The sequence below is a fragment of the Spermophilus citellus genome (genome assembly GCF_964194105.1).
Source record: "Spermophilus citellus genome assembly, chromosome: 2".
NCBI lineage: Eukaryota > Metazoa > Chordata > Mammalia > Rodentia > Sciuridae > Spermophilus > Spermophilus citellus.
The window spans coordinates 80133965-80206053 of NC_138183.1; the positions used below are offsets into that span (position 1 = coordinate 80133965).

General features: G+C 38.5%; 1 protein-coding gene and 1 pseudogene across 9 annotated transcripts; one reads left to right on the plus strand and one right to left on the minus strand.

Annotated features, from left to right (window-relative positions):
• The first annotated feature begins 12356 nt into the window (after window positions 1–12356).
• LOC308631162 (centrosomal protein of 78 kDa-like) lies at window positions 12357–49676 on the plus strand. Of its 8 annotated transcripts, none has more exons than XR_014018122.1 (6): window positions 12357–12894; window positions 15960–16132; window positions 16228–16300; window positions 44542–44613; window positions 48734–48958; window positions 49650–49676. XR_014018122.1 is itself a non-coding variant. In XM_081262153.1 (5 exons), the coding sequence occupies exons 1-4, from the start codon at window positions 12642–12644 to the stop codon at window positions 44589–44591; spliced, it is 552 nt and encodes a 183-aa protein (XP_081118279.1). In that variant the 5' UTR covers window positions 12357–12641; the 3' UTR covers window positions 44592–44613; window positions 49650–49659. The 8 variants fall into 8 exon arrangements, 6 of the variants coding, with proteins under 6 accessions (XP_081118279.1, XP_081118278.1, XP_081118280.1 ...); XR_014018123.1 differs by having other exon boundaries at window positions 44539–44613; window positions 49650–49674; XM_081262153.1 differs by lacking the exon at window positions 48734–48958 and having other exon boundaries at window positions 44539–44613; window positions 49650–49659.
• LOC308631153 (spermatogenesis-associated protein 31D1-like) lies at window positions 46211–53534 on the minus strand (annotated as a pseudogene). The gene is made up of 4 exons: window positions 52626–53534; window positions 51858–51897; window positions 50669–50726; window positions 46211–50400 (listed from the first exon to the last, which is right to left on the minus strand). The product of its transcript is annotated as a spermatogenesis-associated protein 31D1-like (transcript).
• Window positions 53535–72089: the final 18555 nt, after the last annotated feature.

The following is a 72089-nucleotide window of genomic DNA, read 5'->3' on the forward strand; positions in this document are numbered from 1 at the left end:
TTTAGAAGTGACCAATCACCCCTGCCCAGCCTGTTCCCGCCAATGAATGGACTAATCATGTATCAGAGTTGTTGTTCAATTTTCCCGCGCCTCATGATGATTTGTTCTGAGCCCCCCACCCTCCCCAAAAAGTGTACTTAAGCTCTGCTTGACCTCTGCTCTGGGCTCTGGGCTGCTCTCCCTTCTTGAGTGAGCACAGAGTCCCAGCGCGCTGGAACGGATCCAATAAATCCCCCTTGCAATTGCATGAAGCTAGTCTCGTGGTCTCTTTCTCCGACGTTTCGCCGGACCCTTACATTGGCTGAATAATATTCCATTGACACATTTTGTTATGATTTATCAGTAAATTGATATTTATTTTCAATTTGGGTTATTATTGTAAATATACTTCTTTGAACATTTATGTACCGATTTTTGTATTAACATGGTTTTATTTCTCTTGAGTATATATCTAATAGTGGAATTGCTGAGTCATAGGGTAACACTATGTCTAATATTTTGAGGAATTGTCAAAGTTTTGCAAAATGATTATGCCATTTTGCATTCCCCCCAGCAATATATAAGGGTTTCAATGTCTTGCCTAATGCAATAGTCTATGTTCTGTCCTGGAGAAAGTTTAATATACACTTGAGAATAATGCTTGTTTGCTATTGATGAGTTGAATGTTTAATTGATGTTTGTTAGGTCTAATTAATTTAGAATATTATTCGAGTCTTTAATATTCTTGCCAGTCTTCTGACTAGTTGTTTTCCCATTGTTGACAGTGGGATATTGAAATCTCCAATAATATCACATTATCTATTTTCCCTTCAATTGTTAGTCTTTTCTTCATGACTTTTCTTTTTTTTGGGGGGGGGAACATGATTAAATTTTTGTGTCTTGCTGATGGATTTACCCTCTTTTCATTTTAAAATGTCCCCTTTTGTATCTAATAACATTTTATACTTTAAAGTCTTTTTGGTTTTTGGTATTAGTATAGGCAGTTCAGCATTCTAATAGTTGCTGTTTTCAGGAAATATGTTTTTTCACACTTTTTCTTTGAACATATTTGTATCTTTGAATCTAAGGTGTGTGTCTTCTATAGACACTTTGATCTTCTTAAAATCTAGCTTGATAGTCTTTGCATTGGGGTTGTTTAATGCATTCACATTTAGTTTTATTATTGATATGGTAGTATTGTATGTGTCATTTTGTCGTTTGTTTCCTATGTGTTGCTTTCTTATTGCTGCTCTATTTCTCCTTTATTATTTATTTTTATATTGAGCAGATATTTTCTAGTATAACAGTATTTTAATGATCTCTAACTGTATTTTTGGAATTATTAGTGTCTATAAGGCTTATAAAATATATCTTATCATAATCTAATTCATATTTATAATAACTTCATTACAGTGAAATATAAAAGCTGTATTCTTATATAGTTCCATGCCTTACTCCTTTTTGGTTTTATTGCATTTATACATATTACACATCCCACAGTATATTTTTATTATTATTTCTTTATATAATCAAGTCTTTTAAAGAAGCTGTGAGGATAATGGAGAAAAACATTTATAGAGTTTGTTAGGTCTATCTATTTATTTATCATTTCTGATTCTCTTCATTTCTCCCTCTGAATTCCAGTTACAATCTGATGTCAATAAAAGCCTGGATCCAAATTTGTTCTGTCTCCTTTGTGCTGCTATTATCAAATACACTATATTTCTATATGTTGTGTGGATAAAAGTCCAAACATAAACATATTATTTGTGCAAATACTTTTAAAACCAGTTGAGAAAAACAGAAGAAGAAATTTGAAATATACTCTTCTATAATTAGCTACACAATTAATTTAATTAGTGTTCTTGTTTTGTTTTGTTTTGTTTTTGTGAACTTGTGACATGTTTTGGCTCTTGGAATATGGCAGACATAGGTGGTGAATGTTTTATATGAGCTTGCCCTATTGGACTTACCTCTTGTGCTTTACCAACCATCAACACAGGGCTCACTTCTTGTACTTCATGAACGTGATTCAGCTATCATGTACACTGGAAGCTGATGCCCAGAGTTGGGCCCCAGGGTAAGATCTATGGAATAGACCTCAAACTGAACCAAAGCATGGAGCAATACCCAGCCATCTGAAGGTCTAAAATAGTCATTACAACTAACCCATAGATTTAAAAAAATAAATTATTTTTGTTCATATCACTGAGTCTTATGCTTTGATTTACAGCATTATGGCAGCAACAGCTGACTAATATGAAATCCTCAAAATCAATGTTACATAGATGCCTTGTTATGGTATGGATATGAGGTGTCCTCCAAAACGTCATGGTGAGACAATGTAAGAATGCTCAGAGGTAAAATGGTTATATCATGAGGGATGTAACCTAATCAGTGGATTAATCCACTTGAATGGATTAACTGGGTGATAACTATAGACAGCTAGGGTGTGACTAGAGGAAGAAGGCACTGGAGGCCTGACTTTGAGGTTTATGTTTTGTCCCTGCCACCTTGCTTTCTCTTTGCTTCTGGCTGTCATGAACTGAGCAGCACTCTTCCACCATGACCTTCTGCCATGATATTCTCTTTCACCTCAGGCCCAGAGGAATGGAGTTGACCCACCATGGATTGAACCCCTGAAACTGTAAGCCAAAGTAAACTTTCCCTCCTTTTAAGTTGTCCTGGTCAAGTCTTTTGGTCTCGGTGACAAAAAACTGACTAATGTGTGGCTGCTACCATGCCTACATGTGAAGCTACCTTGTAGTTAGAAGTTTTGAGAATTCTTGAACTTCTGTTACCTCTTTAACACATTTTATATGGTTAAAGTTCCTCAAGTAAAATTGGTAATGTGCCATAAAATGTCTCCCTAAACCTTTATTAAATATAAAGCAAAATAATTTCTATTCTGTTTCTCCTTGTATGTAACAAAAATTGTGTGTGTGTGTGTGTGTCTAAAAGAAAGAAAAAATATAATGGAACATCTCTGGAGATAGCAGTTATTCCCAGGGGAAAATTACAATCAATATGGGCATTTCACCCAGTATATAGCCCTGGTGCAACTCAGTGCCTCTAAATACCAAAGGAACAAAGCCACTTAATAAATATTGGATCTCTCTCTCTCCACTTGAGAGAGAACACACTGTTCTAAAGAGTTGCAGGGATGCTCTTAGCAGCTATTTGCAACGCTGTGAACTTGGGTATTGTGTTGCTATGAAGCAACATATTGTCCAAACCTAACCCTCTCTTATAGGATCTTTGAAGAGGAAAAAGAAAGAGCCAATGAACACATTCTAATGGAGACTCATTCATTCAGTTATTCATTCACTCAATAATTACTGATCAGGTTGACTATGTGCATAATACAGACACAGAGATCCCAGCTTATGGATATTTAGATTCCAGAGGAAGAGATAAGATATAAGTTTCAGATATGCCCTGTTAAACTTTCTGCAAGTTCAAAGGAGAGATGGGAACCATATTTTTCTTGGATTCTCAGTAAAATTTTCCCAGGGAGGGAGGATTAAGGATAGTGGCTGGAAGAATGTGTATTTTAGGGGCTGGGGATGTGGCTCAAGTGGTAGCGCACTTGCCTAGCATGCATGAGGCACTAGGTTCGATTCTCAGCACCACATAAAAATAAAATAAAGATATTGGGAAAAAAATGTGTATTTTAATAGACAGAGATGGAAGGGAGAAAAGATAATTAAACCCATAACACAAAAGAGACAGGAAAGTCAGATTGTGGAGGGTCTTGTTTGTCAATATTGAGAGTTTGGGTTACATTCTGTTTGCAATGAGAGTCATGAAAGGCTCTGGCATGATCAAGGAACCTGTGGAGGTGTGGTAAGAGATGAAAGAAGAGCTTGAATGTAGAGGACACTCTATTCTCTGAAGCAATACTCGTACTCTAGGTGGAAAATAGTAAATGGTGTGGAACTCAGGTAATAGCAATGCATATAGAGGTAAGGGAGAAGCATGAAAGATGCTTAAAAGGGTCCTGGTCATTAATTGGAGAGTTCATTTATTCGCTTGACAGAGAATGTCAGTAAGATATTGCAGCTAGTTGCTGGGGCACAAGAATGGGCAAAACATGCATAATTCCTCCCTCTTGTATGGTATAGTAAATATTTACCTTAAAATGAATGTGAAATAGGATGCAGATTATGAATGAGAATTACATGTTATAAGAGCTTGTGGTGGGAGATTTGATGAGTCAGGGAGGAAAGGAAAAAATGCTACCTTGACAAGGCGACTTGTGAACTGAACAGAATATAGGGTGTGAATTAGGTGCAGATTGAAAGGAAGTACACTGTCGGCAGAGGGTACAGCATGATCAGTGGCCCATTGTAAGCAAACAGGCCTCAAATGAGGTCACTGTGGAAGGGACTCGGGTATAAGATGAGGCTGCAGAGACCATACCACATCATGTCTGGAGGATGCAGCACCCTGTCGACTAGTGCTAGTTCAAGCGCCAGTGCCAAATGTGGTAAGGAGCTTGTTCTAGAATGTGTAAGTCAGCACACTGCTTCTTTTATCAAGAAAATCTGAGGGGACCCAACATGGCGGCCGGCGAGGAAGCAGCACTTTCAGTATCTCCACATTAACGGGATCAGAAAGACCCATTAATACACCCAGATTCTACCGACTGAGGAACTTCCAGCAAAATTCCGCTGAAAGGAGACCTGCCGGGAATTAGTAAGTTTATTAGCGGTGACAGTTTGTCCCAGACGAGTGAATCTTGGCCACGCGGTGCAGGGGTCCAGTCCCGCTGCCAGCCGCCGCCAAACGGCCGCCGGCGCCGCCTGCCCGGTTCTGCAAACGGCCCCCGGCGGCCGGACCCGGCGCGGCAAGAAGGGTCCCCGCCCGCACGTCAAACAGCCCCCCCCCCCGCCTGCCCAGCTCAGGAGGCGACGTGAAGGGAATCTAACCAAGCCTTTATGAAATAGCGAACTGGGCTGCGTACGGGGGTTGCTGAAGTGCTGAGCCTGGTGCTCAGAGCTAATCGAGACTTTGCGCAGCTTGTTAGAGCTCCTTTCACCATTAGTCTGTAGTGGACCACCCGGCCAAACAGCAGAAAAAACAAAGAGATTGAAAAAGAGACGCTTGGCTCCCGGACGCTTTCCTGCTCAGAGCCGCGGGCGCTTTGCGCCCATCTGCTTCCTCTTTCACTCCGCTCCCGGCAGAGAAGCTAAATGGGTAATCAGCAGTGGATCATAAGTACCTGAGGCAAAGAAAGCTCAGTACTCCCCGCCCTATTTTTTTTTTTTTTTGAATATTGTCTATACAGGGAGAGTTAGTGGACTGAAATTGTTGGCTGGGCTAGGGTTTCGGGGCTGAAAATCCACTCTGCGGGAGCCGCCATTTGCTTTCAGCATGCTGTCTTAATGGCCCTGTCTACACGGTCCAGCAGCCGCATCTAGAGACTGGAACTGGCCTGCGTGCCGAGCCCTGTCCTCCGAAGGCTGGACCACGGCCTCAAGCGCCTCGGTCGCCTGTTCCCTGCTGCACCTTGGGGCAGAGCCTGCTCTGGGGTCGTTTGGCATCCCCCTGTGAGGGGACCCGTGCTCCGGAGGAGGGGGTTGGAGAGCCGCGGCGGCAGCCGCTTGGGCCCCGGGAGCTAGGCACCGGGCCGAGGAGCAGCGGAGGCCGCGGCGGCGCTGCTAAGGTCGCGGACAAGCGCGGCACCCAAGAGCGCAGGCCAGAGGTGGAGGCGACAGCAGCAGGGTTTCAGTTCTAGAAAACTGGACTGGAAACAGAAGCAGCAGTTTGTATAACCCCAAGATCTTGCTTATGCCAGGAAACTGTAAGGGTAACATGAATATCATTGAGGAGGTCTAATACGGCAGCAGGCGTGGAGAGATCAAGTCTCTGACCTCTTCAACTGCGTGGGCATAGGGAGCTGTAAATTATCTAAAGCCTATTTGCTCAGGATCACTAGGCAATGCTGAGCTGACGTGGAGCTAAGGCGTACACTTTGGGCCCCTCAGAAAACACACACTGAGCACGTATCTGCTGCGTTTAAGCCCCGGATCATGTGCTTCTCGTGACTCGGCACTAACGACCCCGCTGAAATAACTAGTCGGCCCACCTGATCTCACAGAGGTAAAAAAAAAAAAAAAAAAAAAAAAAAAAAAAAAAAAAAAAAAAACAGAGCACCATAGCCAGACCCAGGGAATCAGGAGTGATGTGGGACTAGCGGTGCAGAACTCCCGGCTATCGCTCCCACCAAGGCTGACAACAGAGGTCCCTTGCACCAGCTACCAGGGGAGTTGCTACCTGAGGGCAAACAAATTCACTGGGGGTCCTCAGCCCCAAGCCCTACAAACTTAGGGTCCGAGGGAGGCAAACAGAAAGGGTGTGCCCAGGCATTCATGAAAACAGGGCTCCCAGGAGCAGCAGACCTGGCGTGTAGCCAGTAATGTGGTAAGCATCACAGGCGAGTGGGGCCTGGATTGAGGAACCACAAGAGAAGGACCTAGGCATTCAGGACTGGAGACCCGCACAGTCTGGGAAGAAGAGCTGAGGCACAGTGATTGGTTCCCACCTATCAAGAGGAGAAGCCTGGCTCAGTGGGCATAGCTCCACCTACTGGAAGAGAAGTTAATCGAGCTCTATGACTGCATTTATTATTATTATTATTTTTTTAATGATTATTATTAGTATTTTTTTTATTCTCACTTTTTGTAGTTGACGTTGTTGTTGTTCTTTAACTTTCTTATTAATGGTTTCAATTTTTTTAAATTATTTTATTCTATTATTATTACTATTATTTTTTAAACTTCAATTTCCATTTTTTATTACCATTATAATTTTTTTCGTTTGTTTTAAATTTTTATTTTTTCGTTTTTTCTCTCTTTCTTCTCACTTTTTTTTCTTTTGTCTTTTCATTTCTTTTCAACTTTCTTATTCCCCCTCTCTTGAACTCCACCTGCCTACACTCACTCTCTTTAGGGACTTCTTCCATTCCATCTAATACCTCTCCTCCCAAGCATCAAATAAATTTATAAGAGTAAACAGTAACTCAGCAGTCAAACAGAACAAGAAGTATCATGAGCATAAAAAAGCAAGGAAGAAAAGGAGTACAAACAATGAAAGACAGCCTAAATATTCAGGAGGACCTGGAGTCATCAGAAAAATGGCCATATAAAGAACTCAAGGAACACCTTAGACAGATGGAAAGGAACCTTAAAGATCACATTGAAAATGAATTACAAAAACAGATAAAATAAGAAGTTAAGCATCTTTATCAGGAGATAGAGATTATAAAAAAAATCAAACAATAATTCTAGAAACGGAGGAAACGATAAACCAAATTAAAAACTCAATCGAGAGTATCACTAACAGAGTGGAGCAAGTAGAAGCCAGAACGTCAGATAATGAAGACAAAATATATCATCTTGAAAAGAGTCTAGCCAACTCAGATAGGCTGGTAAAAAATCACGAGAAAAACATCCAAGAGATTTGGGATAACTTAAAAAAACCAAACTTACGAGTCATCGGGATAGAGGAAGGCACAGAGATTCATGCCAAGGAAATGAGTAACTTGCTGAAGGAAATAATTACAGAAAACTTTCCAGAAATAAAAAAGGAAACAGATATACAAATTGTAGATGCATACAGGACACCGAGCACACAAAATCACAGTAGACCAACGCCAAGACACATTGTTATGAAGCTATCCAATATACAGAACAAAGAGAAAATATTAAAAGCTACAAAAGCAAAGAGGCAGATTACATTTAGGGGTAAACCAATAAGGTTGACAACGGATTTTTCATCACAGACGCTGAAAGCGAGAAGATCCTGGAACAACGTATTTCAAACACTGAAAGACAATGGATGCCAACCAAGAATTCTGTATCCAGCAAAATTAAGCTTCAGATACGACAACGAAATAAAAACCTTTCATGATAAACAAAAGACCTTAAAAGAGCACACTACAGGGATACTGCCACATCGATGTTCATAGCAGCACAATTCACAATTGCTAGACTGTGGAATCAACCCAGATGCCCTTCAATAGATGAATGGATAAAAAAAATGTGGCATTTATACACCATGGAGTATTACGCAGCACTAAAAAATGACAAAATCACGGAATTTGCAGGGAAATGGATGGCACTAGAGCAGATTATGCTTAGTGAAGCTAGCCAATCCCTAAAAAACAAATACCAAATGTCTTCTTTGATATAATGAGAGCAACTAAGAACAGAACAGGGAGGATGAGCAGGAAGAAAAGATTAGCATTAAACAGAGACATGAGGTGGGAGGGAAAGGGAGAAAAAAAGGGAAATCACATGGAAATGGAGCGAGACCCTCATTGTTATACAAAATTACATATAAGAGTTTACGAGTGGAATGGGATAACAAACATGGAGGTAAATGAATTACAGTAGATGGGGTACAGAGAGAAGATGGGAGGGGAGGGGAGGGGGGATAGTAGAGGATAGGAAAGGTAGCAGAATACAACAGTCACTAATATGGCAGTATGTAAAAATGTGATGTGTAACCGATGTGATTCTGCAATCTGTATTTGGGGTAAAAATGGGAGTTCATAACCCAATTGATTCTAATCTATAAAATATGATTTGTCATGAGCTTTGTAATGTTGTGAACATTCAATAAAAAAAAAAAGAAAATCTTGTTCTTAAAAAGCCTGCTGAACTGCCTTAATGCAAAAGTGACTTACACTCTGAAGTGAGCTCTTTATATTAGGAGAACAGTAATAATTCCCAACCAGCAGCCAGTGTGTGGCTCCATGCTGAGTGGAGATGGTTGTGAGTTTTGTCTTTATCCTAAGAGCAATAGGAAATCTCAGAAGGATCTGAAGGGGAAGTGGTAGTGGCTACATTACAGAGCACAGTTTGGAAGGTAGCCAGAGTGAGAGGAAAGACGACAAGGAAGTTTGTGTCTTGTTAAAATAGGAGATGTCCTTTTCAGGTGAGAGAGCAGGAATGTAGAGTGAAGTCCAGTGGCAATCTGAAAAGAGGGAGGGGATTTGGGATAAACATGTGAATATCCCATAAGGAAGGGAGAAGAAAAATGAAAAGTGACCACATGTCAGTTAAAATAAGAGAGCCTATGCTGTCGGCAGGTTGACGTTATGAGACTGGATCCAACAAAACTTGTTTCTCTGGAGTAGGTAAAGAGGGTCAATTTCAAAGATAAGTAGAGGGCACAAGCATTGTGGTTCAATGGAAAGAAAAGTAGCTAGGAAGTCAAGTAAAATATAGTCAAGATCAACTCTGAGTAGAGTATGGTGAATAAGAGGTAACAGGATGCCTTCAGCTGTATTGTGGTCAACATTCACTCACCAGACCCCTTAGAAGAGGAGAGTATATCTCTCATATTGCCCAGTAGCATATCACTCCCACGTCATCACCTGCAGGGAGGCCAAAGCATTTTGTCTTGGGCCAGGTTTGAGCCCATTTTCTCAGAGGATCCCAGAGATGCTGTGCACAGGCACCTTTCATTCACAGTGTTCAGGGCAACATGCGGGTGAACAAACTCACCAGACATCCAAAGAAGAAATAAAACCATAATTTAATTGAAGCAGAGAAGAGATTGTTAGGCAAGGCTTGACAGAGATCTTGCCACAGTGAAAATGAGTAAGCTCAGGAAAAATAAATTTTAAATTCAAATGTTAAATGATTAATTAATATGATGGAGGCTTCCCTGAGCTGTGTCAATAGGCACCAGCTACAAAATGCTGATGATGACTTTTGATGATGAGAAGATTGCTCCAATAATTAGTCATCATTCAGTACCTCTTCTGTATCAACACTGTGCAAGATTGGCTTAGGGAATACAAGCATGAATGAGACATGCTCCTTGACTATGGAAGGAAAATCATGTAAAAAAGATGCCAGTGTTTTGTACTAAGTGTGTGTTTCAGGAACGTCAGGGAGCAGAGAAGCAGGGCACTAAAGAAATAGGAGAGATGAGTGTTAGGAGAAAAAGGCCTCCCTGGGATGGTGCCCACAAGCCAAAGCTTGGGGAAAAAATTGAAGTTAGACCACTCAGGAGTAGCATGATTAAAGGGCTGGGTAGGAATGACAGTATCAGAAACTTCAAGAAGTTCCATGTGTCTAAAGAAGACACATAGGAAGGAATGTAGTAAGAAATAAATCATTGGAGGTACTCCAGTTACGAAGGTGCCTAAATGCCAAGCTAAGGAATACAGATCTGATTCTGAATGTAATGAGAAATCTTTGGCATTCCCAAGATTTGATGTGTGGAGAAAGATATCTTTGTCAGAAGCCATTAATATTAAGGGGGAAGTTCAAATTGAGCCAGAGATAAAATCAGCAAAAGAAACTGCAAAATGTCAGAAAAGGTAGAGGCTGAGGATGGAAACCAAAAGAAAACCAACATGTAGAATAAGTAAGCAAGAGAAATGAAAATTGGAAATGATTTAAATTTTTTACTGACAGGAAAACAGACAAGTGAATTATCTATGTTCTTCTATGGGAATCCAGGGAAAATGAATGAATTCAAGTTCTATGTATGGACATGGAAGAACCTAGCAATGGGAACAATGAAGCAGGCAAAAACATAGTAGAATGTTACATGCTATTTATTTACAAATGTAGCAGAAATGTAAAACTTGCAAGGATGAATAGCAAGTTCACAAAAGCAATTATCTCAGGGTCTGAGGGCACTGCAGTTGTGATCTGGAAGGCAGTTATACAGGGCTCTTCAATTAAAGTGGTAATGTTTTAGTTCAAGCTGGTTGTTGGATATATGAATGTTTATTTTAATTTGAGCATGTTGCATGACAAAGTCATCACTGTGGCCATATCTGAGGAATTTTAGAGGAATGTGTGTGCATGCATTCACATATGTGTGTATGTGTGTGTGTGTGTGTGTGTGTGTGTGTGTGTGTGTTGGTAGTGGGTTGTAATATTCAGAAAGCAACAGATAGAAGAGGAACACTATAATGTCTAAGGCTTGACAGGAAGACTATCATTGGTCTAGAGAAGGGATAAAAATACAGGTTTTGAAGACAATTATCAGGGTTCTTGTACTGACTGAGCTGTATACCACTTAACATCTCTGTTCCCCAGTGTCCTCATTTGTAAACTGTATTTACAAACTACAAAGCATATTCCTTGAGGAGATGATAGGAAAAATAAATAATTTCATACTTATTGCCTAAAAATAATGCCTAGGACATAGTACTAATTATCAGAGTTAGCCATCATCATCATCATCAATACAAATGTAGTGATTCAATGTAAATACAATGAAATACTGAGTTTATGTAACAGTTTACAATTTGCCAACAATTATGTGGGCCAAATAGAAACTACAGAAATTAAGGGTTATTTGTAGAAATTGATAGAGGCATAAAAGATTTAATGGATGACAATCCACTATTCATATATTCCTTATTGAGTGAGTCTCTGTCCTGACTACTCCAAGCACAGACACTTTCCTCAGGAGTTCAGGCTTTTTGTTTGTTTTAAAAAACTGACAGACTGTATGTTTATTTTCCCAGAGTTCATTTTGTTTCTGTCAAAAGTAATGCATTTTATATACAATTAAATGTTCCAATAAAAAAATAAATGAGCATATGATTCTGAATTTTCCTACTGATAGTGAACGGTTTATTTTCAATAACTATTACACTGAACATAATTGTAACTTTTAAAAAGGACTACTGAAAATAAATTATCTGCTTTCTGTGACACAGAAGTCACCCACAAGTACACATTTGCATTTTAACATAACTAACATTAAAAACTAATATTAATTGAAAATGATAACTAAGTTAAATACTAGCTTTATCTGCTCCAAAGAGAAGACAGAAAACAAAACTGAAGCCATTTGATTTACATGTGGATTTGAGCAGCTTCTCAATTTTTTCTACTGACAGAGTATGGTTGACTTCCAGGAATTGAAAACTTTTTAATAATTTACCCAAGGACTAGACCCTGGTTTATTCTTTTTTTGGGGGGGAGGGGTACCCAGGATTGAACTCAGGGGCACTGGACCACTGAGCCACATCCCCAGCCCTATTTTGGATTTTATTTAGAACAGGGTCTCACTTTCTTGCTTACCACCTCCCTTCTGAGAAGCTGGCTTTAAACTTTGGATCCTCCTGCCTCAGCCTCCAGAGCCGCTGGGATTACAGGCCTGTGTCACTGCGCCCGGCAGGACTAGATCACGTTTTAAAAATGCGTTGCTACATCCATTTCATATATTTATTCAGATCAATCAGTAAACTTTTTATGCAAACTCCACATTATACCCATCTACTATTTCTGGGCTTGGCCAGCCTCCCGGGCTTAAGGCCCCGCCCCTTTGGAAGGCGCAGTCTGCGTGTGGACGCAGCAAGCGCGCTGACGTCTACGCGCACCACCCGCGCCAGAACCCGCCCTCAGGCTTGAACCGCGGTCCCGCGCCTCAGGTGTTGATGAGGCTGACGCCAACGGCGCTAACGGCTACGGCCGCAGAGCGGGAGGCAGCGCGGGAAGGCAGCGTCGAGGAGCTGGCCTAGCCTGGGGGCCCTGGCCGTGCTCTTCGGGCTGAGCCGCCGCTGCTGCGCACAGTGCGGGGCCGCAGCCGCCCAGCGGTGGGAGCTGGAGAGGCTGGGCGAGATCTGGGGCCCCTGGTGGGTGCGGGAGTGGTCTCTGTGGTCGGGATAGCCTCTGGCCATGATCGATTCCGTGAAACTGCGCCGGGACAGCGCAGCGGACTTCTTCTCGCACTATGAGTACCTGTGCGCGCTGCAGGACTCGGTACCTTTGCCCGCCGTGCGCACCTGCCTCCGCGAGGGCGTTTTGGACTTCAAAGCCGACCGCCTGCGGGTGGTGGACTGGGCACCCCTCCTGAGCACCCTCAAGATTAATGAAGATCTGCCCGTGATCTCCATCAAGAGCTTCTTCCAGCCGTGGCTTGGTGAAACAGGTTTGTGCTCCTCGGTGGGTGCCTCGAAATGGGTTTTCAGATAGGTCCAAGGTGGAGCCTGGGCCCTAGAAGAGGCGCTTTGTGCTGGAGGATGTGTGCAGTACCAGCGAGGGGAACCTGGCAAGTTATTGAAGGTCTTGAGGTACCGAGTTCTCATCCGTAACTTGGGCTTAATAAGAAGACCGAGGATAAGTGGTTGCAAGGATTCCCTGAGTTAATGATGTTTGTAGAATGCTTAGCACAGTTTGGGACGTCATTAAATCTTGGACAGTTGTTTCCTCTTTCATTCAATGTCTTTTTTTTTTTTTTTGCCTGATACAAAAAAAGTAAGCGATTAGGAAATTAATATATTCCAACCCTTTTCTTCATTAAAAAAGTGTGTATGTAAGAATTTTGTAAAGCCCTTTTCAACTATTAGCCACTTAGAGATATAGGGTAATTAGAATCCAGACCCTCCGATTATTCAGAAAACAGGTGAATGACTACATGTGACAAAATGTTATTCCTTCTAGTACTTTTCACATTATAGGGGCTCAAGTCATATTTTCTAAATTGACCTGAAAGAGGCTCACATCTTTCCATTAGTAACCATCAAAAGAGTATAAAAGAGATTTTGTTAAAGATGGATGGGGAAAGTAAAGTGTAAATTTATGAATCCAGCCTAATCTGCTTCGTGGGATGTTTGTAGCTAGCTGGGATGCCCTTGTAGTTTTGCCCCCTTCAGGCAGTTGACTGGGGGAGTGGGAGTGGTAAAGTTTTGGAGTGGGGACACTTGAGAATGATAAACTTGGCTCCCTGCAGGATATATTTAGGATGATCTGTTTGGCAAAGTGATTGCTCTTAATGCTTCTGTTCTTTGTTTCTCTTTATTTTTAATTTTTGCAGGTTTTGTATTTGTAAATTCACCATGTTTAATTTAACTCCCCTATCAGTATTTGTGGTGCTTTCATGTTCATTATGGACATATGCAAAGCAGCAAAAAAAAAAAAAAAAAAAATTGTCACCCAACATATATGTTATATCTCACTCTTAATACCTTTTTAATAAAGACAGATCTTGTTAAAAAAATTTTTTTTAAAGTAGTATCATATAACAAAAGTGTACAGATATTAGAGGTGGCCTAGGGTTTGAATTCTGGAGCTTACATTCTATGTGATCTGAGGCAAATTACTTTTTGAACTACAATTCTTACAATTATAAAAAGTATTAAAACAACTCTAAGTGAGTTCTTAGTATTAAAGCAGGTCATGTGTAAAGTGTCCTGCTGGCACTACAATGAGCTTAGTGTGCCTCTGCCCCTATGAAGGCCAAATAGATCAGATGTTCAGTGTTTATCCTGAAGGTTGTGGGGAACCAATGAAGGACGTTGAAATGGACTTTTGATTTAGGGCCCTACTATGTCCTCTATATGGAAGACAAATTAAAGTTGGGAAAGAATTGTAATCTAACAGCCCAAATTAAGATAGGGAGAAGGGCTGGATTTTGAATGATGAGAATGGATGGGGCCTGGTGACTAGTTAGAATTTAGAATAGCATCTTTCCCTAAGACACAGGACAACTAGATTAGGTTGGGAAGAGAATCTTAGTTCATCTTTAATGTTTTAAGACAGCTTCCAGATTTGTCTCTGTTAGGTAGATCTAAACCCTAGATACAGATTTGGGCCTTGTGGAAAGACAGGCATGTGAAGATAGGAGAGGATCTAAGTTACCCACAAAGAAGATGGAGAAAATATTTGAAAGGCTTTCAACATTTTCTAAATGGATGGACTTGAGTTATGTTTATAAGCTGAGAGAAAGTAACCAGCTGAGAAGGAGAGTGTGGAGATCTTGGAGAGGAAGTGATTATGGATTTATTTCAAACCTGACTATTAGTCATATGCCTAGTCTTTTTCTAAGGTCTGAGGTTAGCACCATCCATGGTCTGCTCTGCAAGGACCATTCATCACACCCCTGACTGAAGTCACCTTATTCTCTGCATCTCATTCAGATGTTGAATGATCCTGCACCTCTGAAGGGACTTAACCACAGTAATAGCAGAAATCAAAATAAATGAAAAATGAGAGGGATCTTAAGAGTCAAAACTAGTATACTTGATTTTGCCAAATGCTTTATTCTCAGTGTAAGAAAAAACGTATTGTGGACCAATTTCTTTTCAGATATCCTTTGCTGAATCTTATTCCTCTCTCAAATCCAGTGGGTCTAGGTTTTAACCTCTTATATGTCACTTACTCAACCTTAATTACATTTTGCCTGTACTATTGCAGAAGCTCCTAGCTAGTTTTGCTGCCCCTGAACTCGGTTTCCCTTAATTCTTCTGCCTACTTCAGTTCAAGTGATCTTTCTAAGATGAAACCATATGCTTAAAAAAATGTTTAAAGTGACTCACAGGACCGCTGCAAATTGGTGGCACAACTTGTATTTTGTCAAAGGTACTGAAATCTGAGCTGTGTTCTGCCAAGCTTCATGGGGCTAGTTATGCATGAGGAAGGGGTATTTTTTTTTAATTGAAAGCAGGTGCCTTTTTCTAATCCTTTTCTTTATCTAATTGGTCCTCTCACAGTGAGACACATATTTTCTGACATGCCAGGAACTCACCTAATGTGTGGTAGCCCTAGTTCTCATCACTTGTGAGATAAAAGACAACTTTCTTCCAGGCTTGTTTCTGCCTCTTAAAATTTGCAGCTCTTCTCCTCAACCCCTGCAGAGTGTAGTCATTCCACCTGCAGCATTTACAGTGCTTTGCAGGGGTCAGGCATGGTTGCCTTTGCACATTCCACTTCCTCTTAGAAGAATACATTATCCACTCTAACTTACTTTCATCTTTCTGGGTTCAGTATCAGTATTTTCTTGAAGCTATCCCTTAGGTGCAATTTCTTTGCCATCTTAAAAACCTCTATGTATAAAGTTTGTGTTTCTGTACCTCAGGTGACTTTGAGTTCTTGTGTTTTTCCTTACAAGGATTTTTTAAGGATATGGTTCATGTCTGCGCCTTAATAGTGAACGAATGTTTTTAAATGATGAACTGTATCATTGATATTGCTAATTTTACAATAACTTTGCTTTAGGTTCTGACATAAACAAAGTTTGCAGAAGTCGCGTTCCTGCTATAAGATCCAAAGATGTGACCTTCCAGTTGTGTAAAGCTCTTAAAGGCTGTCTAAGTGTATCAAGTGTGCTGAGGAACCTGGAGTTAAATGGACTAGTTCTGAGAGAGAGGGATTTAATTATTTTAACAAAGGTAAGCCTTCTTCAGTGTGGCCTGCAAATGTTTCATAGTTGTTTTGTAGGGGGAAATACTCAATAAATTTTTTTAACTCTTTTCCTCTAATAAAGGGATTGAATAAATCGACTTCTTTGGTGCACCTGTCTCTTGCAAACTGTCCAATTGGAGATGGAGGTTTAGAAAGTGAGTTTAAATCTTGTTTAACTTTTGATCCATCAGACTGGTCTCATGTTTGCCTATATGCCATATTAATCCCTGTCTGGTTTTATATTAATACCCTTTTCTGGCTGCTGCCTCTGTCTGAGCTACCTCCTGTGCCTCTTTATATCTTGATCCATTATCACTTCTACCCTTAAAGCTTATCATGTTGATTACTTTCTGAAGTAACTTTACTAAAGGATGTGTTAAGCCACAAACCACACAAACCTCTTCTGTCTGGTATTCTGTTTTTTGTGTTTATTCATCTTTTAGGGTTTTTCCTTTTAAGAAATATTTATGGGAATGGCAATAGCAAAATGTAAAGAGGAAAAAAATCATTATTTTTAAATGGCATCTATAATGCAGTCTTAATGCACTGTGTGGTGTGTGCTAAAATAGAAAATATATGCTAAGTGCTGTGGGAGCATATAAAAGGTCAGTGAACTCTTTGGCCAGGAGAGGGCTGGTCATGGAGATAATTACAAGAATTACATATGCTAACAAGAAAAGAAAACCATCACTAAGAAACTATAAATCTGCTAGGAGCCACAAGCAAATAATATGATGCATGGCACTTTTGGTCATAAGGTGACCCCAGCTAGCCATTGAGATGATATGATTATGTTAAGATTTACATTCATATGGAAATTGGACTGCTGCTGTTCACCTTGGCCTGCTAAGGGACTCATGTTACGGGACTCCTGGAGAGTTCCCATTGGTTGGGGAAGGATAGTAGGAGGGAATTCGGGGGGAGGTCCGGCCCCGGGTTCTGGTAGACGCGACCCCGTTGGTGGACCAGCTGGCTTGTCGGGCGCCTACGGGGATTGGCGGCATTTTCAAAATAAAGTTTTGTTCCTGCTTGAGTGGCTCGTGATTCTGTGCCCAGCCAGACTGCGGCATAAATCAAATCTTTCTTTGAGAATGAACTTTGGATTTCAACCTAGTCTATTTAAACTTTATACATGACTTATTAGTGATGATATTATTTGCATCCAACTTCCTTCTCTTTATCTGCATATCCATGATAGAAGTTCTAAGCAGGGATACAAGACTGGCAGCCTATGGAAAAAGAAACAAATTTTAAAAATTCTGTGTTTGGTCCCTGAGCTACTCAAGAGTGGCAATTTATTAAAACATTGGTATTGCACATGGTATCATTTGTTCAGGAGATTTCAGTAACAACCTGTTTTTGAAACTCAGGTGTCTTGAAGTTTAGGGAAAGGCATAAAATAAGAATATGGAATTATACAAGTTTTTTTCTCTCTTTAGATCTTTGATAAGTGCATACAATAAACTTTAAGGCTTTTTAGTCCTTTAATGATCCAATTAATTACTATATTTTATTGTTTTAATATTTTCCTGTGGTTTCCTTGTTTTGCACATTTTTCACCATTATTTCACATCAGTGTATTTCAAGACCTGAGATTCAGGTACAAGTTATTGAAATTATTACATTTTAAACAATGCTTTAGTAATATATTGGAATCTGGCATAATATTGTTTATTTTATTAATTTATGTTCACATATTTATTGATATAAATTAGAATTTGTAGTTTATATATACAATTAATATAAACAACCTATATATCTATATATAATATAAAATGCATTTATAAATATTCATATATTGAAAGCATATTTATTTCTAGTACATATAAAAGTTATGTATTTTTAGTCTATATGTATATACATAAAACATTCATTTTCAGTATGTGTATAGTCAAATATTTTCTATTGGCATTTGAAATGAAATTTTAGTGTTTCATTCTGTTTTTCTTCTAAAATGATCAGTGTAATTGATTAAATAATCAGTATTCATCTTATTCTGAAGGAAATGAATATTTTCTGCTTTTACCTGATAGGGTCTATTAGCGTATTTAGGATTTAGAAAATGGAGAAGTTGCAGGAAGTGCCTAGAATGAAAATCTTAACTCCCTGAAAACACCAGAACTCAGAAGCAATGTAGTGACAATTATCTGGCTCTAGCCCAAAGAAAACAGGTTTTAATATATAAATTCTAATCTGCTCTTGTTTTCTTGGTATCCACACAAAACCGAGATAATATTTTTTTACTTCACTCATAACCACTCAAAATGTGCTCTTACACCATACAGAAATTAAAGAACTTTTCTTATTTGATTTTGAGAATCTGAGTTCTGTGGAAATAGTCTGAAAAAAGGGAAGAAAACAAATGTCTTTAAAGTGATGAGTGTAGGTCTAACTTAATGCTAAATTTTGTCATATGCAAAAGAAAAATGTTAACATTTCTTTAACATAAATCTATTAACATGGCACATGTAGGAGGCAATTAATAAATCAAGTTATGCATAGGCTTCATATTGTGTAAAACTCAGGTCATGGGTACTTAGAAAATCTATTAAAAAATAATACCCAGTTACACAAAATTTGTTTGCAATTCTTAGGGGGTGAGGGTGAAGAAGAAACTTTAAATTAAAAATTCTAATTTGTAGGTTATCATTTCTTTTTTATTTATTAGAGAAGTCTTAGTTAAGGACATTTATTACAATTATGTTCTTTTGCAATGCTATATGACTTTCCTTATTAAGTTTTCTTTGTTAAAAATCAACATTTATTTGTATGATTATTTTATGCCTTGACTGTAAGCTCTGTGGGAACAGAAATGTCCTTATTCCTCATGATAAACACATGAGTTCCTGGTACATCACACAAATATTGGTTGAAGGAATCAATGCATAAGCATGGATTCAACATTGGACATAGAAGTTAGAGAGGGTAACATTATGTGTGCTAGAGTTGTCAGGGCAAGTTTCATGGAAAATGAGTCACTAGCCCAAGTCATATTGAGTACCTATTGTAGGTAAGGCCTTGGGCTGGGCATGGGTGGGATATGTAGAATTTGTTTTTGAAAGGTAGAAAGTATTGGTAGTCACAGTGGTAGAGAAGAGGCATCTTAGGTGGGGGCAAAGAGCAAGAATAGTGGTGTGGATTAATAAGTGGATGAAAAAACTAGTTCCCCTGGCGGGTGATGAATAATTGCAGAAAACATGATGTAGCTATTTTTTGAACCATTTTGATATGGGTATTGTTGTTTGGTTTTTTTTTTTTTTCATAAGCAGATCTTGTGCTGAGGATTTGTAAGCAAATGAATTCTGAAGGAAGAGTTCTCAGATGAAATGAGTGAGAGAGTAAAGAGAAGGGGAAGAAACAAAGCATAGGTGAAGTCTCAGTGTCAGACTGATCCTGCCAGGAACTCAAGTGTAATACACCTGAGTATGTCCAGACCAAGGTAAGGGAGCCAGATGATCATGCTCCTGTGTTCAAGACAGGCATTAACTAAGTGCGCTCCTAGGGAATGTAAACTTCCAGACCTTTCCTGTTTTCTCTGAAGGGGCAGTGACAAAGTAGTTCTAGTAGCTCAAGTACTATCATTAGAAGAGAGTAGCAGTTGTTTCTGTCCATTAGACACAAATCATACCAAAGTTAGGCACACAGAAAAGTCAGAGGGATGGGCAGAACACTCGGAAGGGTATGCTATAGGAGTTATAGCCTGACAATGAGATAGAGCTTTATAACAGTGTTACCAAAACTGGTTGTATGTTAGAAGCATTTGAGAAGTTTTGAAAGAAAAAATAATGATTGGGCTCCATCCCAGATGAATTAATTCAGAATTTCTTTATGTAAAGACTGGACATCAACAAAGGATTGATTATGGATTATGGATTCCGAGGTGAGGGTGTGTTAGGATGTGAGTGGCATTTTAGGGAGATAAATGCATAAGGATTTATGGCTAGTTTGAAGAAGAAAAAAACTGGTGGAGAAAATGGAATTTTAGCCAGAGGTGATGACTTGGACTGTGCTGGTGGCAAAGCAAATGGAAATAAAAAAAACAAATGTGTGAGAGAGATTATGGAAACATCCAGGAGACTTAATAACTGATTGAATGTGAGAGCTTGAGGGGGTGGAGGAGTCAAAGATGGCTTGAAGATGTCCAGGCTGAAAGTCTGGCTTTGAAGCATGTCCTTTGAAGTACTACGATGCTCAGACTAGGTGGAAAATTATATCAGCATAGCCCTTTGACATTTTCAGTGGGAAAAAGGAGGATGCTTATTTTTAATGAGGAAGCTTCTCTCAGGGCCTAGACTATTCTTTTGTCAGAAATTAGAAATTCTATGAACACTTTCAGGCTAAAAGTGACTGTTTACATCATATGCTTCTTAATGTAACAGAATAAAATTTATTTTATATGGCCTAAGAAATTTATTCCCAAGTAACTTTGAGTTTGTGTATTCAGAAAATGGTTTTCATAATTCTGTCATACTGTGTTGGTTTCAATATTCTAGTTGGAAGGGTTTCATTGCTTATTTCTACTATTAATATTGCTAAATATACAAATTTATAGCCATATATCTTTTTCTCTTAGTCATAAATTATAACCCTTGACATAAGATATATTCCTAGATATATATTTAGCATTTTATGCTTTTTTAATGTGGTAAAGTGCTTCTAATGTTCATGGGGTAATAAAGACAATAACTTTTATTTTGACACAATAGTCATGCAAGTAATGGAAGTTTATATATTTTACTTCATTGTGTAATATTTCTTTGTAGGGGAAAAGCAAAAAAATTGTCATATAACTACTAATGTCCCTCATTTAATATAATAGTTTCTCAGCAAATCACAGGAATAATCTGGTATGTTAGTGTCAAAGGACAAAATTATAACAATTTAGTTTGAAGATTTTAACTTTTTTTTTTTTTATTCTAGAATTGGCAACACTTTATTGCATTAAGTAGAGTAAGTGTTCTAACAAGCTGAGCAGAAGAGGTTGAATTTATAGAATGGCTGAAACAAAGCAGAAGCAAAGAACAAAAATTGGATTGGTCATTTCTGACTTAATAGACAATAGAGGTCATTTCTGTTTGGAGGCCTGATGAAAGTCCTCAGGTCCTGGAGCAATGTGTGCTGATAGTGGTGGCAGTGGTAGTGATGGAGATGGCTGGGGTAGGGGAAGGGGAGTGATCTCAAGAGTTTGTATCTTCAGGCCCTGTAGTGGTGAGCAGCAGCAGACAGTAGAGTATGCACTTGCAGGTGGGGGGCAGTGGGCCTTGGTTGCTCAGGTCTTGAAAGAGGCACCTATTTCTGTGCTGGACCACCAGACCCCTATAGTTCAGGGCACTGCATGGATGGGGTCACATTTGCACAGCCAGCTATAGTTAGGTTCACAAAGTTACAAACTTTTGTTTGAGTGTGGGAGAATATTTGTGGAGCCCCAGTGATGGAGATATGTAGAGTTGTCTGTTGTCTGTTTCTTAGGGCATTGTGGACTCTTAATAGTAGCTCTGTTCTTAAGATTGCACTGTCCTATAGCAGTTTATTTTCTTTTTTAAAAATTTCTTACATATATTACAATAGTGGAGTGCATTATATTCATAATTATCCATTCACAGCACAATTTTTCGTAACTCTGTATATAAAGTATGTTCACACCAAATTATGCCATTATACATGAGCTCTCTTTTTTTTTTTTTTTGTATTACAATTCTTAATACACCTTTATACCACAATTTATCATATCTCTGTTTGTATATAAGGTATGTTGACACCAAATTCACATTTCTGACAGTTTTTAAGGAGACAATGTGAGTTCCTTCTCTGAAGCAAAACTTCTGTGAAGACTCAACTCCTTCCCTCATTGGGCTCTAGGGGATCCTATGGGCTCTTATAATGACTGTGGAACTCTCCTGGAGCTTGGATTGTCAGCATTCAAGGTGATGAGTTCTGCTGGGACTCTCCTGTTTACCCTTTCCCTCACAACTGGTAATTTCCTTGACCAGGGAGCTGGGGTTGCAGCTGCCCTGTGCTTTGTTTCTTTCTCCATGCTGACATTCCAAGTATCTATATCCTATTAGGGTTTCACCTGCTATTCTGGTGCTCTCCCTAAACAGCTCACCTTGAAATTCGGCTATTCATTTGTTGTTATTTGTAAAGAAGGTGAGTGTTGAGCACTTCTGTCTGGCTACCTTATAATAGGTCATCCACTTCTATTTCATTTATTGAATTCTTTTATTTTAGGATTTCTCTTTAGTTCTTGTTTATTTATAATCTTTATCTCTGCTGAATTTTTCATGCAGATTATGGATTTTTTTTAATTGATTATTTAAAGCATTACATAGCTCATGATATATCATCTTTCATACATTTGACTCAAATTGTGTTTTGAACTCCCATTTTCACCCCAAATACAGATTGCAGAATCACATCTGTTACATATTCACATTTTTACATAATGCCATATTAGTGACTGTTGTATTAGGAAAGGTAGCAGGATTGTTTTCTTAATTTCATTGAATTGTGTATTTGTATTCTCTTCCACCTTTTTGAGTTTCCTTAAAATCATTATTTTGAATTATCTTCCAGGAAATTTGTCATTTTTCTTTTCTTTTGGGTCTGTTGCTAGACTATGCTCTTTTGAATGTGGCATGTTACCTTGTTTTTCATGTTTCTTGTGTCCCTATGTTGATATTTGTAATAACTGATATGGTAGATGAGTTGCCTAAACCAATTTTAAAGGGTGGTTTCTATTCACCCATGCTAGGTCCTGAAAAGTAATCAATAGCCCTGCCCACCAACCCTAAACCCTACCCATCCATCTTTGGTTGCTGGAAAGTAGCCAGGCAGCCTTTTCTCAGTGAATCAGCCCACCAAGGCCCCTGGGATGCAGACAGACAGCCCTATCTACACACAAGTAAAAGACTTGCCCTGGAGATCTGTGCAAGGATATTGACTGGATAGGTACATTGGCTTTGGTTCCATTTGGGTACAGTAGTTATATGTCTGTGTAGCTGTTTCTGCTATAATCACTGTTGGCAATTTCTGCAGGTGTCTCAATGGCCTAGGCTGCATGGATTTGTGAGATTGCTCCAGCTGCTGGGATGGGTTTGCTGGTGTCTTTTGATATGATGTGTATGGCTGCAGGTGTGGGGCACCTGTCTGCTTCCATAGTTCATGTGGGGAAGAACCCATGCAGATGAGATGCTGCTGGCACAGTAGTAGATGTGGGGAAACTGTCAAATTTCTGTCAAATTTCTGAGGGTTGTCTGTGGGTGAGACCACTCTAATGTAGGCTTGATATATTGTGCCTGGTAGTAAGGATTATATGCCTATTACTGTTTGAGGGCTGCTTAGGTGCCTCTGTGGTCCAAACTACACAGGCTGGGCTGCTCAGTTGCTTCCTAAGGTTACAAGAGGGATTGGGCAGGGCAACCTGTTTTCTTGGGTCTTGGCTGGCAGACCTTAGGACAGGTTGTCTGCTTGCTTCTCAGGGCCACAGGAGAGTGGGCCAGGGTTCCCAACTGTTTCCTAGAAATCTTAGAGGCCTCAACTGCTCAAGGTGAGTTTCTCAGCTTCTTCCCAGGGCCAGGTATATGTGAGTAGGACTGTCTGTCTGCGTCCCAGGGGCCTTGGTGGGCTGATTCACTCAGAACAGGCTGCCTGGCTGCTTTCTAGCATCCAAAGATGGATGGGTAGGGTTTGGGGTTGGTGGGCAGGGCTACTGGTTACTTTTCAGGATGTAGCATGGGTGAATAGGGCTACTTTTCTGTTTCTCTGGGTCCTTGATGGACCCAGTGTTTCAGGGTGGGTTGTTTGTTTTACCAAGCCAAGGGTGGGTAGAGGGGACTACCTGTTTCCCAGGAGCCACAGCAGGCCAAGCTTCTCAGGGTGGTTTCCCAGGTGATTCTTGGGACTGTGGGAAGGCAGGTAGGGCCACCTGGCTAGTTCATAGGGCTACGTTGACCAAGTTGCTGAGGGCAGCTACATCTGCTACTGTAGGTAGATCTCAATATGGTGCTTGAATGGGAGAGGGCATAACATGGGCTAAGCTCTTTCTCTGGGGTAAAACAGTATTATAGATTTCCTATCAGCACACCAAACGAGGCTTAGGGCCTGAGGACTGCAGAATTCTCTAGCAGAAAACACTTAAGATTTCTGTGGGATTAATGTCAACTTCTGGGGGCCTCCTGCTTACCATTTCCCTAACAAGCAGAGTCCCTCTTCAGTGTTTCAGGCTGATCTCTAAAGAGATGGGATGTTGGATGCTGTGTGCTTAATTCCATTCTTCATAAGGCCATCATTTGTTTCTATGCTTTGGGATATCCCTGCTGCATCCTTACTGCACTGTGGTGCTCTTCCTCAAACACTCTAGTGGAGCAGCTGTTTCTTTCCTTCCCGCTCCTCTTCCTTTCCCTTCCCCTCCCTTCCCTTCCTTTCCCTCCTTTCATCCTTTCTTTTCCTTTCCTTCTCTCTCTCTCTGCATGTGTATTGACAGCTGTGTCAGACATTGCTAGTCAGACATCTTGCTGATATCACTTTTAACTGTTTCAGATAATAATGTTTGAGCCTTGTTCTCATTGTGGTAGAAGCTGTGGGTATCCATGGTTTCCTAATGCAGGAATCATTAAATTTTCTTTTTGCATAAACTAGTCCAACCTCCACAAATTGCAATCAAAGAGTTTTTGTCATCAATTATTCTTTAGGTCCCAGGTTTCTTCTGTCTGTATGACTGAATGAAATTTTGATTGAGAATTTCATACTTTTCATGTAATTCTGATAATCACTTTTATAGAATTTCATTTCAAATATGGTTTAATGTTTATTTATAAAACAAAAAGCCCCATGAGCTCTATCAAAGTATTTCATTAATGAGTGTTGAAGTTATTCCCCTTAGTTACATTATCTGTCTACCCATTAATCTAACTTTACTTTTTGGTGTGCAAATTGAGAGTAATGGGGAAAACATAAAGTCAGAAAGATTTTGGAAATAGACATAGTTCCAAAGTATTTTATGTTGATTAAAGGAAACAACCAAAAAGATTTGATGTTCTGGGTGCTGAAACTTGGGTTTTGGAGAAAAATCTTTTTTTAGAACTATATGATATATAAATTCCCATATATATATGAATTTAAATATTTTAAAACCCCATGAATATAATTTTCTTAAATTAAATACATGCACACGCGCGCACATACACACAACACATACTTTTTAGTAATGATTGAAGTTGTCCTATTAGAAAGAAATAGATATTCATTTTAGGAAATAGAGAAAAATGTTCTTTCACATATTTATTTAGCATCCATTATATTGGAGACATACTCAAAATATAGCAATGAATAACACAGATGTATTGTGTGTTCTTGAGGAGATTAAGTTTCAGCAGCATAAAAAGAAAACAAAAGTAGCCATAATCCTGCCCCTCTGAAAAAAATGCATTTAATATTTCTGTGCATTTCTCTCCAGCTTATGTTTGAGTATGGTATGTGTAGATGCAACACAGATATCTCACTCTGCATATAGATTTTGGGTTTTATTTTTTTCCTTTAGTTTTTTTTTTTTTTTTTAATCTTGAATCTTAAGCAGTTAACATTCTTTAGAAGCATTGTTGTTTTTAATGGCCATAGTAAGTCATATATATTTACTTTTGAAATGTTATTACAGCAGTGAGTAGTTTGTCTGTAAACACTTGTCTACACCTTAATTATTTCATAAGATGCATTCTTAGGAAAGAAATGAATGGCTAAGAAGATAGGAGCATATTAAAGGTACTTTTAAATAAATATGAGTTTTTTTCCATAAGGAGTGAATTATATTAGATTTCTGCAAAAGAAAACTTAGAAAATGTTTATCTCACTTCACCTTTGGCATCACTAAATATTGATGCACATTTTTGTTTTTTGCTAGGATATTTTTTTTTCTGATCTTCGTTTTTGTTACCTTCCAGTTGTCTGTTCTATAGTCATAGCCTTGGATTTAGAGCAATGTCAAACTCAAAAGACACAATGAGTTTCATCCAGCTTTTTAAGTAAGTTTCGCAAAAGGAAAAATACAGGTGGAGAAGAAAGCAACATCATAAAAAAGATTTTGTGATGTTCAGGCACAGATTATAATTTCCTACTTAATATATTCCCAGTGATGAGAAATGGAGCTGGGGGATAAGCCATTTCAAGAGTCTCATTGAGTTGTTTTATGTAGTAAATGAGTTAATATATGAAGAGCAATTAATTTCTGGCACCTGACAACTGTATTAGATACTATTTTATATTCTTGCTGCATCAGAGAATGTTACAAATTTCATTTCAGCTATTATAGTTTAGAAGACTCGAGAGGAGGATGAAAGTCAGTTGTCTTTATATATTTGCTTACTGTCTTCTGTCTTCTCTCCTGATGTTAACATGATTCTTATGTATATTTTTTGATATCATTCTGAGATGTTCCTTTAGCCATTTAAAAAAGGATGGGTCTTCTGGTAACAAATTCTCTTGGCTTTCTTTCATCTGATAATGTATTGATTTTTGCTTCATTCCTAAAGGATATTTTCAGTGAATATAGGATTCTTGTTTCAGAACTATTTTATTTCAACATCTAAAAAATATTGTGCTGCTTCCTTCTGGTCCTCGTGGTTTCTAATGAGGAATTAACTGCCTTGGAATTGCTTTTTTCACTAAAAGTGTCATTTCTCTGTTTTTCTACTTCTTTGCTGAATACTCAGTTTTTTTCATTTAAGTGCATTTGTAATTACTTGTTGGAGCATTTTACATTGTTGGAGTTAAACTTTTTGTTGTTGTTGTTAAATAATCCTCTGACCTGTTTTTCATCTTGATGTTGGCATGTACTGAGTTTCCTTTTTCTTTCTTTTTTTTTTTTTTCAAGAAATAATGAGTTATTTCTACATCTTTACATATTGTGACTTCAGGAAAGCTATTACTGTCTAAAAGTTTTCTGTCTGGCAAGGTTACCCTTTACTAGTCCTCTAGCTATAGAGAATAGGTTTATGCCATTTCTTTTTAAAGTGTTGGTATCCTTCATCATTTACTTGTTTTTAGCTTCAAATTTGGGATATATCAGGTAATAAGAAAACTAAGAGAACTCACCACCCCCATTGGGTCCTGAGGTCATTTGCTTGCTTGCTTTTCTCTTTCAGAGTTTTCTTATATTTGCTTAATGAAAAACATCCAAGGTTTTAAAATAGTTCTTAGCAGAAAGAATAAGAAAAGTACATATATTTACTGTTTTTTTCTGTTCTCAGAAGTGGAACTTGACTGGCTTCATAATATTTTGTGTGTGCCCTGTTGAAAAATAATAGCCGTCCTTCACCTAGTATTTTGCTAACATGGTATATGTGAAGATAAACTCTTTTATTTTCTATCTGGGCAATGATTGAACCCATTTCTTGCTGAAATGTGGGTAGATGTATTTGGTTCCCAGCATAAATTCTAGTATCTAACATCTATATCCTGCGATTCTGTGCCAATAGTAGGCATTAAATAAGTTGGTTCTTCTAGTGAATGCACAATGTTATTATCTCTTAGCTTCAAGTCTGATTCTTTGTCAGTGTTAATGGAGTTATACTTTAATCTTCTAAGATAAACTCTTAAAGGAATCTTTAGTCTCTTCTCCATACACTATAAAATTATGGAATCATACCACTCAGGCAGGATGTAATATATGACTTCTAATCATTACCTACATTTTGCCTCCTCAATCCTCTTTTGGGAATTGATGAGAATAAAAAGAGTATGCAGTCAGAGGAAGAGAATTATGAAATATTATGGTTGTCTCATATCACTTTCCATGTGGTTGAAGAATAACTAATCATCCTTTATTATTATTACTTGTTATTTTTTGGATTGGATGTAAGCATATTTCTCTAAGCCAAAGGGACAGAGAGTGGGTGAGAAAGAAAACTCTAACCTTCAGGAAGGGTGTCCTCATTTTCAGAGTGATGCATTGATCAATTATTGACTATTTGCTCTATTCATCTTCATTTTTTTTAATAGTTTAAGGAAATTCCTTTCAGATTTAGACAACAATCAGCTTTTAGCATTGCTGTTTCTAATCTCTGTTTCTGGGTTCTTAAAGGTATTTTAAGAGAAGGGAGCAGCAGCCAGCCAGATGTCATTTAAAACTAGAATCTCCCAGACTAAGCTAATCTTAAGGAAAATTTAAAACTAAGTCTAAATGAAGGCAAATTTTTAAAAATCCAATTGAACAATTAAATTGCTAAAATAATGTCTTCATTTAAAAATCAGTGACATACAAAAATGATTTTATTGTTTGAGTTTTTAAGCATTTTCAAATCTGTGAATCAAGTTTCTCTTGGTGCTTGAGTAGATGCCATCTGCTGATCTGTAACTGAGCCAGTTTTTACATTTGGGCCTAAATTTAATATTTAATTCAGATAGATTAAATGTGCATATCTTTATACAGCAATGAAACATTTGTAGATTTTTATTTTAATACTTTTAAAAAATTGCGTATATTTATTAGTAGTAACTTACATAGAGTTCTTCAAAGTATTGTTTTATATAAAACCTATCCTAGAGGTATCAGTTAACTATTGCTATATTAAAACAAACAACAACTTAAAATCTTAACAGTAATCAGAAGCTTAAAGCAATTGAATCTAAAACTCAATGAGTGGTTTCTTCTGACTGAATTGATCTCAATGAGGCTCATGTGCTCATGGTCAGCTGTGAATTGGCTAGGTGAATGCCCATCTTGGCTGTGCCCATCTTGGCTGTGCTTTTTCTTATGTCTGGGGCCTTGCCTGGGACACTGTATGGACTTTCCTGTATCCATGTGTCTCATCCTCCAGCAACCCAGCCCAGGCATGTTCTTGTGGTGAAGGCAGGGTGAAAGCATGGGAGAGTGAGCCAATGAACACAGAAAATGTATCACAACTCTTGAGGCCTAAACTTGGAACTGGTAAAATGTTACTTCCTTTACATTTATTTTGTTGGCCAAGCAAGTCATAGGGTTGATGAAATAGGCTCCATACCTTGATAGAAGGTCTACAAAGTAACCTTCAAAGGTTCAATATATAGGGAGGGGTGAATACTTACCTTCATTTTCCCAGTCAGTCCATTCTTAGGAAGGGGCATTTATTATACCAGGCTTCTTTTTATTGCACTAGTTGTTTTTTCTACTTACCCACACAGTGTATGAGTTTGAATGTTTTTATTAAGTGGGAAAAACATTTGTGCCTCAGGGTGTGTCATGGTCCTCAATTGCTGATCCAGGTAGCTGTCATGAAATCATATTCTTTTTATATAATGAGTACTTACTAGTTTTTCACAAAATCAGCTTTAGAGAAACAGAATTGAAAAAAGCAGATTTTATACAATTGGAAATTTCTGGTATTTTTCAAGTGCTGTCATTATAGAATATCTTATGAAGGTGAAGAAAGACATTTTACATTGCTTTATCAGTTCATTTGTTTTGACTGGTAGTCTCAGAGAACTGGGGTGATAATATTATAGCGTTATATTAACTCTAGTTATCAGGGTCTTAACTTTACTTCATATCCTGTATCCTACAAAAATTATTAGCGTTGTTAGAGATTCTTTTTGGAAATAAAATTTCAGGGTAAGATTTAAAACAGGGTGCGTTCTTCCTGACATGGAAATTTTTGTAAGAGCCTGCTCATCCTTTGTTGTTGCCCTTGCCTTTATGGACCTGGAGATAGATGAAAAAGATAAAATTGTCATTGAGTTGTGGCAGCTTCAAGCTGTCCTGTTTGTTTGTCCCCAAGTCCCCCTGTGCCAACTCCAAAATCTCCTCTTGCCAAAATTAGGTTTGGAAAAATAACGTATTTCATATTTGACATATGCTTGAAATTAACAGGAAATGCAGCCAAGATTTGGAAATTAACAAGGAAAAGTTATTTCTGAAAATATTTGAGAGCCAAAGAAGTGTTTGGCTTAAAACATTAGGGCTTTTATCGTTTAGTAAAGTAAATAATGATAATGATAATAATAATAATATATAAGAAGGAATAGTTAAAAATTTCTTTCTTTTAATATATATAAATATTTTTTATTTAGAATCCTTTTGTCACACACACACAAAATTAAATGAGTAGTCAAATATACTAATCTCCTAATGATCTGATAAATCTTACTCTCTATGACTTTTTTGAAGTCATGTATTTCTGTTTTCCATATGCAAGAAAGGATTTACCACTGATTTGCTACCTGTAATATAGGAATTATTGAAGGGACCCAGGACAAAAATCAAATCTTCCCTTTCTAATACAGAGCACTATTTGGACCTGACTTCATGGTAAACACATTATTATTTCTATACTAAGTATGGAATTATCTTCTGTAGCAACTTACCTCTTTGGATTAACTTAATTCAAGGCAGGGAACATTGACTAGGCAATGTGTATATAACAAGTCAGTGAGGTGTTAAAGAAGGATATAGGAGATTTGCTAACTGTGTTCTCTGACCACAAGAGATTTAAAATCTGAGGAGAACAGGGTTCTTAAATAGGAAGGGTTTTTTTCTTGCCAGGACCCCATGTATAGGACATGCCTTCCTTAAGAGTTGTTGAATAATATATAAGGAGGTAAAGGCGTATCTGGGTTAAGAACCTTTGAGTTTGTTGATTTCGTGAGTTGCAGCTGGATTCATGGAAATGAGACAGTGTATGTTCTCTGCTGAAAATTTCACATTTTGAAGAGGATTTTATAAATTAGTGGAAAACCTGCTCTTTTATTTTGTATTGCAATGTCTTCCTTGTTTGTTTCTTTGCATAATTATGAGATGGGGTATTCTCAAGAGGATATTAGCCTGACACAATGATTTCTGCCACTGAAATAGAGGTATTTGTTTTGGGAGGTTGCCTCTCATTTCCTCTGCGTATGTTCTTAGCCTCGTGTTTCATTGAGATGGAGTCTGGTATCTTGTGATCAGAAAAGCTACCAGAATTATGAAACTCTAACAGTTCACTTGAGGAAAAGTGAGCTTGTCTCAACCAAGTGCAGGATATTACTAGGTAGCTTGTTTATAGATATGGAATTTTAAGATTCTAAAAACTATAAGATGATCTAGTTGTAGCATAGTGAAGAACTACTAAACATGATCCTTTCCCTACTACTTTAGCAAGGAATCCAGTAGAGCATTTAATTTTTTTTTTTCCTTGATGATACCAAAGCAGTGAGTGGCATTTGCAAATTGGATCAGGTAGTTACCACTGTTGACATCATCAGGCCCCTAACTTTTAAATATAAAATAGAGCTAATAAAAATACCTTTCAGAATTGAAATATGCCTTTATTGCAGTAATATATAGGTAAACTTTTTTTGTTTTTTTTTTTATAGTGCAAGAAATAGCTAATAAACTTGCAAAAAGTAGAAGCACCCCAAAACCATACTTAACTCATGTTTCCTCTGGAATAACTACATACAGTGCACTTTGAGAGTAAATGCACTGACTATCAAAGAGCTTTTTGTCTTATAGAAAAATTAATAGAATAATTTAGTATCTAAAACCTCAGATGAAAAGTGACAAACAACGTGAGGAAATTATTAACAATGATTCAGATAATCAATGGATCACTTTCTTTGGAGGCCATCTGGAAAGGCTTCTTTGTGAGGCAAGATTTGTCAGGCAGTTTGAAGTGGGCCTGAAGGGACATAGTGGATTTCAACAGGTAAAGATAGAGAAAAGAGGTAGGAGGATATTCTAGACATGGGGATGGAAGTGAATATCGTTATATAGGTGAAGGTGGTGAAGGCAGACTCCTAAAAGTTGGAAGAAAGAGAACTATGGTTTATATTGGTAGCCATCTGGAAATCCCGTCTTCCTGGGAAATGCAGGATTGGGGTTTAGGTAGGAGAGAAGGAAATAATGAAGTTGTAAAAAGAGAGGCAAACTGTGATAAGAAGTGAGAGAAGTGGGGAACCAATACCATGGTTAAGGGGTATCAAGGAATACAACAAAGACCAAACAAACTTAAAGAAACAAAGCTGATTCTTTGTCTGATTGTCAGGCAGGGAACATGCACCAGTGAAGAAATTCATCGAGGGGACACAGAGGGGAATGTGTTATTAAAGGGGTATAATGATGGTTGTGATAATTAAACTAGCATTTTGGATAGGATAGAATCACTTTTTTGGTCTGTATGTGTTTGATTAAAAAATTTCCATTATTCATTGGTTAGAAAATGGTCTTTAATTAGTCTAGAAGGTTTTGGCATCCCAGGGTCATTCAGAGTTTATGGTTATATATCAGCTTCAATTCTTTAGGAACAGTTGGATGAAATAGGGCAGTAGATTTTGATATCTCTTATGCAAGTGTTACTATACACAGAAAATTTCTATTTATATGAGTTAGCAAGAGAAAAGATGAATGAAGCTACTTGATTTGGTTAGTAATATGATTTTTGCTTGTCTTTTGCTTTTTCTTGTCTCATAATAAGTCTGTTTTTGATTTGAAGACATTTTCTTGAGTGACCACTACTAAATTTAATGCTCCATTCATTAAAGTTTTTAAAAATTAGTTTTATTGAAATATAACTCCATACTATGTAATTCATTTATAGTATACAATACAGTGGTTTTTAGTTACCAGTTTGAGAATATTTTGATCATCTCAAAATCCTGTTTTCTTTAGCTATCATTCTCTTTTTTCTTCCCTAGGCCTAAGCAACCACTAGTCTACTTTCTATCTCTATAGATCTTTCTGTTCTGGAATTTCATATAAGTAAAATCCCATAATATTTGGTATTTTATGACTGGTTTCTTTGAATCATCCCAATGTTTTCAAAGTTTATCCATGTTGTAGCATGTATCAGTGTTTTATATGGCCAAATAATATTCCATTGTAAGGACAGCTGAATTTTGTGAATCCATTTATCATTTGATGGACATTTGGTTGTTTTTACACTTTCACTATTCTGAATAATGTTGCTATAAAAATTCACATTCAAGTTTCTATGTGAACATATGGGTTTAGTTATCTTGGCCATATACATAGGAGTAGAATTGTTGGGTAATATTTTAACTCTGTGTAATTGTTTGAGTATATGAAATACTTTTTTCCAAAGTGGCCATACTATTTTATGTTCCCAACACTGTATGAGGCTGCTAATTTGCCACATTCTTGACAATACTTATTATCTGAATTTTTGATTCTAGCTTTCTAGAAGAGTGAAGTGGTATCTCATTGTGGTTTTCATTTCCATGATGGCTAATGATGTTGAGCATATTTTCATTTGCTTATTGGCCATTCGAATATCTTCTTTGGAGAAATGTTCTTTAAAATCCTTTGCTTATTTTTAAATTAAATTATTTATCTTTGTATTGTTGAGTTCTAAGTATTCTTTGTATACATCAGACATATGATTTTCAAATATAATTAATTCTCATTATTTGTAAATTCCATATTTGCAAATTTGCCTGTGAACTAAATGTATTTTTAACTCCCTGTATTTTCTCCCATTGTCTGTGTTAGCTTTTTACTTTCTTGATAATGCAATTTAAAATACAAAAGTTTAAAATTTTGATGACATTCAATTTGCATATTTTTTTTTTTTTGCTTTTGATTTTGGTATAATATCTAGGGAGCCCTTCATTAAATCCAAGGTCATGAAGATTCACCTTTATGTTTCTGTCTAAAATTTTTATTTGTTTATTTATTCTTTATCATCCTGTGGGTTGAACCCAGGGCCTTACACATGCTAGAAAGTACACTACCACTAAGCTATACTTCTAGCCCTGTCTTAAAGTTTCAGTTTTAGCTCTATTTATTTATTTATGACAGTGGGATGCATTATAATTCTTATTACACATATAGGCAGCTTTAGCTCTTACATTTAGTTCTTTGAAACATTTTGAGTTAATTTATATGGTGTAAAGCAACTTTACTTTCTTTAATTTTAAATTTTCACAAGTGGCTAGCTAGTAGTCTTAACACTGCTTATACTACTTGATGGAAAAAATATTCGTTCTTCATTGAATCATTGCCAGAAATCCTGGCACTATTTTTGAAAATCAGTTGGCCATAAACGTAAGGATTTTTTTTTTGGTGCTCAATTCTATATGTCTGTTCTTAAGCCAGGACCAGACTGTCATGTTTACTGTTACTTTGTAGTAAAGTTTGAAACTTGAGAAGTGAGAGTTCTGTTTTGTTCTTTTAAAAGATTATGTTGGCTCTTCCAAACCTCTTGCAATTTCAGGTGAAATTTAGAATCAACTTGTCAATTTCTATAAAGAAATTTAGTGGGATTCTGATGGGAATTGCATTGGATCTATGTATCAGGTTGGTAAATATTGCCATCTTAACAATGTGAAGTCTTTCAATCCATGAACATGGTATGTTTCCTCCAATTATTTAGATCTTATTGATTTTCTTTAATCAATGCTGTATAAATTTCAGAGTATAAAAGTTTTGTAATTATTTTCCTAAATGTATTTATGACTATTTTATTCTTTTGGATGCTGTTATAAATGGAATTTGTAAAGTATTTCTTGATTGTTTATTGCCCCCTGTCCAATCTTAATTGTGTATAGTCTCTTAACATGTTTTTGTATTGCATACTTCTGGACCCTAATTAATACTGCTTCCTCTTTCTAGAATGTCTTCCCTCTCCAAGTCTCATTGTTTAATTCTTACACAGTGTGGTTGGTAAAGGAAATTGATGTAGCCACTATGGAAAATAGTATGGATGTTCTTCAAAAAATTAAAAATAAACCACCATATGATCTAACAATCCCACTTCTGGGTATATATGCAAAAGAACAGAAATTAGTATGTTCAGGAGGTATCTACACTTCCATATTCATTGTAACATTATTTACAATAGTTAAGCTATGGAAATAATCTAAGTGACATTTGAATGAATGAATAACAAAAATGTGGTACATATACTCACACTACAAAATATTATTTCCTATATTTTTTTAGAAAAGGAAATCCTTTCAATTATGATGACATGGATGAAATTGGAGGATACAAAGCTAAGTGAAATAAGCCAGGCATGAAAAGACAAATACTGCATAATCTCACTTATATCCAGAATTTTAAAAAGTTGATCTTAAAGAAATAGGGAGTAGAATGGTGGCTGCCAGTTTGCTGGAATATGTGGGAAACAGGGAGATGTTGGTTACATGATGAAAAGTTTCATTTATTCAGGATGAGTACACTCAGGAGAGCTAATGTACAGCATGGTGAACAGTTATGCATTTGTTAGTTAGCTCATTGTGGTAATCATTTCATAATGCATATGAATATAAAAATTGCATTGTAGACCCTATATATATACATATAATTTTAAATTTGTCAATTATACTCAGTAAAGATGGGTGGAAAAGACTCACCATATTTCCTAAAAGGAAAGGTAGAGAGCAGTGGAGAGGTGAGGAGAGGAGAGGAAAGGGAAAGTTAATAGTTCACAGTTTTCTTTATTACACTTGAATATACAGATACCTTAGGGGAACCTAGTTCAATTGCTAGGTGCCTGGATTTTTAAAATGGAATCTTTGGGTCCAAATCACAATTCTACCATTACCTTGACATCACCTATGATTTAGGGAATGTTATTTAACTTCTCTATTTTTCTATCATACAATAAGAACAAGGTGTATAACTATTTGCATTAATTTCTTTATTTCATAGGTTTGGTGAGAAGTCTGTATATATTAATATGGGTATAGTTCCTAGCCCATCATAATTCTTTATTATTTTTATCTACCCAGTTTTAAAATCCATGCTGTTTATACCAACATGGAAACATAGTACTTACACAGACTGTGCTTGATACATATCTGTTACTAGAAAAGCTGTGGTGATGGTGGTAGTGGTAGTTGTTGTGGAAGCTATTTCAGCTGGAACTGAGTCTCAAGGAAAACATCAAATGCTTTTATTTTCTAATGAAAGTGTCAGGGTAAGATTCAGTTACTTGATCTAAGCCAAATGTCAAGCTTTTCTATCCATCCTCTGAGAGCACCACTATTGGAAATGACTGCCCTTTCATTAAATACACTTTTATGCTACAAGTTCTTATTTTTTCATGGCCATCTGTACTGAGAATTCAGATAGCTATTAGAAGTCTTTAAAATCTGCAGATCATAAATACTTTGAGATCTAATTCTGAGTATTACTCACTTTTCATGAATACCTTAGCACCTAATAGTACAATGGACATAATAAGATTAAAATGTGGGATAATTATATAAAGTAAAGAACCCTAGATATAAAATTCTTAAAAATTCTCAAGAGCATGTAATTAGAGAGTGCATAGGGTACTGGAAAATATACCTTTTAATAAAGGACATCAATTTTCTTTCTTAGTTTTAATAAACATCCTATTTTTTGATAAACCCAAGATTTCAGAATATGTTCTATATCCCTGATCAAATGAGCAAGTTGCTGAAAAAATTGTAACTTATTATGCTCATTTATAAAATGTATTTGATTTATACTGACCATGCATGATTTATACCAAGATCTATCAAAAATGACTTTGCCTCTTTTTTGGACAGCAAATTACAAAAATGTGCCAAGATGGGTCCTATCATTACATGCTACAAATGCTATTTAAAATGTAGTATAGAAATTACCTAAAACAACTTTGGATCAAACTTCAAAATATCTTCTCTAATGTATTCATGAATTCAGTAAATAAGTTTAGATCAACATTTGTCTACCTTTCTTTTTTCTTTCTCTTCTGTTTCTTATGTAGGGCACAAGTCTTATACTTTCATGGTTGGCTAGAGTCCTATGGGCTGTAGATGATGGATTATATTTATGCAAAAGAATTGAGACTAAACTTTCCTAGAGTATCACATCCCTGGAAACTTGAATCTTGTGGTTGATATAGCTAATGTCAGTGGCTTTTACACCTCTGGGGTACATTCACTTCCTCCGCTGGAACTGACTCCCACTTAGGCACGTATCCTCCAATTTAGGTTCCTTACTCTTTTTCCTTTCAAGATATTCTGAATCATCTGGACATCATTTCCTGCAACATTTTCTCTCATTCGTTTCTTGTCCAAAACTCATTTTGTAATGATGAGGTTAGATCACTTTTCAACATAACATAAGTATTCATGGATCTAATGACATTTAATAGTGAGAACTGGGTTGTTCACTTTTCTGTAGTTATTCCTACACCCTTGAACAGCTCTGGAGTTTGTGATAGAGTTCATTAATTCATTCATTCATTCAATGATTCTCTTGTTACTTTGTTTATTTGTATTTTGTGTATTCCTGTGTTGGGTTTTATGTATATATTGGAATGGATTTTTCTTCTGCTCTTATGTGTGGGCTTTTTAGGGCACAGCCTTATTTTTTCAAAGTGTTCTAGTGATCTAGATTGACACACTTTGTAGGTGTGGTATCTACAGCCTTTGTATTAATTCTGTTTTTGCTGTAGGAGTGGATGCTCATGAGTGGGATTTGAGGACCCCTCTTAGTATTCCTAATTGCTGCCAGGTCACTTGGTAGGTACTTGTCAGGACAGTATGGCAATGATCTCTTGGGCTCCCACACAGCAAGCTGAGGTGTGGCCTTCTCACTCTGCTAGCTCGTTGAGAGTCATATATTGATTTTCAGATACAGGTTGTCTATGCAGTTTTTGGATCAGGTAAAGTCAGCCTGCTTCTCTGATCTACAAGCTTTTCTATGCCAAATTTGTCCACTGTGTTTCTCTCTCTGTATTATTTTTACCTCTGTGGTAAACCAGTGCTGTTGCTGTTGCTGCTGCTACCACATCTGGCTTTGTTCCAATATATTCTTTCTTATTCTTTGTTCAATGCACCTGTGTTTCTGGGTCTCTAAGAGAGTCTGTTTTATATTTAATTTCAGTGAACTCCCTCTTTCAAGCACCTTGCTGAGAAGCATTTCTCCCCACTGCTTATATCTTGAGCCTCAGAGCAACTGGAAATGCAGCCTTCCTCTAATCTGCCATCTTGAATATTCCATTCAATCATTCTCCTATCAGAAATAGTTATTGTTACATACTCTGTGCTAGGCATTCTGCAGGGCTCATACAATCTGTTGGTAAGTGAGAAACTCACTTTGGTTTGCTCAGTTGTTTATTTTTAGGTCATGTCTCCCCACTAAGCTATAAATATTATGAAGTCAGAAACCATATTTTTTGTACCCCCTCATATGTCCTCCTCTGATATGGTCACTTATGAAGTGATTTGTTGATTGAATGACTCCAAGTCTTGTGGGGAGTAAGACTACAAAAGGAAAACAATATTCTGTTATTTATTAGGAAGAAGGGCAATATGATTCTGAAATGAAAATAATTTTATCCCTACTCATTTGTTAAACTCCACAGCTATCTTCAGCAAAAGCTTAGAATATTAGATCAGGGAGAGTCTTAGTAATACTCCCTCTCTCTCTTTCTGGTGAGGCAAAAAAATTAAGGAGATCACCCAAGGTTCCACAGTTGTCAGACCACAGATTTGGGGCTATTGTCTGGGTTTTAAATATGCCACATCTTGATCATTTTGAGTACACTGTGACACTGTGTGAGGGTTTCCTCACACAGTGATCCTATATTATACTCAAGGCTTTAGATAGTAAGGTGAGATTGTATCACCTAGATAAAGATCCCCTTAGAAAGTTCTGTAAGCAAACCAGGATAATCAAATAAGGCAGATGTTATTTGGCATCAGATTTTAGGGAAAAAAAATAACTTGAGTTGGCTGAATCCTAGAGCTTACACTTGTCTCTTGCATGAAATTGTTGCATGAAAATGTGTTGGGACTTTGACATGTGTTGCAACCAGTCTTCAAAAGAGTGAGTCACACCTCCTCCTACTCTGCAACTGTTAGTGCTGGCTTCTGGCAAAAGGTTGGAAACATTGCAGTCATGTGGCTTGGCTTGCTGGGAGAAAAGAGGCCATGAGCCAGGAGAAAGCAGGGAAGAAAGACTTCCTGAGGGAAGTCAGGAAGAATATGGGACAAAATGAGGGTGAAAATGTAGCCCCACATAATGGACCAGATCACTGGACATAGATTCTAAGTAGGAATGAGGCTAATTCAAAGTATTTTCTAAGATTCACCACCCAAGAATTGTGTTTATAGGATGGCTAAACAAACAGATTAAGAAATATAGGTGATCTTTAATTCCTACAAAGAGGAAATACATTTAGTTTTGAAGATCCTGAGTGGGTTGTATTATAAGGATTAATAAATGAGGCAACTAAGGTAGAGCAGGAATGGGGCAGGCAAATTGGTTCTAGATGGGAAAATGGGAAACAAGGTAGAATCTTTCTTAGGAAACAGTTTGACAGCTGATAATCTTGGGTGACTCATGATCCCTCTGCCAGCTAGAGGCTTTGAGCTCAATTTACTTGTGCTGCTTGTGGCACATACTGTTGGGCTATGGCCAACAGATTTCTTACTAGTTCTAGGTTAGGGTTGTTGCAGGGGGATTCATGCCAATTTAGCTGAGATAGGCCTAAAAAATTATGGGAACAGACTATCTCAAATAAGAATTGTGAAACATTTTGGAGTGAGGCTTCATTGATGAGTGATATATGAGGACACCTAGATTTGGATCTTGGGAGAAGGTAGAAAGTTTTGAAAATATACAAGAAAAAAGAAAAGTAAAAGAGAGCTGTGCACAACCAAAGAGTTTTTATAGTATGTACAAAAGCAAGTAGCAGTGTCAGTTTAATTGCTGTTCAGTGGAGTGAATGAGGGTTATGGAGTGAACAACAAAAAGGCAGCTATTATTCACATGTAGAGTAGGTTGACTTCTGACTCAGGCAAGGGCATGGATTTCTGAATATGAGTAGTAGTATATAATATGTGGTGAAGGAATCAGAATAATGAAATGGGATAGATAAAAGTATAATTCAACATTTTGTGTAGACTTTTAGTGTTTACAATTGATTTCATATGTATTCTGTATTTTTCCTAGGACAAAACATGTGAACAGCTATTATTTTATTACTATTTCATATGAGGACACTGAACTTCAGAGTCAGATATAATTGCCCAAGGTCACACAGGTAGAGAATCAGGGACTAATTTTAGGTGTTATATTCTGAATCCTGAGTTTTACTTCCTGGGTTATACAGCTTTATTCTAGTGAAATCTGTGCATTGCCCTGGCTGATCTTGCCTGGCATCATGGCTCTCTTGATCACCCTATCTTAATAGTGTATTGTCTGATGCGTGGCATATGGTGGGCACTCAAGAATTGTGTTTATAGGATGGCTAAACAGATTAAGAAATATAGGTGATCTTTAATGATGAAGTAGATTTTATAATGATGTGAGTTAGACATTTGTTCCAGTGAACTTTGCTCCTAGATATAGTGCATTTTCATTTACCACCAGTGTTGGCTACCTGGTCCTTTCCTAATTCAGAGTTCAGCTGGTATTGCATCAAAATTTGGATTAAACATTATATGATATTAAACTACACCATGAATAAATATTACCTGTTTTATATTAAACACTGCTCTTTAGTATAAAACACCTACTAGCCCACAATATTTTTGTTTTTCTCTCTTCCCCTATACTTTCTCCTTTCCTCTTTGATTTAAAATCAGAGGACCTGTGATTAGTCCCTGATTCACTGTTGGCATGACTATATGTGACTCTGAGGCTCAACCTCCTCATGTATGAAATCAGGATAAAATAATATCTATTCATAAGTTTTACCCTAAGAAAAATAGGGAATGCATAAGGAATGGAATGATAGCTTTATTTTTATTAATACCTTTTCTCTAGTTAGTTTGTATTTTGTACTCCTTAATATTATTGTGTAATAAATCATATATTTTTATCTCCTTTGGAAAAAGTAGTTTGTTTTCTACTTCTTCCTTGTCTCCCACAATTTTAAGTATAATATTAAGTACTTAATTGACTATTTATAAATATGTGTTGATGGGGTAATCTTCTGTAAATACAGTGAATTATTTTGTTTAACTTTGTGTCTTTCATGGTAAAATAAAATTTATATATGTCATAGAAGTTTGAATTTGCTTGTCATAGAAAGACCTTGGTTTTAGCATCATAAATAGCTAGGTTTTTATTCCTGCCTAGCACTTAAATAGGACTTTGGGTAAATTTTGTAATATTCAGAATCTGTTTTATCATTTCTAGATGCAAATAAATAATTTTTATCTCCTAGTGTTATCATGATAATTACATGTGCTGAAAGATGAGAAAACACTAGAATGCTGTATAACACTTAGCATTTCACCTACTTTCTGCTGTATTTTGAAACAATATTCTAGAGGAAAGACTAGTTTTAATCTTAGATCCTGATTTATAAGGTGCATAATACTGGACAAGTGACTCAATCTCTCCAAATTCAGTTTTCAGCACAATGAGATCAAGTGAGATGATCAAACATAATAGACAATGAGAATGGATTTTTGTAGACTATAAATGAAAAAATGAAAGCTATTTCTGCTATCCATATTTTATTGATAAGGCACTAAGATAGAAGATTGTGTTCTAATCTTCTTTTAGTAGAAGAAACTTGTTTAATGACTTCAAGGTTTTCCAACCTAACCTAATATTTGGAGATCTGGCCTCAAAGTATTATCCTTTCTATCTTGTACATAATAGTCTAATTAAATGGAGCCTTAATTATTATCATATATACTTTATTATATTTAGAGTATTATTCCACTGTTTGTGGTAAATACTGGCCTTTTCTGATGCTAGACATACTGTCAATCTATTCACATTATTTCATATCCACTTTTTCTCTCCCACTCACCATATCTTTGAAAAATGACTTCATAGCTGATCATAGAAATAAACACATTATAACAGTGAATAAACATCAAATATGTCATGTAACACATAATCATAATCTTTAAGAATGGAATGAGCAATACTCAAACTGTCATTCATAGAAAACATGAAAGAGTATGAATACCCCATACACATTTTCTTAAGGTGTTATGGGAAGGTTTGTCCAGGATTCAGATGTAAGGTTGGTATTAGGCTTAGCTGTCTTTTTGAACATGAAGGGTCATGTGATTATTTGGCTTCCATTCATTGAAATTCCAGAACCTTCTTAGTTAGATTTATCTTTTCACATGGGAGCATTAATCAAGATAAATTCCATCACAACTGTTGCCAAACATTTCTTGCCATGTGCTGTGTAGTTAGTTTACTCAGAGCCTACTTCAAAGGACTATAATTTCACTGTTTCATCACGTTAGCATTTCATCTGTCGTTCTGGCAATATTTGATGCCTCTTTTATCCTTCAGGTTTTTTCTCTGTATAAACTATTAATATATATGAAAATGCATGTGTCTCTCTTAGACTCTCATTACCATCTTGCCTGCACTGCTAGTTTTGCATGCAGCCTGCAGTAAATTCAGTGTGGATGGTCTAAGTAAGTTATGGAAAAGCCAAATGTGATTGGACAGATTCATAAAATGCAGTCAGATTGTACACTGCTGAATATATATTTCTTTCTCCTTCCTCTATACCCACACACAAGGCTGTGTTTGCATATATACACACTATATAGGAGAAGTCTTGGCCACACATAAATAAGTTGATAAAGTCCAGGAGTCACATAGCACTTACCAGACACTGAGTTGCAGCTCATGAATCAGCTATAGCAAACTATAAATAAATGACCATGGGCTCATTACTGTGCCAGTTATGGGCCTTTTCCAGTGATTGCTTTTTAATCTAAAAATAGGGACCAGTGGGCTGTTTAAAATATTTCATGTCAAGGGAGTAAATATCCATAATCAGCTGCCCCCCTTGTTTTTCCTTCTTGAATCAAGACATATTATTAATGCATAATGGGTAGGAAAAATGATTGGCTACGGGATTTCTAGGTTGTAATTTTACCTCAGATGCCAGAACACAAAATCTTGTGTGACCTTGCATGAATGATTTTCTATCCCTGGGTTCTTGTTTACCAATTTTCTGAAATGAATTTGCAATCATGTCAGAAAATTAATCTCAGCTGGTTAGCTGATTGGTTTGCTTTCTGGGCATCCATCCCATTTTTCATGATTCTTCTCATTTCTTGTGCAGTATATTTGTCAGAACTCTTTGGGTTGCAAGTGGAAGAAACACAAGTGGAATTGGCTTAAGCAAAAGGAGGAACTGATTGACTCATATGCTCCCACCAAGAACAGGGTTTGGAGAGCAGACACACAACTTCCCTTTCTTACAAAGGAGAATCTTATTCTTATTGGGATTTCCCCTTTCTAGACTTTGCCAGGTCTTCTGGTGAATTCAGCTTTTATGTCAGAATAATCAGGGTAGCTGAGCCCTTCCTATGAGAACTTTGAGACAGAGAAACATATGCTAGTGGGAGAAACATCTGTGGGAGGAAACAAATCATCATTTTTTGTTGTATCAAAGGACTTGTTGGGCTCAAATCAGTTAAATATATTTGATATGGTCTGTAAAGGTTAAAATGTGGTACTACTCCTTCCCCTTTTGTAAAAACTTTATTACTATGCTTGATTTTGTACCTTTCACAACTGTGTTTCACAGTTATAATCTTTTATACTTCTCTTATTCTTGTTTATACTCCTATAACCCTCTTTTCCTCTCAATACCATTTTCAGATTCTGTCATGATGTCATCCAGTTTCTGATTACAGATAGATAGAAAACACACCATGTGTTCTTATTCCTTGAGCTCACATTCTTTATTCACAAAGAAAAGACCTTTACCTTCTTCCTACAGCTACTGGTGTTAAGACATCCTTAAAACTGCTCTACCATTACATTTTGGTTAGGAGTCACCATCATGGTGACTTATATGCTTCACAGACAAATTCATATCCACATTTCAAACCACAGCTTGATTAGGTTTGGACTTTTGTGATCAGATGGTTTCAGGAGGGTTTGGCTTGCTTTTAAGTTTCCTTGTATTGCTGAGGTCTTCATATTAATCTTAGTGGGAATTCAGAAATATCCAAGAGATGTGTAATGAACTGGTGGGATGACTGCCAGGAGACTCTTTTGATGGGTCAGTTTGCATTACCCCCAACCCCCTCCATGTTTTTCTTTTAATTTTGGCTGGAAGTGACTAAGGAAGTGTGTACTTGATATGAGAATCCAAGGAATGATAGCATAAGGATTACAGGTCTGTTTTTTGGGTGAGCCTCTGGACTGGCCCCATGGTTATCTGAGCATTTCAGAAAGAGAGGGAGGGAATCTAGGTAAGCCACTCTGTCAGACATGGGTACACCATTTTCTGATAAAGGGTGTCAGAAAGTGGAGAAGCAGCATAGCCTCTCCAATTCTACATGACACTTATGACTGTTTTAGGGCATAGAAGCTTCTGAGGAAACTAGCATCATTTTGTTTTCAGGGTTTTGCCAGGAGTTTTGCCATCAACAGGAGGCCTCATATTTTCAAAGACATGGACATCTTCATGGTGAGCTTCTGCTGCACTGAATTCCATCAAATAACTTTGTGTTATTTTTCCAGCAGCAGACAGCAGTGGAAGGGGAGAACATTACCAAGAGGAGGAGTGTTCATGAACTCTCACAAGACACACTTCAGGTATTCCTGGGAATTACCAAGTAAGACCTGGGGGGATCTTGTGTGGACAATGTAAGCCAATAGTCAGTTCAATAGGAGTTATTTGTTTCATTCTGGCAGTTATACATGATGAGACCTGACCAAACAGTTTACTCTTGTAAAGACTTTGATTTTATGGTCCTTTGAAGGAGGTATTATAAGAATTGATGCAAATATCTCCAGGAGAGGGACTTTAAATGAATGGAAAATTACTATTGCCATATTATCAGATCAATGTTTTGTTCTAATAATTAGTTATACATGATAGTAGAATGAATTTTAATACATCATACATAAATGGAGTATAACTTCTCATTCTTCTAGTTGTACAGGATATAAAATTACAACAGTTGTGTAAATATATATGCACATAGGGTAATGTCTGATTCATTGTACTGTCCTGTCTTCCTCTATGTCCTCTTTCCTTCCTTCACTCTACTCTAATTCAAAATACCTTTATTTTCCCTACCCCCCCACCTTATTGTGAATTAGCATCTACATATCAGAAAAAACATTTGGCCTTTGGTTCTTTGTGCTAGGAGCCACAGCAAAGTATTATGATGCATGGTACCTTTGGTTAAGTTGACTGCCAGCTAGCCATTGAGATGATATGATTATGTTAAGATTTACATTCATATGGAAATTGGACTCCTGCTGTTCACCTTGGCCTGCTATGGAATGGGACTCCTGGAGAGTTCCCATTGGTTGGGGAAGGATAGTAGGAGGGTTTTCCCAGGGGAGGTCCTGGGCACCTGGTTCAGGGAGACATGACCACGTGAGTGGACCAGTTTGCTGGCTGGACATGTCCCAGGTATTGGCGGCATTTTCAAAAATAAAGTTTTGTTCCTGCTTGAGTGGCTCATGATTCTGTGCCCAGCTGGGTTGCGGCAATATGCCTTATTAAAAACTTCTTAAGCAGCACCTACCCTGCTCCTAAAACCTACCCTAATCACCCAGAATCCACTGCAGCAGTACCCCCCAAACATTGTCAAGCAAGTTTCACCCTTCTGTATGAACTTCTGATAACTGACATGTTTGTAAAAAATGACTAAGCCACTCTATTAACCATTCTCAAAATGGTTCCTGTCCTTGACTCTCTCCCCCCCGCCCCTCCCTCTCATTGTAATTGGACACAATACCTTTATTTTTATGTAGTGCTGAGGAGCAAACCCAGCGCCTAGAGGCGAGCGCTTTACCACTGAGCCAAAACCTAGGCCCTTGACTCTCTTTAGGTATAGAAGACCTATCTTCCTCACTGCAGGGGGAAGGTGTGGGATGCCATATATAATGCCACTAAGGTTAAGCTAAGGGGTAGGAAGCAGTGCCACCTCCTCAGGTTTCAGCAGGAAGAGGAAAGGTGTTTTTTGAAAACATGATCTCTTTTCCTTAAGGAGAGGTCCAGGAGATTTGGTCACCTTTTTAGGAGTCCAGAGAGGCAATCAATAAAAGCTGAACTACTTTCTCCCCTTCCCTAAACACAAGGACAGGTTGCCCAAAACCCAAACCCGCAACACAAGAAAAGACACCATATTGTTAGAAAATGTATTGGGGAAAATCAGTATTCTCAAAAAGGGATAAATTATTTGGGGGGAAGAAAATTTTCTTTCTGAAAATTTTGGAGAAGCATTTTCTGCTTGAACAACAGGGACAGCTCTCCCAACACAGTGCCTTTAACAAAAGGAGCATCAGCTGGAGCCACCTGACCAATTCTATGTTTGCATGTAGTATTCAGATGGAGCAAGGGTTCCTTGTGCGGCATGGATGGGTGATGCTTCTGACATCTTTTCCTGTACTGTCACACTTTTCTGGGGCTGTCTGCCCCTGTCCATGACCCATCTATTATTCCCTGTAGGATACCTCTGACCAGCAAAGCCAACTTCTTGGCTGCAAGATTTGGCACTTGGCACCGTAGCACAGGGAGTCTTGACATTGAAGGCATGTTTCTGGACGGGTTCTGCCTGAACCGGCAGTCCAGTCTTGTGCTCAATTTTCCCAGGCCTCATGGGGGTGGAAAGAGGCTTTTGCGGGGCGGTGGCCTCTACTCCATGCCGACCTGCTAGTTTCTCCTCTAGGATCTTCCCAATGTCTGTCATGATTTTCTGAGCTTCAGTATTCCCAGTAAAGGCAGCTCTCTTAGCTGGGTTTCTGCCTTGCACAGATGATGAAGAGCTGCCCTTTTTCAGAGAACCTTCTTGCCCTTTGCTTTTTATACCAAAATAAAGCCCTTGAAAAAAGTGCTTGAACTGGCTTTTAAAATTGTTTTCAGGAGAAGGCTGTCCCTTCAGTGACGGGGCTGAGGAGGACTTGCTCCCAAGTGCCTCCTTTAATGTTCTGTCTTGAGGATGGGGGAGCTTCCCTCTAGGTTGGCGTGTCACCAACCCTGCATCCCCTCCACCAAACTCGCCTGTTTGGGGTACCAGAGGGCACACCCTTTTTGATGCTAATGGTACCTTCTTGTCCTGACACTTACATAAGACATGTGTCGGCATCCAGGGCTCTTGCCCCTGCTCTATGTTGATCCCTCTGTTGTCACAGTGGGCTTGTAGCACCTGAGGAGCTGCCATGTCCCCACTAGAAGCACTATGAAAATGAGTGAAAGTCTTAGAAGTCAAGGTCTTGCACGTCAAGGTCTGTGAAGCTAAGGTCTTAGATGCCAAGGTCTTGGAAGTCAACTTATCTAAGGCCAGTGTCAACAAAGTAGAAAAGGCTGGAACCAGGCCCTGCTCCCTGCTCTCCATTTTCATCTTCAACTCATTAAGCAACCGATTTTTAAGATCTAATGATTTGGAATCTTTGAGAACTGATATTCCTTCTGGGGGCCTTTCAACGGTCAGGGTTGATTCAACTTTACTCATATTCATATCTGTCCCTGAGGAGCTTTCTGACTCTGTGGTCGTCAGGCTGTTCATAGACTGTGATCGAATAGCACAGAGCTCCTTTGCCTTGAATATCTCCCTTGATTTGTTAGACATGGGAAAATATTCTAAATTCTTAATCATTTTTCTCTGAATCTTTTCTATAAAATTGCTGGGACTCACTCCCTTATTCCATGATTTGGGTCTGGCCCCAGCCTGCTTTGTGGGCAACTTTGGGCTGCATTTATTGGCTATTACAGTCTGTTTCTGACTGTCTTTATCTTTGTCACTGCGTGGGAAGGGCAACGAAGCCCGTCTGTCACCCTCAATTGCCTTGACATTCTCTGTAAGCTCAGGGTTGGTGTGAGAGGGTGAATGTGTTAGGGCCCTCTTATTTTCCTTGCTCACAGGCGAAGGGGCAGAAAGAGGATGATCTAGAGTAGGGCCTGAGATTATTGTTCCCACCTTGCCTACATGAAAAGTACTAATGCTTTCTTTAAGGGGCTTGGAGACCCCAATTTTAGAATCCTTGCCAGAAGTCAGACTGGATGAGGAGGAAATGTTGGAGCGAACTGAGGGCCAGGATGGGGTTCCTTTCATTTTGAAGATGTCTATGGATTCCTGAACCTTTTGGAGAAGCCCACACATCATCCTCTTATGAAAGAGTTTAATATGGTCTTCCAACATCTTTTGTTTGTTGGAACCAAGGAAGGAAATATCCTGGGCGGTATTGAGGCCCTTCTTGTCCTCATACACCAGTGGTGCCAAATCACTGTGTTTTGTTTGGCTAGGGGATTTCTCAGGACTAGTCAATACCGGCTCCATAGAATGCAATGATCTATTCACAGTGCCAGGCATCTGACACACATGGATTTCCTCAAATTTCTTGCTCAAGTGTGCTTCCAGGGCTTCTGTCAGTTGTTTCTGAACTGAGCTCTCCTCTGAGATCTTTGATTTTTTTCCAAAAAGACTATTCAATTTGTTTTTTAGGTTTGTCTTAAAGTCAGAGTCCAGATCATTATCTGGAGCCCCCCCTGAGTCACTCAATGGATCATCTTTTGTGCCAATCTCTGGACTATTTACTTTCTTCACTCTCTCCCCTAGTGGAAGTAATTCTGAGCTCTTCTCATGGAAACTTCTGGGATGGCTCAATTGTAAATCTTTGCTACTTTGACCCTTAAACAAAGAGATCCATGAAAGTCCATAAGTGGACTTTGACTCAGATATCTCGGAAATTTCTGTTTCAGGACTCATCCTTGACAGACACTCACGGACTCTGCGGGGCAGACCCCACCGGTGTTGAATAAGCCTTTTCCGAAGGTGGTGCTCTAGCTTCTTCCGAAGCTCTTTTTTGAGGGGAAAATCTCCCGGAATGATGGTTGTTGGAGCATAAGCCTTGGAGGACCGTCTATCAGATAAAACACTGGGAGCTGGAGGACAAAACTCTTCCTTGGATTTTTGAACCACAAAGGGTAAACCCCACAAACTTTCCTGTCCTTTCTGTAATACGTTATATTCCAAGTCATGAATTTGGGATGGCATGAGAGATTGTACCTCATCCTGGAATCTATGAATCCTCACTCCACCATCACTAACCTGAGATGAAATAGGTGGTGACAAGGTAGGGACCGAGAATTGAAGCTGGTCTTGGGGTGGAACAGGAGATTGGCACTGAAGCTGGTCCTGGGGTGGGACAGGAGATTGGCCCAGTGCTTGGGTCAAGGGTTGAGATTGGATCTCAGCCAAGGACAGAGTTGGGGGAGGGGTTAGAACTAGAGATTCAGGGGCTTCAATGGAAGTGGGCATTGAATTGAAGCAGACATAGGTTGAACAGTCACCTGAGACAGGTACTATAGATTTCAAGGACTCACTGTGCAAAGATGGGAGACCCCAGAAGAATTGGGTACATTTTTTAGGTAAGTTATCCTCAAAGGTCTTAGGATCTGAGGACTGGTGGTCTACCTGCAATTCCTCTGATTTGCCTTTACTGCTCTGTGAAGGAAGGGAGACAGGTGAGTCCTGTTGCTCAGCAACTGACTCTAACCTTTTCCCTGAAGAATTCAATTGGCCGTCTGGCTTAAGTTCTTTTGGAAAGGATTTTGTTTCCTTTTCCTTTTTGTTCTGCATCAGGAAATCACCCTTCTTTTTTATATGTCTCTCCAGAAGGGCCAAGACATCAGGGCATAGAAATGAGAGGTTTCCGGGCTCTACAAGGATGGCTGCAGTATCCCTCTCAGAAGAGGCCTCAGGAGGATGGAGGTCGAGGAGGTTTTTGTCATCATCAGAGGGCTCCAATTGAGAGGGAGACAAGTGTTCGGCATGAGACTGGTTTCCAGAGAACTCTGCCACTGGAAGGCTTGCACTGTCAGTGCATGAGGTTGTTGGGACATTAGTAGACAACCCATCAGGGCTATCCACCAGAGACAAAGTAGCTTCAGGTTGGGCAACAGGTTTTGCTTCTTGACTGTCAGTTGGTGGGGGAAGGGTTGGAACAGGTGGGGGAGGGGTTGGAACAGATGGTTGAGGTGGGATATGATCCACTGGCAATTTTGAACTCAAGGGAGAAGACTCTGGTGGCAGAGAGTCACCCCGTAATGAGGGTCCAGGTAGGTCAATTAAAGGGTTAATTTGGTCAGGTGAACCAATAGAGGAAGGAAATAGAGTTGGCTCAGTTAAAGGAGTTGAAACTGAAGCTCCCGGAGGGATTGCAGAAACAACAGAGGACAGAAAAACTGATGACTCTCTCAAGGACGTCACGGAAGACACACGGGACACAGAATTAACAGCATCTTCCAAGGACGCCTTATAGATCAGTTGACTGACCTTAGCTGTTTTTCTATTACACACCCGACAGAGCGGGTCTGGAGATAACGGTTGCTGAAAGTGGAGGAAATCATTATTCTGGCTCATGGAACTGCAAGAGACAGAAAGCCAAAGCTGTAACCAGAACCACTACAAGGGAAGCAAGATCTGCAGTTCTATGGGTGGTGGGGAGCCCGCTACCTGCTCTACATTCCACACATCTATGACCTCACAATACCCTCCCCTCCCAAGTTCTTTATTCACGTACCCATGGCTATGGCTACCCCTCCTGTGATTAGGGCATATTGCAAAGAATTCCTGGGGGACTGAGTAAAACATGCCAGGAAAGGAATCAGTAAAGAAGGGAAATGACTAATCACCTTCTCAGAATAGAAAGCAGCTTCCTCCTCTCCTCTGCTCTCCGGCAAGTTCTCCAACCTGGAAAACCAGGACAGTTGGTTATATATAGTAAAGGTAAAAACACAGGTTATTGCTGAGGGCCATTACCAAGTAGGAATGACGCATCACAGTTTCCTTGCCAGCGTACCCCATGTTAAATGGACTTGCCTTGGAATTTCGCTGTTGACATTGCATGTGTGTTTGAGAAAGGTGACCCTGCCCAAGGACGAGGGTGGATCCAGGATTAGGGTGTATCCTGCAGTTTGAGGAAGTATCCCGCTCCTTGGGTTTAGGGCGTTCCCGGTTTAAGACAAATTTAAGGCGTTCCCAGTTTAAGACTATATGGGTTTTAGGGGAGTTGGAGGTTGAAGATTATTGCTGCCGGGATTAGGGTGTTCCTGCTGCTTGTTCCCGTTGAGTGTTGAGTTCTCGTGAGATTCAAAGGAGATTGGAAAAAAGCCTCGTGGAGTAGGTGAATTGGGCGGCACGAGAACAGGGATTGCCCCAGAGCGTGTGTGGAGGCCGGTGTGAGTTCGGGAATAAAGAATTGCTGTTTGAATCTACAAAGCTGTGTGGTGGCTCGTGATCTTGTGCCCAGCCAAGACTGTGGCAGGTTATCATTCAGGAGTTTTTACAGGAAACAGGATATTAAAGTCAGAAAGCCCTAAAAACCTGCAGATAAGGTCATAAGTGTCAGGGATAATAGTAAGAAGGTTCACAGGTGTATGTGGTTCCATTTAGAAAGTACTTTCACCTGTACCATCCTACATGCTGCTCAAAACCACCACCTGAAGCACAAGAGTCAGTAGCTAACTCAGAGATGAATCTAATCAGCCAAGAATTAAAGTAGTTTACACCACGTCACCAGACAGAAATTCTGACTCCAAGGCAATCAGGGGTCTTTGGACCTCTCACAGGGCCACCTACTTGGCAGTAAATGTCCAAGGCCCAGGTCCATCACTACTTGATTCACACCCAAGGAAGGGTGGGCAGGGCAGGGACTCTGAGGAATCTCTCAGGTCTCACTGCCTTCTCCTGAGCCTCTCCTCTGAGACCCTGTTTCCTGAGAGAGACTGCACCTAGAAACTGACATCCTCCAAGATCATGGAGCTGTAGAGAGATAGGAAAGTTCACCCTTATAGAGCTCAGGTTGAACAGGCAGAACCTTACCTTTAAATGCTCCATTTTTCCTTCTCTTTGTTCCCTGACGCTGAAAAAAAAAAAAAAAAAGAATGAGGGGCTGGGGCCCATTTCTTTTACTCCTTTCGTTAACAAGCTTAGACATTCATTAGGCAAGAATCGGACAACTCTTCATTTTTAATTAGTAGAAATTGTATTCCTTCCTTTTATTAATCTTGAAGGGCAATGAAATATTTTCAATTTTTTACTTCTTTGATAATTTCAAAGGACATTTTTGTCTGTGAGATTCCACATTTGATGGTCTTAAACCCTCTGCTGAAGGAGGGCATAGAATCTGAGGCCAACCGTCTCATCTGTGCTCCCCCAGGGAACCCTGCGTCCTGGGGCAGAGCTCAGGCTACAGGCTCTACTCAGAGGTCAGCACTGCTGTCCTGACCAGCCCAATATGAAGGCTGGGTGAAGAGCATCTGACATGGGAATGAGACTCAGAATCTAGTCAGAAGAGACCCGTCTCCTTCACTCTCTATCCAGACCAATCTGGAACTCTCCACCACACCCCAAAAGATAGTCTGTGAGCTTCAGATGGAAACCTTAGTCCTTCCTGAACCTCTGACTTCTTTCCCTAAAGAGTGAAGTTCTATCTTGTCCTCAGACTTCCCAAGTCACATCTTTTTTGAGCCAACCAAACATTTAGTAACGTGAGCATGAAAATAACAAATCCCATCTGACATTTCACAAAACATTTCACATTTGACAAAAATCAAGAAACTCCCAAGGGAGTTCTCTCTGCGTCCTTACCTTCTGGGTGGCTTCATTTTTCTTGAGTGTTGGTGAAAATCGTTTCAATACCTGAAAGGACAGGTATAGAAAAAGCAATACCAACCCACTCAAAATGGTACTTTGGGGATCAATAGCCCAAAGAATTGAACCAAGATCAACCATGGTTCGGTGTGGCTTTTCAGCAAAGAGAGAACATTCTTCATTGTCTGAATCGCTCGGTTGCCTAAGGCAAATGAGTTCTGAGGGTGCCCGGGCTTCTCTATATCTCCGGGCTTGCATCACACACCATTGAGGAGTCACAAAGGGAAAGGGTTCTGAGGGCGGGGAGAGAAGACTCGAGGAGGTTGTTCCCCTCCTCCACCTGCCCACCAGCCAGCAGATCCCTTTGCTCAGGTCTGTTGCTCCATTTCCCAGTCCACTCTTTCCTCATGTCATGCCTTCATTACCTCAGGGAGCATTCCTGTTTGTTTCATGTGTAACCAAGATGTTTTACATGAGTCCCCTTTTTACTGTTTGGATCCCTTGACTTACACCCCACCAATTCCACTGCCTTGAAAATCTGACATACACTGCCTGGAATTTTTGCTTGTACCAAGACATTTACACTCTTGGGTCACCTACATCCTTAAATCTATCTTATCTACAGAAAGCTTTTGCTTTACTCTAACTCACATGTAAAACTTAACGTTCTTTCATACTTAGGTAGTTTTATAAGTTTCAATAGCAGATTTTTGTTTCAATCAGCCTGTAGTATCTTCGATCACAGTGGCTGACTCTCATTAAAACTAATAATTTGTTAGTCAACACTCTTGAAACAAAAATAAACATAAAAAGAATCTAAAGAAAATTGAAACTTCAAGTGATCTTGGAGATAAGTTTATAACGTTTGTTTTTTTCTGAAGTAGTGAAGATTAAACATAACAAAGACTATTGGATGTGCTCTATTTCCTGCCCCCTGACAAATTGATCCAGTGTTTTCAAATCTGATAACCATCTCATTTTTTTTCAATTCTTCATTCATTATTTTGATGTAACTTGCTTCTAGCTACCTGAAATTCAAATGGTCCCTGCCTCCACATCAATTTCATAATGCTTATATGACTTTCCCAAACCAGGAAGAGGTTATGGTGTGCTAAGGAATTGAACCCTCAGTCCTTGGTGGCAGGAAGCCACCTAAAATGTCAGAACCTTAGGGCAGATTCTAGTCTTGAAGAGCATTACCCTTGTGGGACACATAATTTTGATATTTTCCTAAGAAAATATGAGTGTCTTGCCATGAAAAAAGCTATTAAGATCTGGGCTATATAAGCACCCTACTACTAATGGAAAATCAACTGCCTATCTATCATACACGATTCAAGCAAAACTTTTGATATTTAAATAGCCCCAATATTGCCCCAGCCTTCTTCTTACACCTGCTTTTTAAAACCCTTTATCATCATGTCAGCTATCCTCCTAACTGTCCCCTAACTTGTCATGACTTTTTTAAACCCTGAAACCTCTTCTCTGATGCCCATAACCCAGCAGCATTATTGATCTCTTTGACAGGATAAGGCAGCCTCCAAGCCAACCAGTCTCTATTCAGTTAGGCAGGAGCAGGTACCCTGCCTTGAAGATCCCCCATCCTTTTGATATGCAGCCTCAGTCAGGTTTCCATTTAACAAATATTTACTAGTGAAGACTAGGAGACATGGACAGCTGTAAGTCACAGGCTCTGCCCTTATCCTTAAGGAGCTCATGTTGAGACTGTAGAGATAAGTCCTACACAGTTGAAAAGCTGTACAAAGGCAGAGGAAAGGTCCAGAACCCCTTAGCATTTGTTAATTCCCAAGAGATTTGTGGAGTAGATCAGAGACTGTGGGTGTTAACAGCTAGAACACATCATGCTCTGTACCAAGGCTTCCCTGCCTGTCTCCCCAGTTTTCTGAAACAAAATCACAATCCTTTGGCAAGATAAAGAAAATCTTTCCTCTCTCTCTCTCTCTCTCTCTCTCTCTCTCTCTCTCTCTCGGCAGGGGGTGGGTACTGGGGATTGAACTCAGGGGCACTCGACCACTAAGCCCCATCCCCAGACTTATTTTGTATTTGAGATAGGATCTCATTGAGTTTCTTAGCACCTCCCCATTGCTGAGGCTGACTTAGAACTCATGATCCTCCTGTCTCAGCCTCCCAAGCTGCTGGGGATCACAAGCATGTGCCATAGTGCCCAGCACCTGTTCTCTTTAAAATGGCATTGTTGGCTATGTATTCTTCTTTTTTTTTTTTCAGAAGAAGATATATTTAATTTTATTTTTCCATATTTTATTGTTACATTATAGTGATACATAATGGTAGGATTCATTGTTACATATTCATACATGCACACAATATAACAATATATCTTGGTCAATATCATTCCCCAAGATTTCCCCTTTTCCTCACTTTCTCTCTTCCACTGGTCCCTTTCCTCTACTCTTCTGATCTTCCTTCGATTTTCATGAGGTTCTCCTCAATCATTCTTTTCCTCTTTCCTCTATAGTTTCTACATGAGAGAAAAAAGCACACAACCCTTGACTTTCTGAGTTTGGCTTATTTTAGTTAACATAATATTCTCAAGTTCCATCCATTTTCCTGAAAATGACATAATTTAAAACTCCTCTGTGTATGTACGCCACAGATTCCTTTCACAGATTCACAGATCCATTCATCCGTGTTGGACACCTAGGCTGGGTCAATAGTTTGACTATTGTGAATTGTGCTGCTGTAGTATATTTCTTAGGATAAATGCCAAGGAGTAGTATAGCTGGATCATAAGGTGTTCCCATGCCTAGTCTTTAGAGGAACCTCCATACTGATTTTCATAAAGGTTGTACTAATTTACAAGCCTACAAGCAGGATAAAAGTATTTCTTTTAAAAAATAAATGTTGGCAAGGATGTGAGGGAAAAATATATAATCATCCATTGTTGGCGGAACCAACCTAGGTGTACTTCAACAAATGAATGGATAAAGAAAATGTGGTATACATACACAATGTAATTTTACTCAGCCATAAAGAAGAATTATGGCATTGTAGAGGTCTTTCACCTCCTTGGTTAGATTTATTCCTAAGGTCATTGGGTTTTGAGATTTTTTGGTTTATTTTTTGTTTGTTTGGGGGGTTTTTTAGCTATATTGGATAAGATTTCTCAGATTCATTATTGATATAGAAGAGAATTATTGACTTTTGTATGTTGATTTTTTTAACTTCTTACTTAGTTGAATTTATTAATTCTAGCAGTCTTCTGGTAAATATTTGTGGATCTTGTAAGTATAGGTTCATATCTGCAAACATATAAAATATCTGATAATTTGACTTCTTCCTCTCTTATTTTTATCCTTTTTTTTCCTTCTCTTGCCTAATTGCTGACTATAATTCCTAGCACTACATTGGATTAAAGTGGTAAGAGCAGTCACCCTTGTCCCAAATCTTAAAGGAAATACTTTCAACTTTCCTCTATTCACAAAGATGTTGGTTTTAGATTTGTCATGCATAGCCTTTATGATGTCAACATAAGATCATTCTATCCTAGGCTAAAGAAAAATTAAAGGGACATGAATAGGAAAAGAAGAGTTCAAACTATCCCTATTTGCCAATGACATGACTCATGATTCTCTATTTAGGAAAAAAAAACTCTACCAAAAACTTTTAGAACTCATAAACAAATTCAACAAAATAGGAGGATATAAAATTAACACCCATAAATAAATTGTGTTCCTATACACCAATGATAAATTAGTTAAAAAAAAATAATTAGGAAAGCTATCCCATTCATAATAGCCTCAAAAAAAAAAGAAGTACTTGGAAATCAATCTAACAATAGAGGTGTTAATTAATTTTGCTTATCCCCCATGTTCGTGGATAAGCAAAATAATATTATCAAAATGGTCATGCTCCCAAAAGCACTATACAGATTTAATATAATTCCAATGATGTTCTTCATAGAAATGGAAAAAGCAGTTATGAAATTTACTTGGACAAACAAGAAGCCCAGAATAGCCAAAGCAATCCTTAGTGAGAAAAGTGATGCAGGAGGCATCACAACACCAGATTTTACATTATACTGCAGAGCCATAGTAACAAAAATGGCATGGTACTGGCACCAAAACAGACATGAAGACCAATGGTACAGAATAGAAGACACAGACAAACCCACATAAAAACAGTCTCCTCACACTAGACAAAGGCACTATAAGCATACATTGGAGAAAAGATAGCCTCTCCAACAAATGGTGCTGGGAAAACTGAAAGTCTGTGCATATCAAAATGAAATTAAACCCCTATCTCTCACCCTGCACAAAACTTAACCTGAAGTGGATCAAGGACCTAGGCATTAGACCTGAGACCCTGAACCTACTGGAAGAAAAACCAGGTCCAAATCTCCATCATTCAGCTTAGGAACCAACTTCCTCAATAAGACTCCTAAAACACAAGAAGTAAAATTAAGAATCAATAAATAGGATGGTATCAAACTAAAAACTTTTTCACAGCAAAGGAAATAAGAATGTGAAGAGAGAGCCTATGGAATGAGAGAAAAATCTTTGCCACCTGCAACACACACACACACACACACACACACACACACACACACACACACACACACATCTCCAGGATATATGAAGAACTCAAAAACTTAACACCAAAACCACAAATAACCCATCAATAAATGGGCAAAAAATTTTTTCAACATCTCTAGCATTTAAAGAAATGCAAATTAAGACTACATTAAGATTTTCATCTCACTCCAGTCAGATGCAATTATCAACAATCAAGTAACAAATGTTGGGGAGGATGTGGGGGGAAAGGTACTGCAAATTGTTGCAACCACTCTGGAAATCAGTATGGAGATTCCTCAGAAAACTTGGAATGGAACCACCATTTGACCCACTCATCCCACCAAAAGGACTTAAAATCAGAATGCTACAGTGACACAGCCACATCAATGTTTATATAAGCTTATTTCACAATAGCTAAGCTATGGAACCAACCTAGGTACCCTTCAACAAATGAAAGGATAAAGAAAATGTGGTAAGGGTGAGGATGTGGCTGAGTGGCAGAGCACTTGCCTTGCATGTGTGAAGCACTGGGTTTGATCCTTAGCACCACATAAAAACTAAATAAATAAATGAAGGAATGCTGTCCATGTACAACTATAAAAAAGAAAAGAAAAATGTGGTATATATATACACAATGGAATATTACTCAGTCATGAAGAAAACTAATGGCATTTTCCAGCAAATGGATGGAACTGGAAACTATCATGCTAAGTGAAATAAGCCAATTCCCAAAATACAAAAGCTGAATGTTCTCTCTGATATGTGGATGCCAGCACACAATAAGGGGTGCGGGGTTGGTAGGAAGAATAGAAGTTCATTGGATTAAACAAAGAGGAATGAAGGGAAGGGAGGGGGAATGGGAATAGGAAAGACCATAGAATGAATCAGACATAACTTTTCCCCTCACAACCTCTTATATGTAATTTTGTATAGCAATGAGAGTCTCCCTTCATTTCCATGCAATTTCCCTTTTCTCTCCCTTTCCCTCCCATCTCATGTCTCTGTTTAAAGTTAATCTTTTCTTCCTGCTCTTCCTCCCTACTCTGTTCATAGTTGCTCTCATTATATCAAAGAAGACATTTGGTATTTGTTTTTTAGGGATTGGCTAGCTTCACTAAGCATAATCTGCTCTAGTGCCATCCATTTCCCTGCAAATTCCATGATTTTGCATTTTTTAGTGCTGCGTAAAATTCCATGGTGTATAAATGCCACATTTTTTAATCCATTCATCTATTGAAGGGCATCTGGGTTGGTTCCACAGTCTAGCTATTGTGAATTGTGCTGCTATGAACATCGATGTGGCAGTATCCCTGTAGCATGCTCTTTTAAGGTCTTCAGGGAATAGTCCAAGAAGGGCAATAGCAGGGTCAAATGGTGGTTCCATTCCCAGCTTTCCCAGGAATCTCCAAACTGCTTTCCAAATTGGCCGCACCAATTTGCAGTCCCACCAGCAATGTACAAGTGTACCCTTTTCTCCACATCCTCACCAGCACTTGTTGTTGTTTGACTTCATAGTGGCTGCCAATCTTACTGGAGTGAGATGGTATCTTAGGGTGGTTTTGATTTGCATTTCTCTGACTGCTAGAGATGGTGAGCATTTTTTCATGTACTTGTTGATTGATTGTATATCCTCCTCTGTGAAGTGTCTGTTCAGGTCCTTGGCCCATTTGTTGATTGGGTTATTTGTTATCTTATTGTCTAATTTTTTTGAGTTCTTTGTATACTCTGGATATTAGGGCTCTATCTGAAGTGTGAGGAGTAAAAATTTGTTCCCATGATGTAGGCTCCCTATTTACCTCTCTTATTGTTTCTCTTGCTGAGAAAAAACGTTTTAGTTTAAGTAAGTCTTATTTGTTGATTCTTGTTAATAACTCTGGTGCTATGGGTGTCCTATTAAGGAATTTGGAGCCTGACCCCACAATATGTAGATCTGGGCCAACTTTTTCTTCTATCAGACGCAGAGTCTCTGATTTGATATCAAGCTCCTTGATCCATTTTGAGTTAACTTTTGTGCATGGCGAGAGAAAGGGATTCAGTTTCATTTTGTTGCATATGAATTTCCAGTTTTCCCAACACCATTTGTTGAAGATGCTATCCTTCCTCCATTGCATGCTTTTAGCCCCTTTATCAAATATAGGATAGTTGTAACTTTGTGGATTAGTCTCTGTGTCCTCTATTCTATACCATTGGTCCACCCACCTGTTTTGGTACCAGTACCATGCTGTTTTTGTCACTATTGCTCTGTAATATAGTTTGAAATCTGGCATCGCTATACCGCCTGATTCACACTTCCTGCTTAGAATTGCTTTTGCTATTCTGGGTCTTTTATTTTTCCATATGAATTTCATGATTGCTTTATCTATTTCTACAAGAAATGCCATTGGGATTTTGATTGGCATTGCATTAAACCTATAGAGAACTTTTGGTAATATCGCCATTTTGATAATGTTAATTCTGCCTGTCCATGAACAGGGTATATTTTTCCATCTTCTAAGATCTTCTTCTACTTCTCTCTTTAGGGTTCTGTAGTTTTCATTGTATAGGTCTTTCACCTCTTTTGTTAGGTTGATTCCCAAGTATTTTTTTTTTTTTTGAGGATATTGTGAATGGAGTGTTTTTCCTCATTTCCGTTTCAGAAGTTTTGTCGCTGATATACAGAAATGCCTTTGATTTATGCGTGTTGATTTTATATCCTGCCACTTTGCTGAATTCATTTATTAGTTCTAGTAGTTTCTTTGTAGACCCTTTTGGGTCTTCTAGATAAAGAATCATGTCATCTGCAAATAGTGATAATTTAAGTTCTTTCTTCTTTTCCTATTTTTATGCCTTTAATTTCTTTCGTCTGTCTAATTGCTCTGGCCAGTGTTTCGAGAACTATATTGAATAGAAGTGGTGATAGAGGGCATCCCTGTCTTGTTCCAGATTTTAGAGGGAATGCCTTCAACTTTTCTCCATTCAGAATGATGCTAGCCTGAGACTTAGCATAGATAGCTTTTACAATGTCAAGGTAGGTTCCTGTTATCCCTAGTTTTTCTAATGTTTTGAACATAAAGGGATGCTGTACTTTATCGAATGCTTTCTCTGCATCTATCGAGATGATCATATGGTTCTTATCTTTAAGTCTATTGATGTGGTGAATAACATTTATTGATTTCCGTATATTGAACTATCCTTGCATCCCAGGGATGAATCCTACTTGATCATGGGGCACAATTTTTTTGATGTGTTTTTGTATTCGATTCACCAGAATTTTATTGAGGATTTTTGCATCTAGGTTCATTAGAGATATTGGTCTGTAGTTTTCTTTCTTTGAGGTGTCTTTGTCTGTTTTCGGAATTAGGGTGATGTTGGCCTCATAGAATGAATTTGGAAGAGCTCCCTCTTTTTCTATTTCCTGAAATAACTTGAAAAGAATTGGTATTAATTCTTCTTTAAAGGTTTTGTAAAACTCTGCTGTATACCCATCCGGTCCTGGGCTTTTCTTGGTTGGTAGTCTTTTGTCTCCTTAACTTTTTAAAGGAAAAATGTAAAAATGAGAAAAAATTTTGAAAAAATAACACAATGAATACTCATATATCTTCAAGCCAATTATTAACATTTTCCAATATTCTTTTCTGTACATGTACACAACACACATACTTTTTCTTTACCTGAGTAAAAATAACCTGAAGATCTTTTATTACCTTAACTATTTCACTATGTACCTCCTCAGGCCTAGGGTATTCTCCTCAATCTTCACAGTACCATTTTCACATGTGAGGAAATTTGCTTTGTAGTTATGAGATGAAGTGTGATATAACCATATACTGGAACATTATTTGGTAACAAGAAGGGCTGACACAAGCTACAACATGCATGAATTTTGAATGCATTATGTGAAATGGAAGAAATCCATCACAGAAGGCCAAATGCATTCTTTTACTTGTATGGAAATTTCCAGAATAAGCAAATCCAGAGAGACCTAAAAGAAATTGGTCCAGGACTGGAGACATTGGGGAACAGGGGGAATGACTGCCAATGGGTGTACAGTTTCTTTTGGGGATGATGAAAACATTCTAAAAATTATTTTGGCAATTGCAGTACTGAGAATACACAAAAAGATTAGTGTATTGTGCTCTATTCATTTTAAGTATTGTATGTATGGAAAGTGAATTATATCTCAATAAAACTGCTATTATAAAATAAAGAATACTATATAGTGATGTGTCCTTCCCACCAGGTACTTTAAGAAGCACTTAATAGCCTGGGTTGGTGGTGCACACCTGTAATCCCAGCTACTTTGGAGGCTGAGACAAGAGGATTACAATTTTGAGGCCAGAATCAACAACTCAAAATAAAATTAAAAAGAAATGGGGGGGCTGGGGATGTGGCTCAAGCGGTAGCGCGATCGCCTCGCAAGCGTGCGGCCCGGGTTCGATCCTCAGCACCACATACCAACAAAGATGTTGTGTCCTCCGAGAACTAAAAATAAATATTAAAAAATTCTCTCTCTCTCTCTCTCTCTCTCTCTCTCTCTCTCTCTCTCTCTCCTCTCTCACTCTCTCACTCTCTCTAAAAAAAAAAAAAAAAAAGAAATGGGGATATAGCTCAGTGTTACAGCACTTTTCTATCATGGGTGTGATCCTGGGATCAATCTCCAGCACTGCAAAAATTTTTTTAAAAAAATTTAAAAGGCACCTAATTCCAGTTTGTCTCACTATTGCAGATGAAAAGTGTTGATCAATTGGATTTCCAATTGTATTATTTAGGGTGACTTGTGCCATTGTGCAATTATCTTGTTCTCTTCCCACTAATGCTTAGCCACTAATGTCAGGAAGATGCATTGTGTAGATGGGTACAAATGGAGATTTCTTTCAATGGTCAGATATCTTATATTTATTAGCTGGCAATTTTTGTACAGTACATATTCCTTCTCTCTCTTTAGAAATTCAATAGGTCTCAAAAAAATTAAACATAGAACTATTTCTTCTAGATGTATATCAAAAAAAATACTTTAATACCTATAAACATAGCATTATTCACAATAACCAAATGGTGGGAGCAGCCCACGTGTCCATTGATGATGGATGGTGAATGGGGTCCACAAAATATGGTGTACACATAGATAGAGTTATCTCATTCTAGACAAAGGTGCCATAAACATTCGTTGGAGAGAAGATAGACCTTTCAACAAATGGTGCTGGGAAAACTGGAATCCATATGTAGTAGATTGAAATTGAGCCCTTATATTTCACCACCAAGCCAAAACTCAACTCAAAGTGGATCAAGGACCCAGGCATTAGACCAGAGACCCTGCACCTGCTAGAAGAAAATGTAGGCCCAACTCTCCATCATGTTAACTTAAGAGCCAACTTCCTCAACAAGACTCCTAAAGCACAAGAAGTAAAAACAAGAATCAATAAGTGGGATGGAATCAAACTAAAAAGCTTCTTCACAGCAAAGTAAACAATCAAGAACATGAACAGAGAGCCTACAGAATGGGAGAAAATCTTTACCACTTGCATCTCAGAGCATTAATCTCCAGGATACACAAAGAACCCAAAAACTTTACACAAAAACAAAAACAAAAACAAATAACCCAATCAATAATTGGGCAGAGGAATTAAACAGGCACTTCACAAAAGAAGAAATATGAATGATCAAAAAATATATGAAAAAATGTTTAACATCACTAGCAATTAGAGAAATGTGAATTAAAACTATACTGAAATTCCTTCTCACTCCAGTCAGAATGGCAATGATCAAGAATACAAGTAACAGTAAGTCGGTGAGGATGTGGTGAAAATGGTTCACTCATATATTGCTGGTAGGACTGCAAATTGGTGCAACCACTCTGGAAAGCAGTATGGAGATTCTTTAGAAATCTTGGAAGGAACCACCATTTAACCTAGTTATCTCACTCCTTGGCCTATTCCCAAAGGATTTAACATCAGCATGCTACAGTGACGTAGTCACATCAGTGTTTTACAGCAGCTCATTCACAATAGCCAAGTTATGGAAAACCAACCTTCAATAGATGAATGGGATAAAGAAAATGTGGTATATATACACAATGCAATATTACTCAGCCTTAAAGAAGAATGAAATTATGTCATTTGCTGACAAGTGGATGGAACTGGAGAATATCATGCTAAGTGAAATAAGCCAATCCCAAAAAAACAAATGCCTATTTTTCTCTGATACATAGATGCTAACCCATAACAAAGGAGGGTAGGGAGGGGAATTATAGAAGTTCATTGGATTAGACAAAGGGGAATGAAGGGAAGGGAGGGCAGATGGGAATAGGCCAGACAGTATAATGAAGCGGATATAACTTTCCTATGCTCATATATGAATATGTGACCAATATAACCTACATCATGTTCAACCACAAGAATGGGATCAAAATTGTAATGGGTTATACTCCCACTGTTATGTATATTAAAAACAAAAAAAATGTGTACACATACCACGGAATATTATTGTACCTTAAAAAGAAATGAAATCCTAACACATGATACAGCAAAAATGAACCTTGAAAATATTACGCTCAGTGACTTAAGCCAGAGACAAAAGGACAAGTGTTATTAATTCTCCTTATGTGAGGTACCTAGAGTAACAAACTTCAAGAGGCACCCAGGTGATTGCCTAGGTGTGAGATGGTGGGATGGGTAGCTGTTATTTATTAAGGGCACAGAATTTCAGTTTGTAAAGATGAGAAAGTTCCAGAGACAGATGGTGGTGATGGCCGCATAGCAGTGTGAATGCACTTAATGTCACTGAACAGTGCCCTTCGTGAAAATGGTTAAAATAGTGAGTTTTATGTTAGCTACATTTTATTTCAGAACAAAAACCTCACTAGATTCCTGTTGATTCCTTTTTTCCCCTCAATATATCATTATAATTACTCTTTGACAATGGAAACTGACCAGTGGAAGCCCATCCAGCTATTTCTGTGTTCCTTTTTATTCTTTTGTGCTTTCCGGCACATGAGGTTTCAGGCCAACTTTTATATCCCCTGTCCCGGTCTTGGACATGGCCATTCCTCTAAGAAGACGTGGCTCCCTCCTCAGGGGACTTGTGTGCCAGGTGAGCTTGCTGCTACTGGCTGCCCTTATTTTGGACAGAGCCAAGGAAACACAAACATGCTCCCATACACCACATGCACCCTCCCACACACATGCACCCCCACACACACACATGTACCCACACACACACTCGCTCACACTCCAACACATGCAGACATTTGAACCATGAGTCTCTGGTTTAAATCCAGCGCAGCTGTTTTCCTCACCTCATTCTGCCTCAGTCTGTATTTCTCTCTTTTCCTGTAGTGAAACCTGGTTCACAAGAACATCAGCATATCCACTCATTTGCTCTGTCCTTCAGGAAACAGAATAATTTCAGATTTATCACTTTAAGTGATAAATTTTAAAGTCATTTTAAAATGGAGAAAATAAAATTCACATCTTGTGACACTTAGCAGTGCTAACTGTTTTCCGGATGTCTTTTCCTTAGGGGGCAAGGGGACAAAGTGGAGAGGGCTGTGAGCTCATACACGGGAGAAGTTGGTAGAATTGAAGAGGCTTTTCAACAATTGAAACTTTCACACGACTAAACCCACTAAGTCTGAAGGTTATGAGCAAAGAATCAGGAAGAGAGGAGCCATTAGGGGAAAAAATGTGGTTTTCTGATTATTAGAGTAATGTTTTGTATGTTTACTTAAACAAGAAATAGCACATAAGGCTGGACTCCATAGAAAATAGAGGGAAAGACAGCTGTCTTGTATGAATTCCGATAAGATCCTATCTTGTTTGGGGGCTCAGTGGCTGTACTTGGCTTTGATGGTGACATTTTCTCAGAGGTGGCGTTTGAGCCAGAGTACATGCTGTGAATGATTGTTCTTTTAAAATGAGGAATTGATTTGTTTGTAAAAGGTCCTTCTGCCTTTGGAAGAGAACCAAGCATCTCTTTCAAGTTAGGGAAATAACTTCCCTTGAGACTTAACCTCTCTCTCACCCCCAATGAGCCAACTGGACTTTCGTGTAGGAATCGGGTAAGTGTATTAAAACCAGAGAGTCTTTCTCTTCACTACTTAATCAAGCTGCTTCTCCCTGCACTGAAGCACTGTGTGTGTTCTGATTTCTAAGAGAGGGCAGCCATGGCATTACACAGGAGCAGGTGTCCTACAGACCTAGGTTGTATCTGTGGCCTGAAGACTTACTAGCCATGTGACCATCTTCAACTTCTTCACCTGAGAGTCGAGGATGAAACCCGTTTCGTGTCTGTTCCTTTAGAATGTGTTCCCTATATGCTTCAAAACAAGGTTTAATTTGACTTAGAAGAAATTACACATTCTAAGCACTCTGATAATGTCAGGATAAATGATTCAGAGTCGTGGGATGGGTGGAAGATACCAGAAACTAGAACTAAACATAGTGGCTATAGATGAGCCTTAAATTCATTTCCTAATCCTTTGCTATCCAATATAGTAGCCACTAGCCCCAGGTGGCTGTCAAATCCTTGAAATGTACTAGTTTGAATCAAAACTTGCTGTGAATATAAAAATATAGTTGTATAAATAAAAGCAGTTAAAATATCACAATTTTTTACATTGATTACCTTTGGAAATGATGTTTTGGATATATTCCATTAAAATATTTCATTAAAACAATTTCTTGTGCTTCTTTTTACATTTTTAATGATATAAATCTTAAATCTCATAAATGACTCTCATTATACTTCTGTTGGGTAGTGTTGGACCACCCTGTTCTCACCTGAGGGGAGAGAGTAACAAACTATGGATTTTTTTTACCTGATTAAGGGAAGGGCGTTACTCTGTTAGCATGTCATACACTGATATAGAGTGGTGTGTATCAAAACTGTACATAAAAATATGGTGGGATGGTGGCCCCCTTGCTACAGCTGCCGTTCTTCCTCTCCTTTGGGAAACCACATGTTGGTTTATGTATCTCTTTGTTTTATCTGAAAATCTCTGACTAGCAAACAGCATGTGATTAAAAACCTAATTTATTCCTTGTTGGTTCCTTCATTCACCCATCCATTTACTCATTTTATGAGTTTTGTTCAGACACTGCTGCATCCTCAGAGATGAGTCATGACTCATCCTGCTTTTTAGATCTCTGATCTGTGGGGACTGGGGAGGAGAGCTGGCCGCATAGATCAGTGATTTATTATACAGCAGCATGAGCACAAGTCTGGATTGTTGTGCAAAATGTACTTGGGAAGAAAGAAAGGCAACTAATAGTTGGCTTGGCTTTGGGGTAATTCACAATTTGATTATTCATACTGTTATTCAAAGAGACTTTGCTAAGTTTCTTTAAAGAGATTGGGAGATAGCGAATTCAAATACTGGAATAGTTTCTTCTTCAGCCTAGGCTTTCAATGTGCATTATTATAATTACATATTCTTTCTTTATCGGGCTCTCTCTACTTTTGCTCTCACATTTTGTGTGTTCATTACCCTAGTCTGTTCCTGGGCCTGACTTACTTTCTGTAAAGCCAAGTGCGGGTTGTATCAGAAGTCTGCCTCATCAGGAAGAGAGCTCCTCCTTTGAAACTCTCCACTTTGAACCTGTATCTCTAATTCTCTGTCCCTTCAGGCAAGGAGGAATACAGTGATGGGGGTGGGGGAGAGCACTAGAAGACCTGGTGAATTTGAACTTTACATTGGATAGACTTGCAGAACTTCGTAGCTCAACAGTGCACATGGCCTCCCCCAAATGAGGATGCGGGTAGGGTCAATGGGGCTTGTTTGTCAGATCATATTTTTGCAGGCTGTTTCTTTTAGTTAGGAGGAACAGGCTGAAAATTTGGTTATGCTAATGAGGCTTCTGAGGATTGTTTTCCTCTTAAAACATTGCTGGCTTTTGGCCTTTGGAGGAGAGCTCTGTGTGGTCTTAGGAGGTTGCCCTGCAGGCTGAAACCCTACAGAAAACAGGTTCCTTTTGGGAGTGAGTCTCCTGAAATGAAAATCTGGTTTGTATAGTCTCAAACAAGCGATCAAATGTTTAAGGCTAAAAAAAATGACAATGTTTATAAGGGCCTTTGAAAAGAATCTCTGATGGAAGGTGAAAAAGATCTGTTTCCATTACTCATGGCTTACGTTGTCTAGGATGGGAATCATATAAACTCTTGTGTCTCAGATGGAAACTTAACAAAAGTGGGTGATAAAGCCTCTTGCAACAGGCAATTTGGGCCAGAATAAGTAGAACGATGATAGGATCTCCCTGGAAGTTGCACTGCGTGCTTTTTGTGTGCACAGCCCATCTGCTTCCTTGTGCATTGGAACCCTGGCACTTTGGTCTGTGCGGGATGCAGACGTCTTTGTGTACTTACTCAGTCAAGCTGGGTTATTGGTTGCATTTCTGTCAGGCATTTTTAGAAATCAATGCAAATAGCTTACATCCAGAGGAATGGGGAGGTGGATGTAAGCTATTTTCTAAAGTCATCTTTTATTTAGCAGTTTCCTCTTAATTTCTATGGGAAGCTGTTGAGGTTTTGATGTAATTGACATCTGTATATCCCTGGTTCATTCAGTGTGAAAGCGTTTTACTGGGTGTCTCCCATCTAGTCTCCTTTCCTTTTATATTTTTATTTCTCCCTAAAATGCCTTAAGGACCAACTGGTGCTAGCTGGCCTTCATCGCAACCCAATAGGCACATTTGGTTAACCCCGAAGCACTGGCATTCAGAGCAGGTAATGTTATACCCATAGTTAAAAAAAATGGGGGGTTGGGGTTATGGTTCGCCTAGCATGCGCAGGGCACTGTGTTCGATCATTAGCACCACATAAAAATAAAATAAAGGTATTGTGTCCAAGTACAAAAAAATTTAGAAAAAGAAAAGAAATGAGAAGCCAGGCATGGTGGTATATGCCTGTTATCGCAGAGGCTCGGGAGGGTGAGGCAGGAGGATTACGAGTTCAAAGCCAGCCTCAGCAAAAGCAAGGTGCTAAGCAACTCAGTGAACCCTGTCTCTAAAATACAAAATAGGGTTGGGGATGTGGCTTGGTGATCAAGTGCCCCTGAGTTCAATCTCAGGTAACCCCCAAAAAGAAAAGAAATGGGAAGCTGGAGATATGGCTCAGTGGTAGCTTGTTTTCCTGGCATGCATGAAGTCCTGGTCCTGGATTTGATCCTTAGCGCCACAAATAAATAAATAAATAAATACAACATGCTTCTTGCTTAAGAAGAAAAAGAAATGGGAGATGATGTGGGGCATAGCTCAGTGTTGAGCACTTGTCTGGCTTGTGTGAACCCCTGTGTTCAGTCCCCAATACTGCAAAAGCAAACAAAGAGAAAGGGGATCCTTCCAGAAAGAGTAGACGTACTTTTTCTATTCCTTCAGCTAAGTACAATTTTAAACATTATATACAATACAGCCTTAAAACTCTGAAAGGTGAAAAGGGTAAGAAAGACCAGCAGGGACCTCGGGATTCAAGAACACTATGAAGAAGCCCCTGGATATCCTTATTGCCTCACCCGTTCCAGACTTGTGGCTGAAGACGCCAAAATTGGAAATCCAGCAGGATTAAGGAGCTCCTGCCTGGCAGTGTGGCAAGGCAGCTCCCCACCACTTCCCCTGCCAGAGCAGCATCCCACTCAGCCTGCAAGAGCAGAGTAAGGTTGTGTCATGACACAGAATCCCAAGTGTCCAAGTTAATCGAAGATGACTGTATGCCAAGAATCAGGAAAATCTCAAACTGAATGAAAAGGAGAAGATATGCAAACCCCAATCTGACAGAAATGTTAGTGTTATCTGACAGGATAAGAAAAGCAGCCGGGATTTAAAAAAAAAGCAACAAACAATATGAGCAGTGAAGAAGAAAATAGACTCTAATGTCATATTAAAAGAATGCAAAAGCAAGCTACAAACTAGGGGCAAAAAGAACTAGACCCAGAATGTACTTTTTAAAAACTTCTGAAACTCAACCACTAAAAGAACCAAGATGGTTCAAATAGAGAATAGGCAAAAGGCATGGAGATGGTTTAGTGGAAAATATACACAAATAAAAGTAAGTCCATGAAAAGAGGGTCGGCATCATTGCCTGTTAGGAAAATGCAAATTTAAACCACAATGAAATAACACTATCAGAACTGTTCAAATAAAACACAGTGACAATACCAAATGCTGGGGAAAATGTGGAAGAACTGGCTCACTCATATGTTGGAAGTGGGAAAGAAAAATGATACAGAAAGTGACAGTTTGTCACTTTCTGAAATTAAGTGTGCAACTACTGTACCACCCAGCCCTTGCACTCCTAGACATCTATTCCAGAGAAATAGAAACTAGATTCACATCAACCCTCTACACCAATTTATAGCCTGTTGACTTAGAGTAGCCCAAATCCAGAGTCAACCTAAATGTCGTTCTCATAGGCAGATGGTAAATGTATACCTGCCATTGTATACAGGAATGAAGAGGAATGAACTGTTGTTACATGCGACAGCCTGAATAAGTCTTCAGAATCATGCTGAGTGAACAATACCAATCTTAAAAGTTAACATACTACATGATTCCATTTGTATAACATTCTTGAAATGACAAAAGCATAGAAACAGAGAACAGATTAATGGCCAGGAGTTGAGGATAAGATGGGGATGGGGTGGGAAAGAAGTGGTTGTGGCTGTAGAAGGGCAACAGCAACAGGGATCCCTCTGATGACAGAAATGGCCCTGTATCTTAACTGTGTTAGTGTCAATATCCTGGTTGTGATATCACAATATAGTATTCTAATGTGTCACCATTGGAGGAAGATAGGTAAAGGGAATTCAGGATCTCTGTATTATTTTTTTACAACTATATGTGAATCTGCAATTATATCAAAACAAAAAGTTGAAGTTTAAAATGGTTATATCATTTGCCTCAGTAGACTTATTCTCCAAATTTCATGTTAAATAAATAACCAGAGGGCTGGGATTGTGAGTCAGTGTTTGCCTAGTGTGTGTGAGGCACTAGGTTCCATCTTCAGCACCACATAAAGTATAAATAAATAAGTTTTAAAGAAATAAATAATCAGAGATGAACACAAAGATCCTAAATCCCCAGTATTTAACAGGAGAAAAGTTAGATGGTGGCATGCCCATGTGTTTAAATACTACGTGGTCAGTCAAAATCATTCTCAGCTGTTCATTTTATTTTCCTTCTTCTTATTTTAATGGCACATGGGTTACTTCATCCTTCTTGTTTTCATGCCATCCTTAACAACAAATTTAAACATTTGACATCTATTTAGTCTACAACATGTGGAAATGACACGATAATCAATTTATTGCAATATGATCACATTCTTTTAAAATTATACCTAAATTACAGAGTACTGAAGGGGAATTATCAAAATGTGAATAGTGTTCCTCTCTGGTGGGGGTGAAGTTTTCACATACCTTAATCACTCCTCTGTATTTTCCAGTTTTATAATATACTCATACAACCATGAAAAAAGAAATGAAGTTGGGAAAAATCACAAATGTTATTTAAAAGAGCAGTGGTTTGAAAGGGCTTCTTAAGGTGTCAAGGCTTAAAGCCTTTCATAAACCACATGGCCAAATTACTTACCCTTTCCTTAATATCACCTTTTGTTTCCAAGGTGTTTGTGGAATTCTCCACATAGAATCATTTTGCCTGTTATTCTCCCTGATCTGAAACATGCTTGGCATTTGCTCCCCCCACATTGTGCCAATGTATCAAAAATCCCACCCATGTAAATCCTTGCAGCATTTCTCAACCAGTTTGTGGATTCTGTACATATACACCCAGGAAACTTTATAGAAGGAGGAGGAAAAGAATTGTGAGGTGAGCACCCACTACCTGGGGTCCAAGCCTTTGCCTCATGTTACCCAAGGATCTGTACCTACAAAGCCTGAGGGCCAGAGAAGCCCATCAGTGGTCCTGTGATTGGTCATTATGCTGTGGGAAAGCCAAGCTCGTGGTACCTCTCAGCAGGGTGAAATCTGGGAACTCAGAACAAAATCAAGACTAATTAATATAATGGTGTTCCTCCAGCCATGAAATAGAAATCAAAACCATTAAAGATGCCAAACACCACACTTGCGTGAATGTTAAATCACACAGTCCCTCCCATAACTCCAGGGGGAGGTTTCTAGGATCCATCCTTTCCTTGGTAACCACAGGGATGTTGCTAGACTGGTGAATAAGAGAGCCTCAAATGTTGCCCTGGTGCAGCTTGTTTTCATCATATTAATTTACAGATGAGAAATTAGGGGATAAAGAGCAATTAAATAATTTGCCATGACAAATGACAGTGCAGGGATTTGACCCCAGAGAGCTCAATTTCAGAGGCCGAGGACTCTGTTGCCATCATAGGAACATTTCCAGGGGCAGCAATAAAAGTGTACTATTAAAATGAAATGATACTGGCTACCCATGCTGTTGATGCTAATTTGTGTTGCCTATGAGAATCACACCTGATAGTTGTTTATGTGTTATATATCATAAAATGTATGTGTATGCATATTTAGATTGTAAATATATTTACATTTGCTTGTTTTAATTCCAGTATTTATAGAACACCTGTTATGTAACAGGTAGCTGTCCCCAACTCTATAAAATTCACAATTCATGAAAGGCATTACCCTAAGTGAAATAAGCCAGCTATGGAAAGAAAGAAAACACTAGATGTTCTCATTCATATGTGGAAGTTAAAAAGGTGATCTCATAGGAATTGAGTAGTGGCCACTAGAAGCTCTGAAGGGGGTAAGGAGAGAGAAAGGATAGAGGGAGGTCGAAGGAAAGATACCAAAATACAGTTTTACAGGATGCATTAGTCCTAGTGTTCTATAGCACAGTAGGGTGAATGTTATTTATAAGTTAGTATATATTTTATAAAGAACTAGAAGAGGAATTCAAAGATTCCCACTACAAAGGAATGATAAATGTTGAAGGAGAAG

What these genes read in the sequence shown, in the direction of transcription:
- LOC308631162 (XM_081262151.1), top strand. Translation starts at nt 12,642, where the DNA reads ATGATCGATTCCGTGAAACTGCGCCGGGACAGCGCAGCGGACTTCTTC. An exon ending in ATTTAATTATTTTAACAAAG is followed by an intron (nt 16,133 to 16,227) that starts GTAAGCCTTCTT and finishes CCTCTAATAAAG; the next exon opens with GGATTGAATAAATCGACTTC. An exon ending in TGGAGATGGAGGTTTAGAAA is followed by an intron (nt 16,301 to 19,414) that starts GTGAGTTTAAAT and finishes TTTCATAAGCAG; the next exon opens with ATCTTGTGCTGAGGATTTGT.